At 38.3% G+C, this 72089-nt stretch overlaps 1 protein-coding gene and 1 pseudogene across 1 annotated transcript; both read left to right on the top strand.

The window, feature by feature from the left end:
* The first annotated feature begins 11599 nt into the window (after positions 1-11599).
* Positions 11600-12584, top strand: LOC119545133 (annotated as a pseudogene).
* Positions 12585-21057: 8473 nt separating this feature from the next.
* Positions 21058-63952, top strand: LOC119545132 (vomeronasal type-1 receptor 3-like). Its single transcript, XM_037850731.1, has 2 exons — positions 21058-21291; positions 63005-63952. The coding sequence occupies exon 2, from the start codon at positions 63026-63028 to the stop codon at positions 63950-63952; it is 927 nt and encodes a 308-aa protein (XP_037706659.1). The 5' UTR covers positions 21058-21291; positions 63005-63025.
* Positions 63953-72089: the final 8137 nt, after the last annotated feature.

Genomic DNA, 72089 nt, shown 5'->3' with positions numbered 1-72089 from the left:
AATTTATAATTTAGAGTTCCACACTTCCTAATAATGTTGTGTCTTCCTAAGTCATTGTCCCTCTATGTATTTCTTTTCAATTGTATCCAAATCTGTTCCCCTTGTATTTTTCTTTTCATTGCCCTTAACATACCTCTCAGGTCTTTACCTGCCTCTTCCCTCTAGGTGCATCTTGCCATCACTTTCCTTCACTGCTGCTTCTCCACTCTAATTTGCTTTTTCCTTTTCTCACTTGCTCTTTAAATATATTTTCCATTTACCTCTACCATACTATTTATTAATTTAACAGCATTTTCTGAGCACTTCTAATGAAATGATGTTAGATTAAAGGTAGAGCTTTCTTTAAAGTAGAAGAAGCAGGTGTATGAATTGACCATTTAAATTTGATGTTAAGTGCTTTTGTATTTCAGGCATGATGTATTTGGGAAACAATAAATGGTACAAGTTGAATATTGGGTTTTATTTGAGATATCAGTTTTTTCTGTTCACATTATTTTATTCTTGATACATTAGCCTATCTAAAGTTTTTCACTTTTTAAGCTTCTTTCTTGCTATTTAATATTCCTTTAACTTTACACAAAGAGTTCTAATTATAAGAAGACATTTTTAGTGTTGGACCTACAGATTAGTGTTCAACAGTTCCTCAATTTAAAAGATCTAGTCCACACTTCTTCATAGATTATTTGTCCCAAATAAATTAGTAACTTTCATTAATTACAGATGCATTATCAACATACTAATTACACAATACATTTTTCTGACATTCATCTGAAAGAACAACTAGGTAAGAATATTTGATAAAAATTTTAAAAGAAATAACAATTATGAGCATTTGGCTTTCAGATACTTAAGCATTTATTAAAATTCAATAAGAAATCAGTTGTTTAATGGAAAGGAATCAAGGCCTCAAGAAAAGACTAGGACAAATATGGTTGAGTTAATAATAACAATTAATTTTACATTCACAAAGATTACTAAAGAAAGGATTTCTTCTGAATAAGGGTAGAAAAACTGACTTTGGATTTTTATAGAATTTGTGTTTAACTGATAGACTGTCGGGGTTTTCTAGCTCACCCTCATTACTTCTACTGGATTATAAATTTTTATTTATGTATATATAATCCCTGTCATCTTCATTTTCCAGTCCCAAATTTCTTTTCCATAGGCACTCAAAATTTTTGTTTAATTTATATGAATTTTTGTGTAATATCTCCATTTTGCTCTGCCATTTCATTTGTTTTGTGTTTTTATAAGTTCTTAATTTAGAATAATTTTAGATTTTTTAAAAAGTTGCAATGACAGTACAGATGTTCCCATTCACCTTTTATTAATTTTCTCTAATGTTAACAACATACATTACTATGGTTTATTTATCAAAACTGAGAAGCTAACATTAGTACCATTTGTATTATTCAGAATACCCAATGTCAGTGTGACCTACTACTGCTGATGATAACCTTGATCACTTGGCTAAAGCAGTATTTGCCAATTTTTCACCATAAAGTTGCTATTTTTGCTTCTTTTTCATTGAAAGTGAGTCATTAAGTCCAGATCACACTCAAGAGGAAAGAAATCAAGCTCTGTGGACAGGGCCTGTATGTACAAATATTATTTGGAATTCATCTGAAAGGGAGAGTTGTCTTGTTCCCCTGTTTATTTATGTAATCATTTATTTATATGATATAGGCTCATGGATATTTATTTTATTCTTTAGGTTACAATCCAGTAAAACATTTTTATTTTCTTGATCATTTGTTCTAGATTTCACCTTTGGTAGCTCTTGCAGGTTGGCTCCTTGTGGCCTTTTGACATACCTCAACCTTTAGTTTTTGAGTCTGTCCTTACTTTATGTCACTACAGGTTACTCCATCCATCAGTTCTTTTTTCTAACTCAGTGCTAGATGTGGTCATTTACCAAGGAATCCTGGTTACTTTTATTTCAGAGTGGTATTATAAACTATGACCTGGGAACTAGGTTTCTTGTTATCACTGTGGTGTCACTGGTTTTTTGTCCTTTCCACAGACAAAGGTAGGAAATATATGTATGTTTAATAATACATGTTTTTATATTTATATATTACTTATATTTACATGTTACTTCACATATATGTATATTATATATCTATGTATGTAAACACACATACTCTTGATTTCATTCTGATGTTTCTGCCTCTAATCCAGAAATCACAATTCATTCTAGTCTTCCCTTGTTGCTTATTTGTAAACGTTTTTCTCTGATAGTAAGAAAGCTAGCTCCAACTACCTAAAGTTAACGAATAAGTTTATATACAATGCTTTTTTGTCTTTAGCCCTACAATTTATAGTTAAAATCACTGTATAATAAAGTTACTTAGCACATTTTCCAGCAGGCCCTTCAATGAGGTAATATAGCAATGTTCATTTGTCACAGCCTGTATCCCATGCTAGCATCCCTGGACACTGTGGTTAACTTTCTTTTATTTTTCTTCGTTTTATTTTGAAATAAATTCAAACTTACAGGAACAGTTGCAAAAACAATACAAACCCCATACACAGAACTCCAGCATTCTCCAACTCCCGTTCCCTGATACCCGAATCTGCCAAATTTAACATCCTGTCACAGCACCATTTCTTTCTTTCCCTCCCTCCCTCCCTCCCTATCATCCATCATCTATTGCTCTGTCTTCTGAACATATGAAGCAAGCTGCACACATCCTTGAACAAACAATATAATTCACATATACAATTCCCATGGACAAGAACATTCTTTTATGCAATCCCATTAAGCGCAGCTAAGAAGTTCAAGCAATTCAACACTGATACAAAGCTTACATTCTATATTTCCTTTTTTTTTTCTTATGTCCCAACTGTGTCCCTTTGAGTCTCTTCTCCTCCATCCTCAGATCCCATCCTGGATCATCCTTGGCATTTAATTGTCATTATCTATTTAGACTTTTTTTTTTTCTATGGTGGAAACATATATACAGCCTAAATCTTCCCATTCCAATCCCTCCCTAGCATTCCATTAGTGGGATTAATCACATTTAGAATGTTGCAATGCCATCACGTTCCCACCACCCGTTACTAAAAATTTCCCTTCACCCCAAACAGAAACCCTACACTCATTTCTTAACTCCCCATTGCCCCTTTCCCCACTTCTCATAACACATACTCTACTTTTCATCTCTATGGTCATATTCTCTGATACTTTCTTTGTGTTTACTGTGGAGCTTAAATTTAACCTCTTAAATCGATAACAATCTTGTTTTTCTTTGATACCAACTTAACTTCAATAGGACACATAAACTATGTTCCTATACTCCTCCATTCCCCCAACTTTATGTAGTACTTGTCAAAAATTACATATTTGACATTGAGTCCAAAACCACTTATTTATCATTACAGTTTATGTATTTTAGATCCTGTAGGAAGTAAATAGTGGAGTTACAAATCAAAAATACAGTAGTGTTGGTATTTATATTTACCATGTGAGCTTTACTGGAAATCTTTATTTCTTCAAGTGATTTCAGTCAATTGCTGAGTGTCTCTTCCTTTGAGCCTGCACAATTCCCTTTAGCATTTCTTACAGGACTGATCTGCTGGTGATGAAGTCCCTCAGCTTTTGATTATCCAGGAATCTTTTCATCTCTCCCTCATTTTTACCCTCCAGGTGTTTGTGAATTTTCTAAGTCTCTGATGGTTATTGACTTTTATTTGTATTCCACTGTGGTCAGAGAATGTGCTTTGAATAAATTCAATGTTTTTAAAAAATTTATTGAGGCTTGTTTTATGTCTCAGCATATGGTCTATTCTGGAGAAAGATCCATGATCACTAGAGAATAATGTGTGTCTTGGTAATTTCAGATGTAATATTCTATATATGTCTGTCAAATTTCTCTCTCTCTCTCTCCTTTCTTTGTTTCTCTATCGGTAGGGTTCCCTTTAGTATCTGAAGTAGGGCAGGTCTTTTAGTAGCAAAATCTCTCAGCATTTGTTTGTCTGTGAAAAATTTAAGCTCTCCCTCAAATTTGAAGGAGAGTTTTGCTGGATAAAGTATTCTTGGTTGGAAATTTATCTCTCTCAGAATTTTCAATGTCATGCCACTGCCTTCTCACCTCCTTGGTGGCTGCTGAGTAGTCACTACTTAGTCTTATGTTGTTTCCTTTGTATGTGGTGAATTGATTTCTCTTACTGCTTTCAGAACTTGCTCCTTCTCTTCAGTATTTGACAGTCTGATCAGAATATGTCTTGGAGTGGGTTTATTTGGATTTATTCTATTTGGAGTTTGCTGGGCATTTATGCTTTGTGTATTTATATTGTGTAGAAGGTTTGGGAAGTTTTCCCCAACAATTTCTTTGAATACTCTTTCTAGACCTTTACCCTTCTCTTCCCCTTCTGGGACACTAATGAGTCTTAAATTTGGATGTTTTATTTTATCTATCATATCCCTGAGATCCATTTCGATTTTTTTAAAATTTTTTCCCCATTCTTTCTTTTGTTCTTCCATTTTCCATTCTGTGGTCCTTGAGGTCACTGAGTTGCTGTTCAGCTTCCTCTCATCTTGTATTATGAGTATCCAGAGTCTTTTTACTTTGGCCAGCAGTTTCTTTTATTTCTATAAGATCTTCTATTTTTTTATTTACTCTTGCAATTTCTTCTTTATGCTTTTCCAGGGTCTTCTTTATGTCCTTTCTATCCTGTGCCATGCTGTTCTTCATGTCCTTTATATCCTGTGCCATGCTCTTGTTGTTTGTCTTTAGTTCTTTGATTAATTGTTCCAAGTACTGTGTCTCTTCTGATCTTTTGATTTGGGTGTTTGGGTTTGGGTTCTCCATATACTCTGGTTTTATCATATGCTTTAAGATTTCCTGTTGTTTTTGGCCTTGTGGAATTTGCTTTACTTGATAGGGTTCTTTCAGTATATAAAAAATACCAATCTCTAATTTGTCAGATCTACAGCTTGGTGGCGTACACTTTCTCTAACTAACCAGCAGATGGCGTCTGCGAATCACCTATTCCCCTCAAGTCAGTTCTCCCCAACTTTGTCTTTGTGGTGTGTGGGGATCTGATTCTTGTGGGGTTCAGTTGGTGCACTAAGTTTGGGTGTGTTGTTGGTGCTGTCTGCCCTGAATGTGGGACATGTGTCTGGGTGGTTAGGGAGGCAGGGCAGCTTTAATAATCAAACCTCCCAGGTGTTCCTGGAGATCTAAGGCTGTTGCAAGAGTCTAAGCCTTCATTTCAGTCTTGCCACAGATTGTCTCTGCCGCTGACCCACATGTCCTTGGTATTGGTGTAGGGTCCCTGGGATTTCTGAGCGGGCCCCCCTTCTCAGCTGCATTCTTCCAGGACATCTCCTGAGGGAAGGTTGTGCCATGTCACAAGTGCATGCTTGCCCTCTAGGGAAGCCCTGGGCCACTGGGCCATGCAGGGGTGTTCCCAGCCTGCTGTAATGATGGATGAATGGGGCATGTTAATTTCCCCCTTTTCACACAGCGCTGCCTTCCCAGCTCCAGGACAATTAGCTGCGGGTGCACTAAAGGCCACTGTCCGCAGTCGGTATTGTGGCGTGTGTGCAGTGCTGTAGGAAACACTCCCCATCACACTGGGACCCTTGGCGCAGCCCTGGGCTATAGCTCTGGCCCTGGGCAGGGGCGTCCCCAGCCTGCCAGGGAGATGGCTGCAAGGGGCGTGTTTTCTCTTTCCTTTTGGCTCCCCTCTGCCCCCCTGGCCCCGAGACAATCATCAGCAGGCTGTCCTCCACGCCAGACACCAAGACATTGGTACAGCTGCTCCTGCCGTGCTTCAACTGTGTGGTTCTCACCGTTGTAACCGCAGCCACTCCCGGGTTTTTTTTTTTTTTTTAAAGAACTAGTCCGTCTCCAAATGCCAACCCATAGTTTCTCCACACCGCAGTGAGGTAGCCGGACTTTCAGCCGGCTCACTAGTTTCAGTATGCAGATTCCTGGTTTCACCAAATGCACAGTCCCTGTGGATTTAGCAGACCTTGTCCGGCTGGTGCATTGCTGGAACTGGTGTTCTGGGTCACTTTCTGGCTTTTATCTAGTATTTTTCACAGAGGTGTTTTTTTTGCCCTATCTCACCTAGCCGCCATCTTAGGTTCTCCTTGTGGTTAACTTAAATTTTGCATCCATAGAGTAATGTGTCCACCAACCCCAGTACCATACAAAACAGTTCCATTATCCTAAAAATTCCTTTTGTAGTAAGAAATTCACTCCTCCCTCAAACCCTCACTACCACTGTTCTTTTTTTTCTTCCCACATTGTGACCTTTCTAGAATGTCATATAAATGAATATATTTTATTTGTTTGGGGCCTCCCAAAACAAATAAAACCTAACTCATGTTGTTAGGTGAATGGATAGCTTATTCCTTTTTATTACTGAGAACTGTTCCATTATATGTTTTGGATTTAAGTCACTATAGTAGTTGTGTAGTGATATTTCATAGTGGTTTTACTTTTCTTTACTCTAATGACAAATGATGTTGAACAACTTTCCATATGCTAATTTGCCATCTGTGTATCTTCTCTGGAGAACTGGCTAATCAGATTTCTCCCAGTATTTTACTCTGGTCTATTTATTATTTTATTCTTCTAACAGTGTCTTTCACAGAGAAATGTAATTTTAATGAAACCAAATTGACCATTTTTAAAATCAAGTTTGTATGTCATATTTATAAACTCATTTGAAACCCAATGTCATACCAATTTTCTCCTATATTTTCTACTATAAGCTTTATAATTTTATATTTAATTTTAGGCCTATATTCTATTTTGAGTTAACTTTTGTGTAAGGTATGAAGGCGGCATTCACCCATTATGCATTAGTTCCCCATTCCCTCTGTTGCCCATCCATGGAACCTGCAGTCTATCCTCTGTGTCTATTTTTTTTCTAGTTACCATGGTGCTTTTATTTAATATCCTAAATCTATAACAGTCTCATTTGCTTTGATACAAACTTAACTGCAATAGTATACAAAACTATCTTCCTAAACTCCTGTCCCTCCCCACCTTTATGGACTTCTTGTCACAAATTACATATTTATACATTCTGAGCCCCAAACTACTGATTTATGATTACATTTTATGCATTTGCCTTTCAGATCCTGTAAGAAATAAAAACTGGAGTTATAAACCCAAAATATAATAGAACTGTAATTTACAGTTACCCATGTTGTTTCCCTTATTGTACATCTCTTTTTTTTCATGTGGCTTCATCTATCATCTATTGTCCTTTCCTTTTAACCTGCAGCACTCTCTTCAGCATCCTTTGCAGGGCTAGTCTAGAGGTGATGAACTCCCTCAGAGTTTGTTTAACTGGGAATGTCTTAATCTCTCCCTTATTTTTGAAAGACAGTTTTGCCAGATAAAGAATTCTTGTTTGGCAATTTTCGTCTGTCAGCACTTTTCAAATAATTCATCCCACTACCTTCTGACTCCATGGTTTCTGATGAGAAATCAGCACTTAATGTTATTGAGGCCTTCTTGTACTTGACACATTGTTTCTCTCTTGTGGATTTCAGGATTCTCTCTTTATCTTTGGTATTTGACAGTTTGACTATAATATTTTGATGTAGGGATCTATTTGTATTTATCCTTTATAGGGTTCATTGAGCATTTTGGTTGAGTATATTCATGACTTTTGTTAATTATGGGAAGTTTTCAGCCACATTTTCTTTATATATTCTCTCTGCCCCTTTTTAAATTCTTCTAGGAGATGGTTTCCCACAAATTCCTCAGGCTGTGTTCACTTTCTTCATACTGTTTGATATTTGAATATTTAATTAGCTTTGCATTTCTGAAATGAACCCCCTTTGATAATTATGTATTACCCTTGTTATATTTTGCTGGCTGCATTCTGATTGCTTTGTTGAGGAGTTTTTACATCTATGTTCATGAAAGATGTTGGTTTAGATTTCTTTTTAAAAAAATATTGGCCTGTCTGATTTGGTGGATTAGAGAAGTCATGGTATCATAAAATAAGTTCGGAAGTGTTTGCTACTCTTCTACCTGGAAAATGTCATATAGACTCTGTTCTAGTTTGCTAATGCTGCCAGAATGCAAAACACCAGAGATGTATTGGCTTTTATAAAAGGGGGTTTATTTGGTTTATTTCAAATGGTGTCTGGAAAACCTCTGTTAGCTGGGAAGGCACGTGGCTGGTGTCTGCTCCAAAGTTCTGGTATCAAAATGGCTTTCTCCCAGGACTTTCCTCTCTAGGCTGCAGTTCCTCAAAAATGTCACTCTTAGTTGCACTTGGGGTATTTGTCCTTTCTTAGCTTCTCTGGAGCAAGAGTCTACTTTCAATGGTCATCTTCAAACTGTCTCTCATCTGCAGCTCCTGTGCTTTCTTCAAAGTGTCCCTCTTGGCTGTAGCTTCCCTTCAAAAGTTCACTCTCAACTGCACTGAGTTCCTTCTGTTTGTCAGCCCATTTATATGGCTCCGCTGATCAAGGCCCACCCTGAATGCGTGGGGCCACACCTCCATAGAAATATCTCATCAGAGTTATCACCTACAGTTGGGTGGGGCGCATTTCCATGCAAACAACCTAATCCAAACATTCCAACTTAATCTGCACTAATGTGTCTGCCCCATAAGATTGCATCAAAGAATATGGCTTTTTCTGAGGGACATAATACATTCAAACCAGCACAGACTCCATACTATTTCTTCCTTAAATATTTGGTAGTAAACAACCAGGAAGTTAGTGAAATAATATGGGCATCAAGTTTTCTTCTTTGGAAGGTTTTTAACTACAATTTAAATTCCTTTTATAGACATAGGTGTACTCAGGTTTTCTATTTTTCCGAGTATTGGTGGTATATGTCTCTCAAGGAATGGGTCTGTTTCATCTAAGTTATCAGACGTATGGGATTATGTTATTTGTAGTATTCCATTATTATTCTTTTAATATTTGTGTGATGAGTGGCAATGCCTTCTTTTGTAACTGATATTAGTAGTTTGTGTATTCATTCTTCTTTTCTTGGTTAGCTTAGCTAGAAGTTTCTAAATTTATTAATATTTTCAAATGGCCAGTTTTTATTTCACTGTTTTTCTCTATTTCATTATCAGTAATTATTGTGTTCTATCTTTTTTTCGTCATTAGTGTTAGTAGAGCTTTTTTAGTTTTACACATCTTCTCAAAGAAACAGCTTTTGGATTCAATGACTTTCTCTAATTTCCTCCTGTTTTTTATTTCATGATTTATATTCTAATCTTTATTATTTCTTCCTTTTTCTTGTTTCATGTCAAATTTACTAGTTTGTTCAGGTGGCTGCTTAGGTTATTGGCTTTCATATTTTGTTTCTCAGCTGCTGAAAAAATACCATATAAGGACTTGACTTAAATAATGGCAATTTATCAGCTAATGGCTTTGAAGCTAGAAGTCCAAAATCAAGGCATCAGCAAAATAATGCTTTTTCTTGGGACACAGTGGTGTTCTGGTCTGACTGTCAGCAATCACTGGTACTTAGCTTTTCTGTTACATGTCATACACTTGGCATTGTCTCTTTGTCCTCTGGGTACAGCCAACTGTTAATTTCATCCCCTGTGGCTTTCTCTCTCCTTTCCATTTCCTTTGCATATAAGGACTTCTGCCATCTTGGATTAATGCACGTCTTCATCCAGTTTGGGCACACCTTAACTAATAAAGGCTTCTAAATATCCTATTTACAAATGATGCATATTCACAGGGTCAGAGTTTGGGAACCAAATGTAACTTTTGTGGTAGCATAATTTAATCCTCAACAACTTAATTGCTTTATTCTTTTCTAAAATATGAATTTCATGCTAAAAATTCCTCCTCTAAGACTAGTTTAGCTGTTATAATCTTATTTTCATGTAATTAAACAGATTTTTACATTTATTGAGAATTCCTCTGCGATCCATGGATTTATTTAGCAGTGGACAGTGTAATTGTCAAGTATTAAGGCAAATTTAAAGATATCTTTGTATACTTTGGGAACATATACATTCAGTCTTACCTGTGTCTCTACCTCTCTTCCTGTAATTGAATTGATATTGGGAGTGAAAGTACAATATATGCAATCTATACTACACACAGCATAACAAAATGAATTTCAGATGTATATGGATAAATGTATCTGAATAAACCACACTAATACCTATTTCTCAATATTTTTTTATTATGGAGATCTTTTTATCTTAACATTACTGGAAGAAATGTGAAATGACAGAATAAATCATTTTGGCTACATCAAATTAGGTTCTTTAAAAATTTGAAAATATTTATGTTCATATTCATATGGCTTATATTAAGAAAAATCATACTAACATGAAAAAGCAGGCAAAAATGAAAAAATAAAGCACTTAAAAGAAAAATAGTAATAATAAAATTTTTATAAGCACCTTAGGAAAAGTCAGTAGATTCTCATTATCTGTTCTTGTTTATTGTTTGTTTGGATTCTTTTTGGGCATTTGAAGCTAGGAGAAGTCCAAAATCAAGGCGTCAGCAAAATAATGCTTTTTCTTGGGGCACAGTGGTGTTCTGGTCTGACTGTCAGCAATCACTGGTACTTAGCTTTTCTGTTACATGTCATACACTTGGCATTGTCTCTTTGTCCTCTGGGTTCAGCCAACTGTTAATTGTATGGATTAACTGTATGGATAGTTAATAAGATAGAAAAAGTAAAGTAAAAAGTATTTTAAAAGTTCTGCCTTACTCAGAATTAGATGCATGCAATGTACAACAGCAAAAGCTATACCTTCCCAAAAGGACAAAAGTTTAAGCAGTGATCATATTCAATGCTGATGAGATTCTTGGCAGTTTGGACTCTGAAATATTTAATATAGGAGACTTATTTTGGTACTTTTTTTGGAAAAAATTGGTGATTGTTATCAACAGATGATAAAGTTTTATACAAACTAATCAGAGCCGTATGGATTTTACAGAAAATTAGGAAATGACATCGAGAAAACAAAAGCTGTTGTAAATATCACAACACTGGCACAGGAGATATTTTTGGTATTAAAATTATGTTTACAACAAGCTTCTACTTTAAAAAGTACTTTAGTTATAATGCCAACTGGAAATGTTTGATATAACATTTCATATTCAGTATAATTCTTCTATATAAAGAGGCATACTTGAAAAACTATTTGCCATATTCTTAACATGGCATGTTCTTATTCTTAATCTATGTGATTGACATATGAGCAATAATTTTTCCACATTCCCTGCAATGAAAAGTTATTACATTTGTAAAATCTCTACTGTAGCATTTCAATAAAAGGCTCTTAAAAGCATTATATGCAAGCACTGAGTATAATTTTGTCTTTCACTACAGTCAGCTTTTTTTTTTTTTTTTGAGGAAATAGAAAACTGTGAAATCAATTATTTCTAAACATCAGTAAAAATGTCTAATAGTAACCACTTCACTACTGGAATAAAACCATACCTATGTATGCTGCACATTATTTCAAAATATTTGGAAATTTGTCTTTTCATCTGGTGAAACTGTCAACCTTAGAATGTGTTGCTGTCATTGCTCTTATAATTAAATAGATTGTGACAAATTCTCTAGATAATTTTATGTTTATGGGTTTATGGATTTTGTTTTAGTGCTAAGGCAGTCACCAGGAAATGCTTCCAAAAGATAAGATCTTTGGAATTTTCTTCCTGTGTCAAACTGGCATTGGGATTCTGGGGAACTCCCTGGTGCTCTTGGTGAGCTCCTACATCTCCTTCACTCAACCTTCTCAGAGGAAGATCACAGATAAGATTCTCACACAATTGACTTTTGCTAACCTGGTTGCTATAATTACTCGAGGAATCCCTGAAACTATGTTCTTATTTGGAATTAAACATTTTCTGAATGATGTTTGTGTAAGGCCGTGATGTACATTTACTTTGTCAACCGGGGGCTCCCTATTTGTGCAACCTGTCTCCTGAGTGTAATCCAAGCCATTATCATCAGTCGCAACAACTGCAGATGGCTGTGGCTCAAACTCAGAGTGACCAATTTCATTTATCCTTCCTTTTCCTTCTTCTGGGCCCTCAACATTTTAATCAGTATCCATGTCATTACTAAGAGTACAGCAACAAAAAATTACACTTCAGGTAAATATGTATTTTTTAAGAACTATTGTACCTCACCAGGCATAAATGTTACTTTTATAAGTTGCATACTTATTTGGGATATCTTTTTTTTTTGTTCTTCATGTTGTTGGCCAGTGTCTACATGGTTATTCTCTTGTGCAGGCACAAGAAAAAATTACAGGAAATGCTCAAGAGCAAGCATATCCAGAAATGGTCTCCAGAAACAAGAGCCATACAAGCTATCCTTTGCCAGGTGACATGTTTTGTTTTCTTTTATTTGGTCAATTCTTTCCTTACTGTCCACATAGCTTTTGCAGATCAGAAAGACATTAATCTACAGGGCGTCAGTGTGCTTTTTTCACTGTTTTACCCTGTTCTGTGCCCTTTCTTGTCAGTTAACAGTGACAGCAGAATTTCCAAAGCTTTCCATGGTCATCTTAGAAGAGTAATAAATCCTCGGCAGTTAATTGATGATGTTGCTCCCATTCGTTCTGTTGCAGACAGGATTCCAAGAGGAGATTCCCATTAGAAAATAAGATCATTCTCCAAGAATTTTAGTGAACACAGCCACTCTCCAGTGTCTCACTTATTCCAGTGCAGCTATGTTTATTTGAGAATAACTGAAAATAATTTGCACAGAAGCAATGTTAAATTTTTGAAAGCATATGGCTAATATTATCTAGGAAATATTCTTTAGAGATGCAAAATAAGTAAACAAATGTGCTTTTACTTCTCATAATTGACTGTATCCATAGACTATCTGATATTTTGTATCTTGGGTTTTCCATTTTAGAAGACCAAGACTCTGTTCCTTAATCTTAGAACAAGGAGATACATAAATTAGGAAATGAAAACATTTACCCCATTCTCATAATTATCCTAAGAAATGTAAATAAATGCTATTGGGACTCAACCACATCCACTTATTTCCATATTATCTGTGGCTTTTTTCATGCTTCACATGCAGTATTGAGTTGTTGAGACACAGACCAAATGAACTTCAGGAACCTGAGTACAGAATTGCTATATAATCCAGCAATCCCGTTACGAGGTATATACTCAGAGGAACTGAAGGCTGGGACACAAACGGACATTTGTACACCGATGTTTATAGTGGCATTATTCATGATTGGCAAGAAGGAGACAGCCCAAATGTCCATCAACGGATGAGTGGATAAACAAACTGTGGTATATACATTCCATGGAAAATTACACAGCTGTTAAGACAGAATAAAGTCATAATGTATGGAACAACGTGGATGAACCTTGAGGACATTATGTTGAGCTAAATTAGGCAGAAACAAAAGGACAAATACTGTCTCATTAATATGAACTAACCATAATGAGCAAACTCTGAGAGTTCAAGTTAAGAACATAGGTAATCAAAAGGTAGAAAGAAGGTAAAGATTGGGCATTTGATGCTGAAGGAGTACAGAATGTTCAACAGGATTAATTGTAAAGATCCAGAAATGGATAGCACAATACTATGTGATAGTAGCACAATATTGTAAGTATAATGAACAAAGCTGAGTGTGAGTATTGTTGAAAGATGAAGGCTAGAGGCATGTATGACACCAGAAGGAAAGATGAGAGGATAAAAACTGGGACTGTAAACTTTGCAAAAACTAGAGTGGACAAGGATGGTGATTAAATGTAGAAATATAAGAAAGTTTTTACATGAGGGAGAACAAGTGAATGTCAACATTGCAAGGTGTTGAAAATGGTATATGGGAAAAAATACAATCAATGCAAATCTATAATTAAAAGTAACATTGTAATATTCTTTCATTAATTGTAACAAAGGCAATACACCAAAGCTAAATGTCAACAGAGGGGGCTATAAGGGAGGGGTATTGTTGTTTCTCCTTTTTATTTAATTTTTTATTAATTTATTTTTTTCTCTTATTTTCTTGCAGAAGAAATGGAAATGTTCTCTTATCGATTGTGGTGGTGATTATACTGGGAGCTATTGATTGTTTACTTAGTATGGATAGTATGGTACGTGAATATTTAAAAAATAAACAGAAAGATACAAGTGCTGGAGAAGATGTGGAGAGAGAGATGTACCTATTCACTGCTGGTAAGGAAGAATAGTGCAGCCCTCTGGAGGGCAGTGTGGTGGTTCCACAGAAGGTTAAGTAAAGGGTTGTTACATGATCCTGCAACCCCGTTATTTGGTATATACTTGGAAGAACTGAAAGGACAGACACAAACAGGCATTTGCACACTGGTGTTTATGGCAGCAGTATTCACGATGTAAAATGGATAGAGGTGGCCTAATGGTACATCTACAGGTGAAGAGAAGGGCAAACTGTGGTGTATACATACAATGGAATATCGAGCAGCTGCAAGAAGGAATACAAGTTGTGAGGCATGCAACTAGGTGAATGAAGCTTGAGGACATTATGTTGAGTGAAATAAGCCAGAAATGAAAGGACAAATATTGTAAGCCCTCACTAATATAAACTAACTATACTGAGCAAATGCTGAGAATTGAATTCAAGAGCATAGGTTAGCAGGGGATAGAACGTGGGCAGAAATTGGGCAATTGACGATGTAGGAGTACAGAATGTTCAATAAGACTTACTGTAAATGTTCGTAGATTGTATGCTGTTAACAATAGTCACATCAATTCCTGATTTTTAACTGTAATTTATGAGATGTTTATTTTGTACAAAATTTATATTCTCTGTAGCGCACTATTTAATTTAATCTGTGTGGTCAGTTTATTTAAACAACATAATTACATGGAACCTAGAATAGGAAACAAGATCTTGTTATTCTGTACAGGTTAATGTTAATACCCCAATACAACCCAGAGTATTTTGGGCAGAAAATAAAACAATATTTGCAAAGTCCCCTTGAGGGACTGGGGAAAAATGTGGAAATATTAAACTTCCCTACCTAAGGAATTCCTGATATTCTCGTAAGCATTAGGGACTCCCAATTTAATAAGTCAACGCTTTGATCTTGGAGCTTGCCCTTATGAAACTTATTCCTGCAAAGGAGAAGCTAAGTCTATTTCACCCCCAGAGAACCTCTCTTGTTGCTTATATGTGGCCTCTCTCTTTCAGACAACCTGCAAATAAACTCACTACCCTCCTTCTATATGGGAAGTGACTCCCAGGGGAATAAGTCTCCCTGGCAACGTGGGACATGACTTGCGGGTTTGAGCCTGTCTCTGGCATCGTGGGATTGAGAATGCCTTCTTGAACAAAAGAGGGGGAAAGAAATGAAACAAAATAAAGTTTCAGTGGCTAATAGATTTCAAATAGTTGAGAGGCCATTCTGGAAGTTATACTTGTGCATTATATAGATATTCTTTTTAGTTTCTAGTGTATTCGAACAGGTAGAAGGAAATAGCTGAAACTGTTGAACTGTAATCCAGGAGACTTGATTGTTGACCATGATTGTATAACTATATAGCTTTTATCATGTGACCATGTGATTGTGGAAACCTTGTGACTGACACTCCCTTTACGCAGTGTATGAGCAGATGAGTAATAAAGATATATATATAATGGGGGATGAGGAGTATGGAATGTTTTGGGTGTTCTTTTTTATTTTTTTATTTATTTTGGAGTAGTAAAAATGTTCTAAAATTGTGGCGATGAATGCACAACTATGTGATACTGTGAGTCACTGATTGTATACTTTGAATGGATTATATGGTGTGTGAACATACCTCAATAAAACTGCATTAAAAAAAAACTGCATATACCCATAGTAAAAATACTTCCTGTTTTACTTTAATCTGTAAGTAATGTATTACAACAATTGATTTGCAAGAATGATAGAAAAAAATACCCACATATTTAACAATCCCTTGCTAATTTATCTATATAATTAATCTTTCAGAGAACCAAATTTTGAATTTGTTGATTATCTTTTCTGTCTCTTCTGTCTTCCAATAGTTGTTTCTTATCCTGGGAGGAATTTTATTTCCTAGCTTCCATGTTTTTGAGTTGAATTGCATTTCCATTACTTTCTTACTAAACTTGAACATTAGATTGTTGAGATTCTTCTTTGATTATTTTTAATATACACATTTCAAAACTAGAATTTTATCTTTCTGCACAATTTTTGGCACACTGCAAGTTTGGTTATGTCTTACTTTCTTAATCATACAGACTAATTTTTTTCTAATTTCCTTTGTGATTTCTTTTTAGAACCATGAGTAATTTAGAAATGCTTAGCTTAAATATCAAACATTCAGAAATATTCTAATTATAATTTTGTTATTAAATTCTACTTTACCTGCACAGGTTCTGCAAACATGTTACATATTATCAAAGAAAAACTGCACCATACAACATTAAACAGGCAGGGATGATTTTATTCATAGCTAGGATGCTAGGGAAGAGGGTGCAATTCAACTCTGAGGAAGGTATGGGAGTGGCTAAGTTTTATAGTCAGGGTAAGGACAGTGGGAAAGTACTAGTGAGACATTTGCGAAAGAGGGGAGGAGGAGGTCAGGACGAGGTTGATAAATCAGAATAGCTAGTATCTGTTGTCTCTCACCACCAGCCCTTTTTTTATCTGCAGTTGGAGTTCTTTTTCTCTTCAGTCCCACACTGCAAGATTAGTTTCAATGTAGATAGAGCAGGGAGGGAGCAGGTAGGGGCAGCAAAGAGCAAGGTGGGCAGCCAAGTCAAGGGAACAACCTAGAAAAAAACCTGGACCGAGAATTGGTAATTAAGAGACCATTTCAAGCATGAATGATTTCTCTTCTTACAATAGACTGACTATATGTCTTTATATTCCCTGAATCCTAAATACACGCAGGTGAAACATAATACCTCCTATGTAGGGATGATAACAAATGAGTACTGGGAAGGGTATCATCAAATGCCAGGAAATTTGAGGAAATTGTGGAAGATAAAGAGCAGATATTAACTGCATGAATCATATATATATGCATGTGGTTAAAAGGGTGGAAATTTTAGGTTGTATATATGTTACTCGAATAAAAAATTTAAAACAACAACATAGGATTGTACACCACTGAACCCTATTGAAAACGATGGACAAGAATTAATAGTACAATTCTAAAAATGTTCTTTCATGAATTGGAACAAAAGTCCTCCACTAATACAAGGTGTTTATAATACGACTGTTTACAGGAAGTCTGTAATTTACACATTATTTTTCTGTAAACCTACAACTTCTCTAATTAAAAAAAAAACATCTGAAGTTCCACTGCTCTGAGTTAACTATTATAGTGAACATCCCTCTAGACAACTCTGTACAAATATGCACATATAGATGTTTTCACTTATATGTAACTGGAATCATAGAATACATGTAGTCTGCTTTTTTCACTAACTGATGTATGGTAGACATTTTTCCTCATCAATACATGTGAGTCTTTATCATGAAGAAAAAAAAAAGACGTAGATACTATCCGATAAGAAAAGCAAGGGAAAGTTGCCCACACTCTAATAAAAACAGAGCGGATGGAAAAGAAACAGGCTTCTCATGAAAGCTCAGAAAAATGTCTAAGCTTAAAGTCAAAATGACTTAAAATCACAGCATGCTATGGGATGAATGGAGAGCAATTAATTGAAGAACAATCAGAGAACCTCGGGAGGAAATTTGTATTTAACCAGCAGAAATCTGAAGAAAATGTTGATGAAAAGAGTTCTCTAGATAAGGTGCAGGAAATGCTTCAGGAGCTCAGAGCGGTAAGGCAGTCAAAGGGAAAAGGAGAGTGCAATTCTGAGTATATGATGGTTGATGATACCACGTTTTAGAATTTCATTTTCTAATTGTTTTTTGCTGGCAAAGAGATTAATGGATTTTTTTTTAATAGACCTTGAATCTAGAGACTTTGCTAACTACATTAATTCTAACAGTTTATCTGTAGATGCATCTAAATTTTCTGCATCTACAATCATGTCATCTATAAACAACCGGAATTTTAAATCTTGCTTTCCAACACTTTCATGCTACTTATCCTGCTTTATTTTTCCACATCAATGATCAAATTCCAAGATACAACTTAAAGTCTCTTTAAGTTGGTTGTTTCTCTCCCCTAAAAAAACGCAGATTTTTGTCTACTGTGTACACTGCTGTCCCCAGAGGAAGTAGGAAAGTATTTGGTGTACAGGTGGTACTCATACATGAAATATGAATAAACAAAAATTATGAATATGCAGAAATTCAAAATGTTCTAATCACTTTGGAGGATAATTTTGCCATATTTAACAAAATAAAAACTGCATACAACTCTGACCATGCATTCCCACTTCTACCATTGTACACTACAGTTTCACTCATGTATTATTTCATGTATATGGGGTAATTTATTAGAGACACAACTCTAATGTTTCTCAATAGAAGGCTGATTAACTTTGGTGCTTTCAAAAATTGGAATACTATGCATCTGAACAAAAAATGAGGATGCTTATTAAGGGCTCATATGGAAAAATGCCCAGAATATATTATATGAAAAAAAAGAAAAACAGGTTTAGAGCAGATATTTATAGTATTCTGCTGGATAAAAATGGGGAAGAAACTAGAATGCATTCATATTTGATTGCCTCCTCATAAATAAACAATGGCAGGCTAAGACAAACTTATAAGGATATTGGATAGACAGGGACAGGGATGCTAACAGGACTCCTCAGGAATACCTTAGAACCATGTGTGTACATTATTTGTCCAAAACGAAATTTAAAAAAAATTGACAGATGTGCAGAAGGCACCAATATGTTGCCTCTATGTCCCTTCAACTCACAGTATTTAGGGAACATGGCAAGCACAAAAGCTAGACCACCCCTAGACTATGAAATTTTAATTTTTGACATATGTGACTAGAATAACATCTGATAATAGGAGAGTACTTAATCTGATGAAGAAGTCTACCAACAGTTGATGGTAAACAATTTGACTGATAACCAAATTGTTATTATCAGTCGATGTTTTCCCAAAAGCTTACCTTGATCTAATTTTATTTCTATTTTTCCATTTAATGTATGGAGCCTATAAACTTCATAAATCCATTATAGTACAAAGTGAAGAATGAACAAAGAGCTCACCTAAAATCTGTTCATTTTCTGTGATTCTTGGGAATATGCAATGAACTGTGAAGGCTTTCGAAAGGGGACAAAAGAGAACTGGTGTCATGAGAGATCAGACCTGCCTTTCTGCTCCTAGATTCATCTCCTAACAATCTCAGCATCCCATCTGAATCTGATAAGGAGCCTCCTTTGGGAATACAGCCCGTCAACCCTTGAAACGACAAAAGGAGGACCACGTATAGGTGGCAACCTCTGTCCACATGACACTCAAGTGATTACGGAAACAAAAATCTGCAGGTTTTCAATGGGTGAATATAAACTTTTCTCGATTTAAATGATTTAGCAGAAAAAAAAAAACAACACAAGCAAGTGATTTAAATATAGGAAACCAAATGGCACTGCTCTCATTAAAATTAACCTAGTAGAAAAAGACAGGCTGTGTTCTTCATCAGTTTCTGAGTAATATTGTTTTACCCCTTGAGTTAGAGAATCTAGAGAAATACCAGTTAAAGGAATTTCTTTAATGACTTGTTTTAGCGGGGTTGTAGTTTCTCAGTAAGACCTCTTGATAGGACTGTTTTGGTGACTTAGATGTGAGAGAATAATCAGCGCTGTGCTTTGTTTCTGGCTCTGTCCCAAAATGGGTGACTCTGGACAAATCACTGACCCTCAGGCTCAGTGTCACTTCAACAACCTGAGATCCTGATTTTGTGTGTTTTAAATGCAGATGCTTATAGCGACCCCAGAAGAAGAAAGTGTGTACTAACACTTCCACCTGGCACGTGGCTAAATGCCTCCCAGGTGACATCGCACTCAGCAGTCTCGAAGTAGTTATTGTTAATGCCTTCATTTATAGGTAAGTAGACTGATTCTTCACCAGGTTGCTTATTTCGTCCCCGGTTACAGATGAACAGAGTTGGGATTTCCCCAGGTCTTGCTGGCTCCAAAGCTTGGGCTGTCAACGTAAACTCAAGGCCCGCAATTTTGGGAACGTTCATCGTGAACTCTAAAAACGCACATTTTCCTCCCCCCGCGGCAGGGTATTTTCTCGGGTCGGTCCGCACCAGGGCCGGGCACACGGTCGCCGCCCACCCCGGCCCGCTCCGAGCACCTTCTCCTCAGGGGGCTTCAGCCCACGCGTCAGGGGAGCTCACAGGGCCCCAGGCGCTCGGCAAGGGAATCGCTTCAGGGGATGCGGGAACTCCAGCCCCCGCGTCTGGAGCACAAGCCCACCCTTTTCTGCAGATCCCGCGCGCTCTCACCCTGGTGTACTCTGAACGCACCGGCATAAACCCGAAGGTTTTATGTGTGGTTTGAGACGGTGGAAAACAAGAGGCGAGGCCGGATATTCACACGCACACACGGAGCCCAGAAGATCCTTTCCCAGAGTGCAGCACGGCAGGCGGCGCGGGTCAGGACCACATTTCCCATCACCCTCCGCGCCCACGCCTTGACGTGCCTGCGTGGCATTTCCGCTTTGTTAGATGGTGGGAAGATGTCCCAGAACTTCTCACCTGCCCACGTTCGCTTGAGCCCACAGGTATTACGGGTTAACCTTCACCTTTATGTCAAATGCACCGCGTGGTCCTCCATCACATTCCTACTGTGAGGAAAACAGGTGCCAACCGACGTTGGAGATAATTTCGAAAATTTGAATACATACTGTGAGTTAGAAATATTTAGGAACATTATGGTTTCTCTGGTGAAGTGTGAAAATCATGTAGAATTACGTAGGAAAGTATACTGATTTTTTTTAAACCAAAACTACAAATACTGAAATAATGAGGAATGAAATTATACATTTGTACTTTGACTACGTTTTTAAGATTAAAATCACAAAACATGACAAAAAATAAAATCAGAGAATAGATATTTATTTTGCTATATTTTAATTTTCTGCTTGGAAAAATAGTAGAAAGGTAAACAGGAAAAAAAAATGTGTTCTCCACGAGCACCTTTACAATAAAGAATAACGAGAGTTTTATCGAAGAAAAAACAGGAGATGTAAAGCCAGCAAGCTTTTAGAAAAAAGTATGTAATATATTAACAAACATGTAATGCAAAATAAGAAAATGATGATTTAGATCATGCATCTTCCACATATGACTCTGTTTCAAATTTAAAAAGCTAAAGTCACTGAAGAAAACTTGGTTTAAGTTTGCTTGATGAAAAGATGAAAAATTTCTCCCAAAATTCCAACTAGAATTTCAAAATGTAAGTATGTTTGTTTCTTTTAAATATTTTGTATCTTTTGTGATTACTAGAAAAAAATACAGTTCCAAATTTCATAAAGATTATGATGTTGATGATGGTTAGAAATATGTTGAAAAAAAACAGCAACGTATTTCATGGTCCTGTTGCAGTAAACATTCAAGTGCAGGATGAGAGAATTTGGGAACCTTGTATATAAGAGAAATGGCATTGCAAAGCAGTATAGAAGAATATAACATTCAGTACCTGACTTTAGAACTTTATTTAGGCATCTGGAATAAAATTAAAGCTACATCCATAGCACCGATATTGCAAAAAAGTAACTTCCAAAAGTATGTTTTCAATGATGTGAACATTTGAAAGAAAATTTATAAGTTCATTCAGAAAGCATGCATTTTACAATATCAGTAAGAAAATACCTAATGCTCCTTTTCCAGAGATCCAGTACCTCTCTCATCCATCTGGAACCCAGATGGAGATCTTCAACAATGACAAGACCCACCTACCCCTTGTTGCTTTTGGATCAACAAAGACATGGGAATCTTAAGTTTTTCATAGTCAGTTTTATTAGTCTTTTACTTTTTGGACTTTGGGATTTGTGTCTTTTTTTGAAATGCTATCCCAACTCTACTTTTTTCAACGAGTTTATCCTTTTGTATTCAAATCTTGGAATATCTTTGATTTATTTTGTAATAAAAATTGAAATGGAGAAGCAGATTTTCCCCCAAATTAATTATGATCCAGAGTGACATAATCTATTTAATAATCCACCATCTCTTTATGAATTTGAAAATCTACTTGTATTATATTTTAAGGCTCATCAGTCTAGTGATTCTTAGTTTTCAGATTTTTCCTTTCTATTCTTACATGCTGTTCTCCCAGATAAATGTTAGCATTAACCTTTAGTGTTCAACCTCTAAAATAATTATCATGAGATTCTGATTAACATCATGTTATACTTATGCATTAATCAGTGATAAATAATATTTTTACAATTGTAAAGTAATGACATGATCCCATCGAAGAAAAATATAATACTCTCCACTGTATAGTCTCTGTTTTCTTTAAATCCCTCATACACGTAGTAGCTTTCTTTAGAGATGTACATCTAGGCAAACATTTATAATTATGTGTATAATTTATATTAAGATAATATGGCTACCAAATGTCTTTCTCTCTCAGGATGCTTGCCCTTGGAACCCATCCATCATGTTGTAAGGACTCTCTATTAGTTTCCTAGCTGCTAAGCTGCAAAACAAAACAAAACAAAACAAAAACGTACAATGGGTTGTCTTAACGATAGGAATTTATTGGCTCACAGTTTCAGAGACTGGAAGGCTTACTTCCTCCTGGGGTCAGCATCTTCTGACAGTTGTGCAGTCTTTGGAGTTACTCGTTATTCTGTCACATGGCGATGCAAATGGCAACGGCTTCTCCTTTCTCTTCCAGGTTTCATTGACTTACAGCCCTACCCCTCCCTCCATAGTAGCTTCTCTTCTGTGGTCAATTCCTTTGATTATAAAGACTTCAGCCATATTAGATTAAGGCCTACCCTAATTCATTCGCTTCAGGCACACATTAATAACATCTACAAAGGTCCTATTTACAAATGGATTCACACCCACAGGACTGGGGCTTGGGGTCTGAACCTGCCTTTCTTTTATGGGGGACATGATTAAATCCCCAACAGAAATTGAGGCTGCATGCATAATCAATCATGTGTGTGAATTCTGGCTGAGAACTCCAGCCAGCCCCCAGTCTACAGCCAGTATCAAACCACCAGACATGTGACTATACAAGCCTTAAAATGATCTAGCCTCCATCTTTGGAGTCTTCCAGCCCGGCCCTACATATTGTGGATCAGAGACAAGGCATCCCCTTCTGCTTCATTTGAATTCTCAACCCACACAAACAAAGAAAAATGATACATGACTGTGATGCTTTTAAGCCACTAAATTGGGGGTAATTTGTATTGTTGACATTGATGACTGTTATATATTAATTTATTCTAACTCACCAAATTTTATTCTTTATTTTACTCAAATTATAACTATTCACTCACATTTCAGTATTTTTATTGCAAGAGATAACAGGAAGAACTATGGAATTTCTTGGGTTTCCAGATCATAAAGAAGAGGCCAGGACTGGAGAAGAGGGTAAATGGGGTGATACTCAGGTGGAATAGGGGACTTCACATAACCCCCATCCCAACCTCCACTACTGAAGTTCCAGGAAACAGACCAGGTCTCATCATTCCCATTCTCATGCTTCCATGAATACTGGGGGTCTTAGGCTACCAGGATTCTAATAATTCATTTCCTCTCTAAATGATCCCATGGTAACTTCCCTCTGGTTCTCTAATTCAAATAGCCTGACTTGTTTGTTTTTTTTTAATATTTGGGGACATCAGGTGGTCTGGTTTCTCTCCATAATCTGCAGGGGAAGGGCAGTGGACCACAGCAACATTTATCTCTCCCTCTTCTAGACTTTCCCTATCCCAGGGCTAGCTGATGTCTGAAACCATCATTGGTATCTCTGAGCAGAAGTGTTGAGGTCCATCAGGAATTCCAGATGTTTGCATCGTTTGATTTCTCGCACTTCTCCACCCAGGGCTGGAAACTACAAGCCTGGATAAGAATGCTTGTTGTAACCCAGAATGTGTTATGGTTACTTTCCTTTTGGTAGCAAGGAGAATACTGGTGGGTTGTCCCGGCTGCTGTTGCTAGGGCGGATGGCAGATGTAAGGCTAGCACAGGATTGGTGGCTACTGTTGCTGGGGTAGAAGGCAGGTAGTAAAGCTAGCACTGTAGATGTGAATCTTAGGCGCAAACGGCTATCACTTCCATAGAAGGCTGAGGGCAACTTAAACTGTTGTTACATCAGCCCCAGCTGTCATGTTGCATATCTCCGGCATCGCTGAGGGTGGATTTTATACATGCTACCTTAATCGTCCCCAACATCTCCTCCCTTTGTTTTTCAAAAGGATGGAGGAAGAATGCTGATCGAGCATTCTTTTGGCATTAACCTGCTGGGGGAAATAGAGGCCTCATTCCCCAAGTTGTTTGTGGCTCTGTTTTTCTGGGGAGGGGAGTTTTTGGCAGAGCAAAACCCCTATGCAAATGAGGCATATTTCTCAAGGAGCTCGAAAATGGCCTTTAGTTGCTTTGGCCCTCCTTTGCAGTGCTTTGCCTCGCACCCAGCGGTACCAATCATAGCATACGCTAGAAGCATACTTTCGAGTTATATGCTGCTCCCGTAGGAGGGGGTTTCTTACCCGTAAGGGTGGGTAGCAGTCAGATGATCTGGATCCAAACCCTGGTCAGCGAGGTGAAGCCGGTGATAATGCACTTGAATAGGCTTGCTTAGGGCAGAGTCAATTTGACTCTTAACTAGCTGTATTATTCTTTTTATGGCCCAAGGAGCAAAAGATATTATAAGGATTATGGTTATTAAGGGGCCTAGTATAGGGAGGAGGTAAGGGAGGATTCCATTAAGTCCCCAGGAGATACCCCCTTGGGTTTCTCGCTCACGTTTGCGATTTTCAATTCCTTCCCTAAGTTTGGTCATGGAATCCTTAACTATGCCAGAATGGTCAGCGTAAAAGCAACATTCCTCACCCAGCGCAGCACAAAGCCCTCCTTGCTTAAGGAAAAGCAGATCTAAGCCTCTCCTGTTTTGGAGAACAACCTCCGATAGGGACGTAAGGGATTTTTCAAGATGGGTAATGGAGGTTTCAATGCGGGCTAAATCTTTGTCTATAGCAGCTCTTAGGTGGGAGAAGCCTTGGTTTTGGAGAACGATAGAGGCAATTCCGGTGCCTAGGCCAGTAATACCTAAAAGAGAAGCAATAGTAACAACTGTAACAAGTTCTCTTTTCTTTCTCAGTGTGGCTGGAGATTGCACGACCAAGTGGTGATAAAGGTCTTCCTCTGTATGAAAGAGGACATGGGGTAACACAGCCACTAAGAGGCACATTCCCCCCGTTTCAGTTAGGGCTTTTGCTGATACGCAAGGAGTGAGCCCCGTAGAAGAGCACAGCCATTTTGTCCCTGTTGGGGGGATATAGAATTTGCCAGGCGATGGAGAGGACGATTGTGCACAGACTGTTTTTAAGGAGGCAGAAATATTACCAATACAATGCCCAGAGTGAAGAACGGATTGCATAGTGAGACCGATTTTTCTTGCATTCCAAGGGCATTGGGAAGGATTGTCTTCATTAGAAGTATTAAATGTAACATTAAGAGCTATAGCATCATAATAAGGAGGCTTGGCAGAGAAACACAGCCAACAACTACGAGTAAAATTAGGCTGGGAGGAGTTTAGAGAGAGAAAGGTAGCTTGGAGTAGTGGCCAAAGCGGGCTGTTAAATGATATGGACGGGCTTGAGGACGACAATATTGGGATGCTAATAAAAGGGGGGGTAGTGGGGTGAATTTTGGAAAGATTTGTACTGGGCGTGCTCGGGATAGGAGGGGTAGCTGGAGGCGCGAGCACTATATTTGGTCCAATGGCAGAAGGTTTTTGCTGTACTGCTTCCTTCTTTATTAGAATAAGGCTTCCTGGGTCGGTTGATGAAAATAAGTAGATTCTAAAGCCCCATGTCCGACCGTTTAACCAAGAGTTATCAGTGGGGAGTTGTACGGTGAGATTTAATTTTTCACAATTTGAGTCACCAAATGTAGATAAGGTGGTGCGTTTACCGAGTGTGCAGCCAAGGGGGGACCATTTTAAAGTTAGGTAGTGATCAGTGGCATAAGGCTTCCAATGAGTGGCTAATGTTTCACATCCCCAATATGCACAATAGTACTGGTTGGGAGTATTGCAATATTGTTTTCTGGGGTTGGAGGCCGGGCACATGTAATATTGGGCTTTGTTAAGGCATGGTGTGCCGTCTGAACATTTAATTAGATCACTGGCATAAACAAGGAAGGAAGGGTGTCCTGCTGTAATTTGGGTTTGCACAATTTTGGAATCTTCCCATCGTGCTAAGGTCCATTTCCAAGGCTGATGGGGGTTGGAATTGCCGAAGGTGGCATGCACACTTTGCAGGAGAAAATATAAGGCGGCAACTTTAAATGGCAGTAGGCATAACAAAGCCATACTAATAGAGGCTATAGGTTCTTCCCTGTTAAGGGAGACAAGCTAGCAAAGTAATACACCCTACAACGCACAAATATGCTATAGCAAGCAGGAATCTTTCTAACAGATTCCAGTCTTTTGGGGCAACGGTTGCTAATCCGGCTGCAAACAGCAAAGCCAGAAGACCAATTAAGAAAAGCCAATAGTAATTCAAGTGGTAATTCATGTGATTAGTGATGGAATAAACCTGTAAGCAGGACTTCTTTCCACTTCCGGTTGTCTGCGGACTGGTTGTCTCCGGATGGGTTATAGCAGGAGTTATTGATGCGCTGGAAGAGAAAAGAAAGACATTTTTCTCAGGGAGAGGCTTCTACCCTGGAAAGGTTATTATTAAGAGGAGGGGAAGGAAGTGTCTCAGGGGTTTGTTTCGGCAATGAAGAATTAATATGTTTTATCAGCCGTTCTGGAAGCCAGCGAGGACCTTCTCTCTTTTGATCGTATATGCAAGCAGAGCCTCGTCCCCAAATAATCACGGGGTCAGGCCCATTCCATTCTGACGTTAAGGGGTCACGCCACATAACAGTGGCTTGTTGCGTCTGCGTTTTGGGATGCCAATGTCTGTCAGCTGCAGATTGTCCTTCATCATCCAGAGTTAGGAAGTTAAGAACAAAAAGAGCATGATGTAAAAGGTCTCGAGGTCGTTTGGTGAGATTGAGAGTACTTTCGGCTAAACGGCACAGGGCATTTTTTAAGGTGCGATGTGCTCGTTCTACCATTCCTTGCCCCTGGGGGTTATACGGTATTCCCGTGATATGCTTAATTTGTAATTGTTGACAGAAGGTTTGAAAATTTTTTCCAGTATATCCAGGCCCATTGTCTGTTTTAATGATTTTAGGTTGGCCTAAAGTAGCGAAGCAATGTAGTAAATGAGAAATAACATGCTTCGAAGCTTCTCCTGTTTGCAAACTAGCTTGAGAAATGGCCAGCACTGGTGATCTATAGTACCTTCTTGAGGGAACCAAGGGCAGGTTTGTAACAGGAAATTAAAAAAGCGCGTGAGATCTTTTTTCTTAACTCGTGTTCCTCGTGCCTTGAGTGATTGCTTAACTTGACTAACATATAATTCGTGTTGGGAAATTCCTTGTCCCATGATAAGGGTGGGGGGGCTTACCTTTTGTTGCTTTCTTTTCTTCTTCTTCTTTCCTTTCGCCGGCACTGATCGACTGGTGAACGGATCTGTCTCGCGAGTGCGCTTCCCCGCGGTGATCCCTGGTGTGGTTTTCTTTCTTTGACTGCTGAACGGATCTGTCTCGCGACCGAGTTTATTCGCGGCGATCCCGGGTGTGGTGAGTGTGAGGTACCTCTCTCCTTGAGTGCGGCGTTCCGTCTCTCACAGAATTCAGGGCCCCACGTTGGGCGCCAGTTTGTCCCGGCCGGCGGGACGCTCAACGGAAGCTCCAAATCCTGTGAGGGAGGAATGGTATGGGACAAGAGACACGAGGAATGACAGCAAGACAGGTTTCTGATCAAGCTGCAAAACTTTATTGAAGAGGCAGGGTATATATACTCTAAGGTAGAGGGAGTGGCTAGTACGAACGGGTGGCGGCCTAGGATTGGCTGCTGCTGTTGCTAGGGCGGATGGCAGATGTAAGGCTAGCACAGGATTGGTGGCTACTGTTGCTGGGGTAGAAGGCAGGTAGTAAAGCTAGCACTGTAGATGTGAATCTTAGGCGCAAACGGCTATCACTTCCATAGAAGGCTGAGGGCAACTTAAGCTGTTGTTACATCAGCCCCAGCGGCCATGTTGCATATCTCCGGCATCGCTGAGGGTGGATTTTATACATGCTACCTTAATCGTCCCCAACAGTGGGTTGTTCAGGTATTGACAGAACTGGTAGCAACAGCAACTTCTATGACTTGTGGCCATGCAAATCTTGGTTGATGTCAAAGGCAAGACAAGAGATTTGAGCAATGGAAGAGAAAAAGCTCTTTTTTTTTTTTTTTTTTTTTTTTTAATTCTGGATCATCATTCCAACATCTGCTTGAATTAAGAGCTATTGAAAAGTTCCACTTTAGTAGAGATAATAGCATATTAGGTGGTTCATCCCAGTGCTTTCTAAGTGCATATATTATACTTATCCAAACAGAAATATAAAAACCTTTGTGTATATGTTTCAGAAAGAGAAAGCTTGGTTTTCTGTTAGGAGCCTGTGAACACTGGTGACTTACTATTCAGGCTTCCTCTCCTCTACCTAGTAAAAGGAATAGTATACTCTGGTAAGGATTCCCCATGGTTGGTGTAGGAAAGTGCATATTCTAGGCCCACAGAAGCAGGCAGAGGCCAGACCAAGGGAGATGGCTGCTTTCAAGGCTCTTACCATGCTGGGAGTCTGTACTCCTAAGGCCATTATATACAGGTGTCTAGGGTGCAGGTGCAAAAGTGTCTTTGGCAGTGGAGGGCACAAGGAATCCATAAGGCCTTGGTTAGAGCTATGAGGGACCCTGAAGATCCTTTTTTATAATATTTACAATATATTGTACCTTATAACACTTGACCATTTCCATTCCATTTCAAGTCTCTCTTCTTGTGTTGAACTCAACAGGACATGGGTAAATCAACAAGACTAACTCTGTGCTTCCTGGCTGAAAGACTCCCCCTGTCTTATGAAGTGTGTCCTCCCCTCTCTCTCCTGAATGGCACATAATGGACCTGGTTGAATGATCAGAACCTATAATTCAAATTGTGTGGGTTCATGCTCCTGGAAAGAAAGCATACCCTTCTGATTATTCCTTTTGGGTCCTTGTCTCTTGACTGATATTTCATTGCTGTGAACTGGAAGCATGCAGATAATTATTTCATTCATTTAAAATTGTGCATCTGAATATGTTTGTGCACATACATGTATACATACAGAGGAAACACAGTTCAAATACTGGAAGCAGTTAATGCCAGGTGGGGGTGAGGTGGGGAAGGAAATTGCTTTCTTATTGTATTTCCTTTATTGTTTGAATATTACTTTTTGAAAAGAAAAGTAAGTATTTAATGGTTCAGGATTAAACACAACAATTTATATTAGAACTGGTATTATAAAACAAAAAGGAGAGATAAGTCATGAGCTTATGTGGATTTCCACCATTCTGTAACCCATGACCTGATGTAAACCAGTCTTAGACCAGTGCCCTGATAATTTAAATATTTAACAAAGAAATTAATGGAAGAAGAACAAAGAAAATAAAAATAGAAGCAAAGTACAAGTGTGGTAAATAATAAAATCAACTCCATACGGCAGAAAAAACCCCAAATACATTTGTAAACCCTTTTGACATAATAGATTTACCTCTCCTGAAAAAAAGGTTTAAAATTCAGGGGCCTGTGCAGAAGAGAGAAGCCTGACTAAAGTTTGGTCAAACTAAGTCAGTGGATATTTACTGGGCAAATGGGAGTACATGGACAGAACTCCACAAAGTCTGTCTTAACTTTACATGTCTTTACTTTCAACTTTTATGCATTTTATTGTTTTTATGTTTTATGTTTTTGTTTAAGTTTATTTCTTTTAAAAGCAAATGCAGTTTTTGAAGTTCAATCTAGCGCATACCCAGATGCAGTCACTTCCCACTGGTCATCCATACCCCAGGCCCCAGCCAACTTCTAACCTATTTTTTGTCCCTGGAGACTGCATAAGCTCTACATTGCATATACGTGTAATCATACACTATGTAGTCTTTTGGAACTGACTTTAAATTAGCTAATATTTTCAATATTTATTCATGTGGTAGCATGTGTTGATGGTTTATTTCTCTTTTTTGATGAATAATATACCATCACATGGGTATACCACACTTTATGTATCTATGCATTAGTAATGAAAGTTGATGCTTCTTCAATTTTTTGTCTGTTATGAATAATGTTGCTATGAACATTTGTGTACAAGTATTCTGTGTGGACATATGTTTTCACTCCTCTTGGTTATATGCCTAGGAATGGAATTGCTAAGTCATATGTAACACTATGCTTTAAATTTTGAGAAACTACTAAATTGTTTTCAGAAGTCACCATACCAAGTGGGGGAAGATGGTGGCATAGAGAGGTGTGCAATTTAGTTGGTCCTCTAGAGCAACTAGTAAATAGCCAGGAACAACTAGTAACTAGTCTGGAACAACTGTTGGGGGACATCCATGACTGTTCACACATCATACACCAGTCAGGAATGTGTGGAATGGCTGGGATCGCAGCATTAAATAAGTAAAAACTGTGGACTGGCGCCCCTCCCCCTGATACAGCAGGCCGAGCTGCAACACTTGACTGTGGGAGAAAGAAGCAGTTCCTGCCGGGAGCGGGGGGGGGGGTGGCTCGGCCCAGCTCCAATTGCAGTTTTAATTTAACAAATTTGGACTATTGAATACAACATACAAGCATAGATAGGCCCTGAGCAAACAGGAATCTGTGGTTCCTCCCAGCAGAGAGGAGGCAGGGCTGAAGGAAAAAAAAAAAGATATATATATATGTGTATGTGTGTGTGTGTGTGTGTGTATAGATATATGTATATGTATGTAGATACATAACTAAATAAAAACAAAGGCTTTTGGCGACCCCTGAGCTCAGAGTGCTGGAGAACGGCTGTGTCCCCAAAAAGGGGGCACAGAGAACTGGGTACAAACTCTGTTTGACTGGTGAAACTGAGGTGCTGGAGACTGGCTCTCAAAAGGGGTTTTGCTCTTTTTCCATTTGTTTTTTCTTTCATTCTAAGCAGCTCAGTAGAGAAAGCCTCAGGCATTTTCAGTTGTCACTTGCTGACCCAAGCAAAGGTGGAGCTAAGAGAGTCAGAGAGAGACAAAGGAGGAATTCGAGTGTAGAAGAGAACTCCCTAGGGGGTGTATCTTCCCTAAGAAAAAGGGAGGCAAGATCCAGCTCAAGTGGCAGCCCTCCCCCAGGGAACTCAGACCCCAGGATCTGAGGGAAAACAAACAGAAGCAACTTAAACTTGGCTTCTGACACCCTCAGCCCCTGGCCAGGACTGCGTCCACTGTGAATTAAAGGGATCTTTATGTTGGTGGGGAGCTGTGGGCTGACAAGTGCCACCTGCTGGGCAGGATGTGAAAAGCACTGATTCTAGAGGCCTCAAGGGAAAGTCTGACAACCTGTTCCTCAGGGAAACTTGATACTGATTACACCTTCCTTCTGAGACCTGGGCACATCTGGTCTGGGGTAATCAAGGAAACCAGATGCTTAGACAGCAAAAGATTTCAAGTCATCTTAGGAAAAATGAAGATATGGCCCAGTCAGAGGAACAAACTTGCACTTCAAATGAGATACAGGAATTGAAACAACTGATTATTAATCAAACAAATCTCCTAAATCAATCCAAAAATCAAATCAATGAATTAAGGGAAGATATGACAAAAGAGATTAAGGACATGAAGAAGACATTGGGTGAACATAAGGAAGAAATTGCAAGTGTGAAAAAAACAATTGGCAGAACTTATGGAAATGGGAGGCACAGTATAAGAAATAAAAAACACAATGGAGACATAAAACCGCAGATTTAAAGAGAAAGAAGAAAAGATTCTTGAAATGGAGGCCAGGACATCTGAAATCCTACACACAAAAAAGGAGCAGATAGGGAAAAGACTGGAAAAATATGACCAGTAGCTTAGAGAATTGAATGACAACATGAAGCCCATGAATGTATGTGTCGTAGGGGTCCTTATGGGGAAGAGAAGGGAAAGGGGGCAGAAACAATAATGGAAGAAATAATTACTGAAAATTTCCCATCTCTTATGAAAAACATAAAATTACAGATCCAAGAAGCACAGCATGTTCCAAACAAAATAGATCCAAAAAGATCCATGGCAAGACACTTAATAATCAGATTGTCAAATGTCAAAGACAAAGAGAAAATTCTAAAAGCAGCAAGAGAAAAGCGATCCATCATACACAAGGGATGCTCAATAAGACTGTGCAGATTTCTCAATAGAAAACATGGAGGTGAGAAGGCAGTGGTATGACATATTTAAGATACTGAAAGAGAGGGACTACCAACCAAGAATTCTATATCTGGCAAAGCTGTCCTTCAAAAATGAGGGCGAGTTTAAAATATTCTCAGACAGAGAGACAGACGCTGAGAGAGTTTGTGAACAAGACACCTGCTCTATAGGAAATACGAAAGGGAGTACTACAGACAGGTAGAAAAAGAGGAGACAGAGGTATGGAGCACAATATGGAGTGACGGTAACACAATCTGAACAAAGATCACAGTAAGATTGAGGGAGGAAGGTTAGGGGCAGGTAAGATGACAGAGGGAAGGATGGAAGATAAAGACTGGGACTGTATAAATTAGTGAAACCTAGAGAGGTCAATGATTGTGATTAAATATACAAATATGTTTTTACATGAGGGAGAACAAATGAATGTCAGCTTTGCAAGGTGTTAAAAATAGTGTGGTATCAGAGAAAAAAGATACAATCAATGCAAATTAGAGTTTATAGTTAACAGTAGCATTATAATATGCTTCCACTAATTGTAACAAAGGCAATATATCAAATGTCTGTAAGAGGGGAATATAAGACAGGGGTATGGGACTCTTGGTGTTGGTATTGTTGTCTGAATTTTTTATTGTATTTTACTTTAATTTTATTTTTTGTTTTGTTGCTTTTTAGTTGTCACTTTTTTCTCTCTTTTGCTTTCTTCTTTTTACTTTTTTCACCTCTTCCTCTTTTTTTTGTGGAAGAAATGGAAATGTCCTTATATAGATAGTTTTGTTGAATGCATAGCTGTGTGATTATACAGGGAACCATTGATTGTTTACTTAGGATGAAATGTATGGTGTGTGAATAAAACTGTCTAAAAAACAAACAGAGGTATACAAGTGCTGGAGAAAATGTGGAGAAAGGGATGTATCTAATCACCGTTGGTGGAGAAGTAGAATGGTGCAGCCCATCTGGAGGGCAGAGTGATGGTTTCACAGGAAGCTAAGCAAGGGGTTGCCATATGGTCCTGCAACTTGGTTTTTGGGTATATACTTTGAAGAACTGAAAAGAGGGACATGAAGGGATATTTTCCCAGTGAGGATTATGGTATCAGTATTCATGATTTGCAGTGGAAGGAGGTGGCCAAAGGGTACATCATCTGATAAATGGAATGGGGAACTGTGGTGTATACATACAGTGGAATATTGAGCTGCCATAAGGAGTGAAGTTGTGAGTTGAATGGATATTGAAAACAGTTGAGTGAGATAAACCAGATATGGAAAGAAAAACATTATATGCCACACTAATATGGACTAACTATAATGTGCAAACTCTGAGAATTGAGTCTGAGAGCACAGGTCAGCAGGGGAAGTCTTATTGTAAAGGTTCCTAGATTGTAAGCTCTTATAGCAGTTACATCTATCCCTGAGCTATAATGGTTATTTCTAAACTCTGAGATGCTGAGCTCTTTGTGTATAACCTGGTCAGTCCCTGGAACTTTGGGTATTTGTGTGACACCTGAGACTCAGGGCCAGAGTCTGGCTGCTATGAATGTCAGCATTACTCCATACAGCATATTTTAAAGAGTTTGAAAAAAGAAATCAGACTTGTATTAGAGATATGAACAAAATGGGCTTTGTTAGGGCTAAGATAAATCAGACTGAAGGGTAAAGGATAATATTTGCGGCATTTTTGAAGCTTTAGCTTCTGTGTGGGATCAAAGGAAGAGACGTTTATTAGGTGCAAGATCTATATTTTTTGTAACACATTGTATAATTTGACTTGTATGGTCAGTTTATTCAAACAACATAATTACATTGAACATTGGTTGGGGAGTGGGGTAGTTGGTTTGTGCAGGTTAGTGTGAAGCTCCGATACATCCCAGAACAATTCTGGCAGAGAATGAAGATGTATTTGCAAAGCCGCCTTGAAGGGCTGTGGGAAAATGTGGAAATATTAAATTTCCCCACCTGGGGAATTAACGATACTCTCACAAGCATTGGGAGCTACCAAATTAGAAGGCTGAGCCCTCGACCTTGGTGCTTGCCCTTATGAAGTGTGTTACTACAAGGGAGAGGCTAAGTCTATTTAAAATGGTCCCTAAGAGTCACCCCCAGAGAACCTCTTTTGTTGTTCAGATGTGTTCTCTTTCTCTAAGCCAATTCTGTAATTAAACTCACTGCCTCCCCCCCACCAACGTGGGACATGACTCTCAGGGGTGTAGAACTTCCTGGCCACATGGGACGTGACTCGCAGGAATGAGCTTGGTCCTGGCATTGTGGAATTGAAAACCTTCTGGCACTAAAAGGGGGAAGCAAAATGAAACAAAGTTTCAGCAGCTGAAAGATCTTAAATAGAGTTGAGATCATTCTGGAAGTTGTTCTTATGCGTTGCATAGATATCCCCTTTTAGTTTTTAGTGTTTTGGAATAACTAGAAGAAAATACCTGAAACTGTTGAACAGCAACCCAGTAGCCTTGATTCTTGAAGACAATTATATAACTATATAGCTTATACTGTGTGACTGTGTGATTATGAAAACTTTGTGGCTCCCACTCCCTTTGTATAGTGTATGGACAAATGAATAGAAAAACGAGGACAAAAAGTAAATAATAGGGAGGGATGGAGGGTGGGATGTTTAGGGTATTCTTTTCCACTGTAACTTATTCTTTGTTGTGTATGGTAATGAAAATGTTGAAAATTCAATGTGCTGATGAATGCACAACTATATAGTGGTTCTGTGAACAGCTGATTGTACACCAGGGATGACTGTATGGTATGTGAATAGAACTCAATAAAATTGAATTTTAAAAAAAGGCACTGTATCCTTTTACATTCCTACCAACAATGTCTGAGGCTTACAATTTCTCACATCTCACTAACCCTTGTTATTTTCTGTCGTTTTGATTCCAGCCTTTTAGTGTGTGTGATTGATATCTTATTGAGGGTTTCACTTGCATTTCCCTGATGAATAACAATATGAGCATACTTTCATGTGCTTATTAGCAATTTATTTATCTTCTTTTGGAAAACTGTCTATTCATATCCATTGCATGTTATTTGACAAGGTTATTTGACTTATTGAGTTGTGAGTGTTATTTACATAGTCTGGATACTAGACTCTTAGCATATATATGATTTGCAAATATTTTCTCCCATTCTTTTCTTGGCCTCTTCATATACTTGATGGTGTCATTAAAAGCACAAAAGTTTTTAATTTTGATGAATTCCAGTTTATCTACTTTTTGTCATGTATGCTTTTGATGTCAAATGTAAATATAAGAAACTATTGGCTAATCCATGTTCATAAAGATTTACTCCTGTGTATTCTTCTGAATGTTATATAATTTTGACTTTTAACTTAGGTCTTTGATCCATTTTGAGTAATGTTTTGGGTATAGTATTAGACAGGGATACAACTTCATTTTACGAACTTGGATTTTCTGGTATCCCAGCATCATTTATTGAAAAGATTTTTTTTTCTCCATTGAATTGTCCTGCCATCCTTGTTTTATATCTATTGAATATTATTGTAGAGTTTATTTTTAAACTTTAAATTCTACTCCATTAATCTATATGGCAGCCCTTATGCCAGTATCATACTCTCTTTATTACTACATCTTTGTAGTAAGTTATGAAACCATGGAGTGTGAGTCCTCCATGTTTATTCTTTCTCTATATTGTTTTGTCTATTCTGGGCCTCTTACACTTTCCTAAGAACTTTCTAATGAGCCTGTCCATTTCTCTTAAAAGGGAGATTAAGATTTTGATACACATTGCATTGAATGTATCAATCAATTTGGGCAATATTGCTGTGTTAACAGTAGTAGGGCTCCTGAGAACCTAAGATGGTGGCTCGGAGAGACAGGGCAGAAAAACACCTCCGTGAAAAATTCACTAGATAAAAACCAGAAAGTGACCCAGAACACCAGTTCCAGCAATGCACCAGCTGGACAAGGTCTGCTGATTCCATAAGGACCATGCACTTGGTGAAATAAGTGAGTAAACCGCTGAATATCCAGCAGCTATCCTGCGGTGTGGGAAAACCAAGGGTTGGCATTTGGAGGTGGACTAGTTCTTTTTTAGAAAAACCCAAAAGCGGCTGCAGGTACAGCAGCTAGAACTGCACAGTGAAGCATGGCAGGAACAGGCTGTTCAAATGCCTCAATACCTGGCATGGAAGATAGCCTTCCGTGCACCTGCTGCTAATTATCTTGGAGTGAGTAATGCAGAGGTGAACCAAAGGGGAAAAAAACCACAACCCTTGCAGCCATATTCCTTGAGGGCTGGGAATGCTCCTGCCTGGTACCGGAGCCACAGCCCAGAGCCATGCCAGAAAAGCCAGTGAGACAGGAAGTGTTTCCAGCATCATGTGCACACACTACAATATCAGGCATGGACAATAGCCTTTCCTGCACCCACAGCTAATTGTCCTGGAGCCGGGAAGACAGAGCTGTGTGAAAAGGGGGAAATTAACACGCCCCATAGAGCCATCCTTACAGCAGGCTGGGAACGCCCCTACATGGCCTGGCGTCACAGAACTTCCCTTGAGGGATGGCATGCACTTGTGATGTAGGCACAACCTTCCCTCAGCAGAGGCCCTAGAAGGGCATGGCTTGGAAGAGGGACCCACTCGGAAATCCCAGGGACCATACACCATTACCAAAGACTTGTGGGTCAGCAGCAGAGACAATCTGTGGTGAAACTGAAATGAAGGTTTAGACTCTTGCAACAGCCTTAAATCTCCAAGAACACCTGGGAGGTTTGATTATTAAAGCTGCCCTCTTTCCCTAACCACGCAGACATACACCCCACATTCAGGGCAGACACTACCACCAACACATCCAAACTTGGTGCACCAATTGGACCCCACAAGAAACAGACCCCCACACACCACAAAGACAAAGTTAGGGAGAACTGACTTGAGGGGAATATTGCAGATGCCATCTGATGGTTAGTTAGAGAAAGTGTACGCCACCAAGCTGTAGATCTGACAAATTAGAGATTAGTCTTTGAATAATTCTACATATCCTAAGAGAACCCTATCAAGTAAAGCAAATGCCAAGAGGCCAAAAACAACAGAAAATTTTAAAGCATATGATAAAACCAGACGATATAGAGGACCCAAACCCAAATACCCGAATCAAAAAATCAGAGGAGACACAGTACTTGAAGCAATTAATCAAAGAACTAAAGACAAACAATGAAAGCATGGTACAGGATATAAAAGACATGAAGAAGAGCATGGCACGGGATATAAAGGACATGAAGAAGACCCTAGAAGAGCATAAAGAAGAAATTGCAAGAGTAAATTAAAAAAAAATGATTTTATGGAAATAAAAGAAACTGTTGACCAAATTAAAAAGATTCTGGATACTCATAGTACAAGACTAGTGGAAGCTGAACAACGAATCAGCGATCTCAAGGACCACAGAATGGAAAATAAAAGAACAAAAGAAAGAATGGGGAAAAAATAAAAAAAATCAAAATGGACCGCAAGGATTTGATAGATAAAATAAAACGTCCAAATATAAGACTCATTGGTGTCCCAGAAGGGGAAGAGAAGGGTAAAGTTCTAGAAAGTGTATTCAAAGAAATTGTTGGGGAAGACTTCCCAAACCTTCTACACAATATTAAATACACAAAGCATAAATGCCCAGCGAACTCCAAATAGAATAAATCCAAATAAACCCACTCCAAGACATATTCTGATCAGACTGTCAAATACTGAAGAGAAGGAGCAAGTTCTGAAAGCAGCAAGAGAAAAGCAATTCACCACATACAAAGGAAACAACATGAGACTAAGTAGTGACTACTCAACGGCCACCATGGAGGTGAGAAGGCAGTGGCATGACATTTAAAATTCTGAAAGAGAAAAATTTCCAACCAAGAATCCTTTATCCAGGGAGAGCTTAAATTTTTCACAGACAAATGCTGAGAGATTTTGCTAATAAAAGACCTGCCCTACTTCAGATGTTAATGGGAGCCCTACTGACAGAGAAACAAAGAAAGGAGAGAAAGATATGGAGAAAGGTTCAGTACTAAATAGATTCAATATTGGTTGATTAAAGTACATTAAGAGAGAGAGGGAAAAAATATATCTGACAAACAAACCAAAGGATAGGATGGCTGATTCAAGAAATGCCTTTACAGTAATAACATTGAATGTAAATGGATTAAACTTCCCAATTGAAAGACATAGATTGGCAGAATGGATCAAAAAATATGAACCATCAATATGTTACATACAAGAGACTCATCTTAGATACAGGGACACAAAGAAATTGGAAGTGAAAGGATGGAAAAAATATTTCATGCAAGCTAAAGCCAAAGGAAAGCAGGAGTAGCAATATTAATCTCAGATAAAATGGACTTTAAATGCAAGGATATTATGAGAGACAAAGAAGGCCACTCTATACTAATAAAAGGGGCAATTCAACTAGAAGAAATAACAAACATAAACGTTTATGCAGCCAATCATGGTGCCACAAAATACATGAGACAAACACTAGCAAAAGTAAAGGAAGCAATGGATGTTTCCACAATAATTGTGGGAGACTTCAACACATCACTCTCTCCTATAGATAGATCAACCAGACAGAAGACCAATAAGAAAATTGAAAACCTAAACAATCTGATAAATGAATTTGATTTAACAGACATATATAGACCGTCATATCCCAAATCACCAGGATACACATTCTTCTCTAGTGATCACTGAACTTTCTCCAGAATAGACCATATGCTGGGACATAAAACAAGCCTCAATAAATTTAAAAAAAAATGAAATTATTCAAAGCACATTCTCTGACCACAATGGAATACAATTAGAAGTTAATAACCATCAGAGACTTAGAAAATTCACAGACACCTGGAGGTTAAACAACATACTCCTAAAATAAATGGTTTATAATGTAGAATGTAGGGGAACTAGTGATAGAGAGCAATTAATGAAGGGGGAATGATAACGCAGTAACAACAGATAAGCTATTGTGGGTAAATTTGACATTCTGGGAATGCCCAGGAATGACTATGGTTTGTTAATTTCTGATGGGTATGGTTGGAACAAGTTCACAGAAATGTTGCTTTATTAGGTTATTTTCTTTGGGTACAGTAGGAACATGTTGGAAGTAAAGTAGTTACTTTAGGTTAGTTGTCTTTTTCTTACTCCCTTGTTAGGTTTTGTTTGAGATGTTTTTTTAATTGTGTATCTTCTTTTTTTAAAAAAATTTTTTATATAGTTAATTAAAAAAGAGTTAATTAAGAGTTATTGACAATCAATGCAATGTGTGATACTAGACTGGATCTAAGAATGGAGGTGAAAAGCTCAAAGGGGGCATAAGAAAAAATTGGAATATAGAATTTAAGCTTTATATCCATATGAATTTTCTTGAATTAACTGCAGTTAAGTTAATGACGTAGGTGAATATCCTTGTTCCGTGTAGGAAATGTACATGGAAGTGTTATGAGTTCAAGGAGTATGATATATATATGCAACCTGCTCTCAAATGTTCAGAAGGTGATAAATGGGTAGATAGATAATTGATAGAAAGACAGTAGATATAGTTGAAAGAAAGGGGGGGAGAGAGAGGAAGGAAGGAGGGGAGGGAGGGAGGGAGGACAGAAGGAAGGAAGGGAGGAAGGAAAAAGGTACTGCAAAGGTAGCAAAATGTAGAATTGGAGATACGGATATCTGGGGATGGGGGGGTGTTGGAGTTCTCTGTATAGGGGTTTGTATTGTATTTGCAAGTGTCACATGTTTGAAATTATTTCAATATAAAAATTAAAAAAACAATAGTAGAGCTTCTGATTCATGAGTGTAGGATTTTTTTCCATTTCTATAGATCTTCTTTACTTTCTGTCAGTAGTTTTATGTAGTTTTCAATGTGAATGTTCATTCCATTTGTTAATTTTATTCCTGAGACTTTATGCCTTTGATGTATTTTAAATTTCTTTTCAGTACATTTTCAAATTATCCTTTAATATACTACATGGAAATATCATTTTTTATACTAATTTTGTAACCTGGAACATGGTTGAACCTATTTATTTGTTCTAATAGAATTTTATGTGCATCAGCTAGGATTTCCTATAAAGGAAATAGCATATCATCTGCAAATAGAAAGTTTATCCTCTTACTTTCTCATTTGGATGATTTTATATCTTTCTCTTAACTAATTGCTATGGCTAGAAACTCTTACAAATTAAGACTATGTAGATTTCTTATGTTTCTGAATCAAAAATACCTTTGCCTTCACAGTATGAGTTAGAGAATGCAGCCTGAGCTGAAAACTAAGGAAGTAGAAAAGAAAGTGACATTACAGTGATTACTGTATTAAAAACCTGTTAGGCATTTTCTTTAAAAGTAGTTTTTGTTTTTTTTTTGTTTTCTTTCGTTTTGTTTCATTTATATCTTGTCATTCTTGGCACTGTTTCTAAAGAAAAACTCCTTTATCCCAAGCCAAAAAGCACAAGAGATGGAGGTTGGCTTCAGGTACAATATTGAATAGTTGGTTAGAGCAAATTTCTTTGTCTCATTCCTGAACTTAGTAGGAAAATAGTTAGTCTTTTGCATTAAGTATGATGTTAGCCATAGGGTTTACATATATGCTCTTTATCAGGTTGGGGAAATTCCCTTCTATTCCTAATTTAGTGAATGTTTGTATCATAAAAGAGTGTTGGACTATGTCAAATGCTTTTATTGCTTTTATTGGTATGATTATACAGTTTCTGTATTTATTCTATTAATTTGTTGTATTACACTGATTTGCAGTTATTACCCAACGTTGCATTTCTGGGTTAAATATCACTTGGTCATGATGTACAATCCTTTGTATAAGTTACTGGATTCTGTACCTTGTTGAGGATATTTTCCTTCTATATTCATAAGGAATTTTTGAAATACCTTAATGTGGTTGCTGGCCTTTTAGAATGAGTTGAGAACTCTTTGAGCCTCTTCTATTTGTGGAAGAGTTTGTTGAAAATTGGTTTAATTATTTTTTAAACATTTGGTATAATTCACCAGTGAAGCCATTGTCACCTGGGATTTACTTTGTGGGGAAATTTTTCATTGCAAATTCAGTCTCTTTACTTGTAAGTCTATTTCAGTTCAATTTAGAATTCCTATTTTGTCTTGAATTAGTTTCCATAGTTTCTGTCTTTCTAGATATTTGTCTATTTCATCTAACTTATATAACCTCCTTGCATATAGTTGGTCATACTGTTCTCTTTCAATCTTTTAGTTCAGTAGGGACAGTAATGGCAACCTCTCTTCTATTTCTGCTTTAAGTATTTTGTTCCTTCTCCCTTTTTTTCTTGGTTAGTGTAGACAGAGTTTGGCAACTTTGGTTATCTGTTCTTTGTTTCTTTTTTTATCCTTTTAGTTTTATTGATTTTCACTGTATTTTTTATTCTCTATTTTATTATTTCCTCTAACCTTTTATTTCTTTCCTTTGCTTGCATTGGTTCAGTGTACCCTTCCTAATATTAAGTTGCTAGGTTCTTATATTGATTTTTATCTTTTTTTCTTTTTAATATATTCATTTTAGCTTTCTTTTTCTGCATGCATGATTTTAGGAGCATACTTTACACATTCATGTGTTGTGTTTTTATTTTCATTATTCTCAAACAATTGTTATAATTCATCTGGTGTTTTCCTTTTGATTCACTTATTATTTAGTCTTATGATTTTTAACTTCTATATATTTGGGAATTTCCCAATTCATATGGAATTAAAAGGGGACCAGGATAACCAGAACAATTCTGCACATGAAGCACAAACTAGGAGGACTTCTGAATTTCAAAATTTATTGCAAAGTAGTGGTAATAAAGACAGTGTGATATTGGCATTGCTATAGACAGAAAGATCAATGGAATGGAATTAAGAGTCCAGATATAAAACAGTGTGTCTACAGTCAAATGATTTTGACATGAATGCCAAGACCAACCAGTTGGTAAAGACTAGTATTTTCAACAACTAGTGCAGGGACCACTTGATAGGCACATATAGAAAAATGAATTTGGACCTTTAACTCACACAATATACAAAAATTAAAGTGAAATGTATCAAGCATCTAAATGTAAGGGCTAAAACTGTAAAACTATTAGAAGACATAGGAGAAAATCTTCAATGACCATGGACTTTGCAAAGAATTCTCAGATAAGACACTGTGCCGGTTTGAGTGTGTTGTGTCCCCCAAATGCCATTATCTTTGTGGTCTTCTGTGGGGCAGGTGTTTTGGTGATGGTTGGATTTGCTTGGAATGTGCCCCACCCAGCTGTGGGCAATGATTCTGATGAGATGTTCCCATGGAGGCGTGGCCCCACCCATTCAGGGTGGGCCTTTATCGGTGGAGCTATATAAATGAGCTGACTCGGGGGGAGGAAAGAGAGTGCAGCTGGGAGTGATGTTTTGAAGAGAAGCAAGCTTGCTAGAAAGGAACGTCCTGGCAGAAAGCCATTTTGAGGCTGGAGCTTTGGAGCAGACACCAGCTGCCTTCATAGCTAGCAGAGGTTTTCCGGATGCCATTGGCCATCCTCCGGTGAAGGTACCCAATTGCTGAGGTGTTACCTTGGACGCTTTGTGGCCTTAAGACTGTAACTGTGTAGTGAAATAAACCCCCGTTATATAAAAGCCTGTCCATCTCTGGTGTTTTGCATTCTCCAGCATTAGCAAACTAGGACAGATTTTGGTACCGAGAGTGGGGTTCCATGTTTGGTTATATCCTCACACTGGGCTGTAGCTTCTGGGATTCCACCTCCTGGAAGCTTGTAATTTTCAAAGCAATCAGCTTCTGGTCTCTTTGAACCCAAGAGTTCAGTTCTAAGTTTATCTCTCTCTGCTCGCATTTTACCATAAGCTGCAAGGAGAAGCCAGGATATGTCCTCCACACGTAGTCTGGAGATCTCCTCAGCCCAGGAATCAGTATACAGATGCACCTCTGGCCAGTTCTCCTTCCAAGCAAAGTGAACAACCAGGTGCACTGCTCGAAGTTCTGCCCACTGGGAGGAATTCCCCTCACCACTGTCCTTCAGGGATATCCCAGAAAGGGGCTGCAGTGCTGCAGCTGTCCACTTTCGGGTGGTACCTGCATATCGTGCAGAACCATCTGTAAACCAGGCCCAAGTCTTCTCTTCCTCAGTCAACTGACTGTAAGGAACTCCCCAAGATGTCATAGCTGTGGGCTGGGCAAGAGAAGGTAAGGTGGAAGGAGTGGGGGCCATGGGCATTTGGGCCACTTCCTCATGTAACTTACTTGTACCTTCAGGACCTGCTCAAGCTCTATCTCGTATATACCATTTCCATTTTATGATGGAGTGCTGCTGTGCACGCCCAACTTTATGGCTTGGTGGATCAGATAACACCCAGCTCATGATAGGTAACTCAGGTCTCATGGTAGCTTGGTGGCCCATGGTTAAGCGTTCTGTCTCTACTAAGGCCCAGTAGCAGGCCAACAGTTGTTTCTCAAATGGAGAGTAGTTATCTGCAGAAGATGGTAAAGCTTTACTCCAAAATCCTAAGGGCCTGCATTGTGATTCTCCTATAGGATCCTGCCAAAGGCTCCAAACAGCATCTCTATTTGCCACTGACACTTCCAGCACCATTGGATCAGCTGGATCATATGGTCCAAGCGGCAGAGCAGCTTGCACAGCAGCCTGGACCTGTTGCAGAGCCTCATTTTGCTCTGGTCCCCACTCAAAACTAGAAGCTTTTCTAGTCACTCGGTAAATGGGCCGGAGTAGCACACCTAAATGAGGAATATGTTGTCTCCAAAACCCAAAGAGGCCAACTAAACGTTGTGCCTCTTTTTTGGTTGTAGGAGGGGCCAGATGCAGCAGCTTATCCTTCACCTTAGAAGGAATATCTCAACAGGCCCCACACCACTGAACACTTAGAAATTTTACTGAGGTGGAAGGGCCTTGTATTTTTGTTGGATTTATCTCCCATCCTCTGCCACGCAAATACCTTACCAACAAATCTAGAGTAGTTGCTACTTCTTGCTCACTAGGTCCAATCAACATGATATCATCAATATAATGGACCAGTGTGATGTCTTGTGGGAGGGAGAAATGATCAAGATCCCTGCGGACAATATTATGACATAGGGCTGGAGAGTTGATATAACCCTGAGGTAGCACGGTGAATGTAAACTGCTGGCCTTGCCAGCTAAATGCAAACTGTTTCTGGTGGTCCTTGCTGACAGCAATTGAGAAAAAAGCATTTGCCAGATCAATAGCTGCATACCAGGTACCAGGGGATGTGTTGATTTGCTCAAGCAATGATACCACATCTGGGACAGCAGCTGCAATTGGAGTCACCACCTGGTTAAGCTTACGATAATCCACAGTCATCCTCCAAGACCCATCTGTTTTCTGCACAGGCCAAATAGGAGAGTTGAATGGGGATGTGGTGGGAATCACCACCCCTGCATCCTTCAAGTCCTTAAGAGTGGCATTAATCTCTGGAATCCCACCAGGAATCCGGTATTGCTTCTGGTTCACTACTTTGCTAGGCAGAGGCAGCTCTAGTGGCTTCCACTTGCCCTTTCCCACCATAATAGCCCTCACTCCAGGAGTCAGGGAACAAATGTGAGGATTCTGCCAGTTGCTGAGTATGTCTATTCCAATTATGCATTCCGGCACTGGGGAAATAACCACAGAATGGGTCCGGGGACCCACTGGACCCACTGTGAGACAGACCTGGGCTAAAACTCCATCAATCATCTGACCTCCATAAGCCCCAACTCTGACTGGTGGACCAGAGTGACGTTTTGGGTCTCCGGGAATTAATGTCACTTCTGACCCAGTGTCTAATAATCCACGAAATATCTGATCATTTCCTTTTCCCCAATGCACAGTCAGCCTGGTAAAAGGCCATAGGTCCCCCTGGGGAAGGCTGGGAGGAAGATTAACAGTGTAAATTTTTGGCAGTGTGACAGGGTCCTTCTCCAAGGGTACCCGGCCTTCCCTTCATTCAAGAGGCTCTGGATCTGTAAACTGTCTCAAGTCTGGGAATTGATTAAGGGGCCGTGACTCTCTGTTTTTGTAATTCAAGGGAGATTTTTGTTCACATGGCCTAGAATTCTTCTGCTTATATAGTTCAAACAAGAATTTAGTCGATTGCCCATCTATTTTACTACTTGGTACTCCATGATCCACTAGCCAACGCCATAAGTCTCTGCGAGTCATATTATTTTGATTGCTGCTTTGAGCCTGTTTTCCATTATGGTAGCCCTGTCCACCTTGTCTGTGGCGATTAACTGCAGCCACTTGGCTTCTGCTGACTCGGGACCCGATTATCCCCATTGTGTTTAAGGATTCCAGTTCAGTGACAGCAGTTCCTACAGTAATATCTGACCTACAGAGAAGGGCGACTACAGAGCTCTTCAGGGATGATGGAGCTAGTTTCACAAATTTATTCCTTACAGTCCTGGTAAAAGGTGTGTCCTCTGGACATTCCAGGGCTGTGTGAGCAGGTTTTCCATGATAAATCCACTCTAACATTCCAATCTCTCTAAGCCTTTGAATCCCCTCCTCCACATTATACCAGGGCAGTTCTGGCATTTCAACTTCTGGTAATGCCGGCCACCTTTTGATCCATGTTTCAGCCAGCCACCCAAACAAACTGTTAACACCCTTTCTAACCCCTCGAGCTACAACATTGAATGCAGAATCTCTGCTTAGTGGGCCCATATCAGTAAATTCAGCCTGATCCAACCTTATATTCCTTCCACCATTATCCCACACTCTCAATATCCATTCCCACACATATTCCCCTGGTTTCTGTCTGTATAAGTTGGAAAACTCATACAGTTCTTTTGGAGTATAGCGTACTTCCTCATGGGTCACACTTTGTACCTCACCCTTTGGGGCTTGTTGGGACTTGAGCCTAGTTATAGGTCTTGAAGCAAAAACTGGTGGTGGGGGTGGGTCATGAAAAGAGTTAGAATAATCTCTCAAGCCATTCACCTCAGGGCACTCTGTTGCATTTTCATCTCTTAAAACAGGATTAGTCTCTCCAGACAAAAGAGTGAGGGCTGCTTCCTCAGGGGAGGTGATTACAAGATTAGCAGGCATTGAAGGGTCAATCTCCTTAGGTGGGAGTTGCATGGCAGGCTCCTTAGGGCAGACTGGAGGCAGAGAAGCTGTTTCCCCAGGGCAGCCCTCTATAGGTAAATCTAACAATGACCCAGCAGAATCCAGGGTTCCAATGTCCTCACTGTCATTATTATCAATCCATATGTCTCCATCCCAAGTTTCTGGGTCCCATTCTTTTCCAATCAATGCCTTTACTTTAACAGCAGACACCCTGAGAGGTTGAGATTTTAGTTTACGCTGTAAATGTGCTACTCGCACAATAAGAGACTGCGTCTGATTTTCAGAAACCTCCAGTCTGCGGGCACAGGAAATAAGATTTTCTTTCAGGGCACAGATGGAACCCTTTACATCTGTCATAACGGCATTCAAGTTTTGAATTTGAAGCCTTTAGCTCATCCCTTTCTCTTACAACTGTATCCAAAGTATCTAAGAGCAGCCAGCCAACATCATTATACTTCTTAATACTGCAAAACTCCGTGAAAGTGTCGAAAACGCTGTCACCCAGAGCCTCGCTTCGTACTAGAGCACAATTAGGAGAATCAAATGGTGCTATTTTACGTATTTCCTTTGCCAACTCCTGCCATGGACTCTTAGTACCCTCTTGATTATTGGAAATAGAGTCATTAGTGCCTCTGAATCTAATCAGAGTAGAAAACAAGTTGTAAAAGCCCATTTTAAGATTCCGTTTCTCAAGAACCACTCTGGTATTCCACAAAGCATTGCTTCGGACCAAGGAACCCACTTCACAGCAAATGAAGTGAGGGGATGGGCACATGCTCATGGAATTCTGTGGTCTTACCATGTTCCCCATCATCCAGAAGCAGCTGGGTTGATAGAACGGTGGAATGGCCTATTGAAGACTCAATTACGGTGCCAACTAGGTGGCAATACCTTGCAGGGCTGGGGCAGTGTTCTCCAGGAGGCTGTGTATGCTCTGAATCAGCGTCCACTCTATGGTGCTGTTTCTCCCATAGCCAGGATTCATGGGTCCAGGAATCAAGGGGTGGAAACAGGAGTAGCACCACTCACTATCACTCCTAGTGATCCACTAGGGAAATTTTTGCTTCCTGTCCCTGCAAGTTTAAGCTCTGCTGGTCTACAAGTCTTGGTTCCAAAAGGAGGAGTGCTTCCACCAGGAAACACAACAATAATCCCATTGAACTGGAAGTTAAGGCTGCCACCTGGCCACTTTGGGCTTCTTATGCCTCTGAATCAACAGGCAAGTAAGGGGATTACTGTACTGGCTGGGGTGATTGATCCTGACTATCAAGGGGAAATAGCACTGCAACTACACAATGGAAGTAAAGAAGAGTTTTCCTGGCATACAGGAGATCCCCTGGGGCGTCTCTTAGTACTACCATGCCCCGTGATTCAAGTCAATGGAAAACTGCAACAACCCAATCCAGGCAGGACTACCAATGGCCAAGAAACTTCAGGAATGAAGGTTTGGGTCACCCCACCAAGCAAAGAACCACGGCCAGCTGAAGTGCTTGCTGAGGGTAAAGGGAACATGGAATGGGTAGTGGAAGAAGGTCGTGATAAATATGAACTACGGCCACGTGACCAGTTACGGAAACGAGGACTATGATGATATGAATATTTCCTCCTCATTTTGTGATGATTATGTTTGTATTTGTCTGTGAAGAAAATATTTTTGCTTTCTTCTCTGTCTTATCCCCTTATCATATGGCATAAGCTGTAACGTTCATTTTGAAGATATGGTTTTAGGTGATGTGTACGACTGCCAAGTTGACAAGGGGTGGACTGTGATGGTTGGGTTCCTGTGTCAACTTGGCTAGGTGGCCTAGCTGTCTGGTCAAGCGGGCACTGGCCTGATGATTCCTGTGAGGCTATTTGAGGCTGGTTGGTTTGTCGGATCATCAGTCAATTGACTGCAGCTGACTGATGACTCATCAAGGGGTGTGCTTCCACAGTGAGAGAATGCAATTGGCTGGATTTGGTCCGGGTGATCAGTTGGAGGCTTATAAGCCGGATGGTTAGAGAACCTTCACTTCTTCTTCAGCTGCTCAGTGAAGCTTTTCCTGGGGAGCTCGTCGAAGTTGCCAGTTCGTTTCCTGAGGAGTTCGTCAAAGTTGTCAGTTCGTTTCCTGAGGAGTTCTTCAAAGTTGCTGGTTCGTTTCCTGAGGAGTTCGTCAAAGTTGTCGGTTCGTTTCCCGAGGAGTTCGTCGGACGTCTTCCTTGGAGTTGACAGCTTGTTGACGGCTCTGCAGAATTTGGACTCGTGCGCTCCCGCAGTTGCGTGAGTCACTTTTACAATTTGATAATAAGAGACATCTCTCATTGATTCTGTTTCCAAGGAGAACCCGAACTAATACAACTTGGTACCAGGAGTGGGGTGCTTTTGCTGCTGAGTTTGCGAATACCAAACATGTTGGAATGGCTTTTTAAATGGATAATGGGGAGTTTCTGGAAGAGTTGTGAGGAGCTTGATAGAAAAGGCCAAAACTGCTTTAAAGAGACTGTGGAAATATGGACTCTAAAGATACTTCGGATGAGGCCTTGAACAGAGGTGATCAGTGTGTTGTTGTGAACTGGAAGAAAGGCGATCCTTGTTTTAAAGTGGCAGAGAATTTGGCAAAATTGAGTCCTGGTGTCAGATGGAAGGAAGAATCTGGAAGCAACAACCTGGAATACTTAGCTGAGGAGATCTCCAGACTACGTGTGGAGGACATATCCTGGCTTCTCCTTGCAGCTTATGGTAAAATGCGAGCAGAGAGAGATAAACTTAGAACTGAACTCTTGGGTTCAAAGAGACCAGAAGCTGATCGCTTTGAAAATTACAAGCTTCCAGGGGGTGGAATCCCAGAAGCTACAGCCCAGTGTGAGGATATAACCAAACATGGAACCCCACTCTCGGTACCAAAATCTGTCCTAGTTTGCTAATGGTTTGGCTGGATGGTCAGGGACTTGGAAGGAACATGATTGGAAGATTGGTGACAAAGAAGTCTGGGGAAGGGGTATGTGGATAGACCTTTCTGAGTGGGCAAACAACATGAAGATATTTGTGTCCCATGTGAATGCTCACCAGAGGGTGACTTCAGCAGAAGAAGGTTTTAATAACCAAGTAGATAAAATGACCCGTTTGGTAGATACCAATCAGCCTCTTTCCCCAGCAACTCCTGTCATTGCCCAATGGGCTCATGAACAAAGTGGTCATGGTGGTAGGGATGGAGGTTATGCATGGGCTCAGCAACATGGACTTCCACTCACCAAGGCTGACCTGGCCACAGCCACTGCTGAGTGTCCAATTTGCCAGCAGCAGAGACCCACACTCAGTCCCCGATATGGCACCATTCCTTGGGGTGATCAGCCTGCTACGTGGTGGCAGGTTGATTACATCGGACCACTTCCATCATGGAAAGGGCAGCGATTTGTTCTTACTGGAATAGACACATACTCCGGATATGGGTTTGCCTTCCCTGCACGACATGCTTCTGCCAAAACTACAATACGTGGACTTACAGAATGCCTCATCCACCGCCATTTCAGTACAAGCCAAGATTGAAAAAGGAGTTAAGCAGAGAGGATTTGTGGAAAGTCCTATTGTCTAATGGCTTTGACCCCTGCATGCTTCATGCGAAGCCAACAGAATTTTTGCGAGATCTTTATAGACAGAGCCATTGCCAGTCTGGATTGGAGGAGACAGACAAGGAAAAAATTAAAGTAAAAATCTCTTCAAAGACAGAGCCATGGAGGATGAGGTCTGGAGTCAGGAGGTCTCGGGCTGGGAGAGCAGAGCAGCCCACATGCATGGAAAGGGTGAGTTTGCCCCGGAGGTCGAGGGCGGGCTTTCCGCCTCGATGCTCTGGAAGAGTTTTGCCACCTCAGGTCCCAAAGAGGTTGGAGCACATTTCCAGGGAATTGGGGAGAGCCTGGCTGCCACCACACTGTTCTGAAGGGGTTGAGCGTGTGCCCCGGAGATGGAAGGGAATCCGGGAGCTGCCCCGATGTTTGAGGAGGGTGGGGCCGAGAAGGTGGTCTCCCCAATGTGTGGATATGTTGGAGCACTCACCTAAGCATTTGGAAAGGAAAGGGCTGCCGAAAAGGCCCTTAAGAAGGGTTAGGCTCCTGCTCTCTCAAGCCCCACGGATGCAACATCGTTCTGTTAATGACTCTCAGACTTTGAAATCTAATGGAGTTTGTCCTGCGGGTTTTAGGAACTGTTTTGCTCCTGTTAACCCTGTTTTCCTTACTGTTTCTCCTTATGGCAATGGAAATGTTCATCCTATGAATGTCTCTCCTTTGTATATTGGAAGCACATAACTCGTTCTAGGTTCACAGATCCACAGCTAGAGGGGAATTATGCCTTAGGACTGACCAAGCCTAAACTGATTTTGATGGGATTTTGTACTTAACTTTTGTTACTGAAATGATTTAAGTTTTTGTGATATTGTGATGGAATGAATATATTTTGTATTTCGAAAGATAATGTCATTTTGGGGTCCAGGGGGTGGAATGTGCCGGTTTGAGTGTGTTGTGTTCCCCAAATGCCATTATCTTTGTGGTCTTCTGTGGGGCAGGCGTTTTGGTGATGGTTGGATTTGCTTGGAATGTGCCCCACCCAGCTGTGGGCAATGATTCTGATAAGATGTTCCCATGGAGGCGTGGCCCCACCCATTCAGGGTGGGCCTTTGTCGGTGGAGCTATATAAATGAGCTGACTCGGGGGGAGGAAAGAGAGTGCAGCTGGGAGTGATGTTTTGAAGAGAAGCAAGCTTGCTAGAAAGGAACGTCCTGGGAGAAAGCCATTTTGAGGCCGGAGCTTTGGAGCAGACGCCAGCTGCCTTCATAGCTAGCAGAGGTTTTCCGGACGCCATTGGCCATCCTCCGGTGAAGGTACCCGATTGCTGAGGTGTTACCTTGGACGCTTTGTGGCCTTAAGACTGTAACTGTGTAGTGAAATAAACCCCCATTTTATAAAAGCCTATCCATCTCTGGTGTTTTGCATTCTCCAGCATTAGCAAACTAGGACAGACACAAACAGCAACAAAAGAAAAAAAAGGAACTTTATACATTTATCTTCATAAAAATTAAAACTGTTTTTGCTTCCAAGGACATCAAGAAAGCGAAAAGACAATCCAAAGAATGGGAGAAGATATCTGAAAATCTTGCATCTATAAGGAACTTGTATCTAGAATCTATAGAGAATTATTACAACTCAATGGTGAAAAGACAGATAACCAAATTGAAAAATGGTCAGAGGATCTGAGTAGACATTTCTCCAATGAAGATAGAAAAGTAACTGATAAACACATAAAAAGATGGTCAACATCATTAATTACCAGGGAAATGCAAATCAAAACCACAGTGAGATGCCACTTCATCTCAATAGCAAGTTGGTGAGAATGTGGAGAAATGTGAATGCACATTCACTGCTAGACAGAATGTAAAATATTGGGGTCACTTTGGAAGACAGAATGGAAATGTCTCAAAAGATTAAGCATAAATTTACACATTACCCAACAATTGCGCTCCTAGGTATGTTACCAAGAGAAATGAAAACATATGTCCACACAAAAATTTCTGTATTAATATTCATAGCAGCATTATGGATAATAGCCAAAAGTTAAAAGCCCAAATATTAATCAGTGGATAAATGCATAAACAAAATGTGATATATACATACAATGGAATATTATTTGAGCATATAAATGAATGATACTAATAAATGCTGCAACATGGATGAATCTGGAAACTTGATGCTATGTGGAAGAAAAAAATAGCCAAAAAGATCACCTGTTATATGATTCGATTCATGAAAATGCACAGAATATAGAAATCTGTACAACACAAATAGATCAGTGGTTGCTTAGGGTGGGGTTGGGGAGCAGTAGGGGAAATGGGATGATAGCTTTTTAAGGTGATGAAGTATTCTAATATTGGCTGTAGTGATGATTGCACATATCTGTGATATAGTAAAAAAAAAAACTGAGTTGTATACTTTAAATAGGTAAACTGTATGATATAGGATTTTATAAATCAATAAAACTGTTTAAAAAAATCAGTGGCATGTATGCCAAAAGTCAACCAGTAGTTATCTTATCTCTTTCTCGTTCCCAACATGGGATTTTGGGTGTCCATTTTCTTCCAGTGCCCAGGGCCTGAGCAAAGCCTTGGGTGCTTCTGAAGTGCTAATAGCAGTGAGGGAAAAACAGTAAAAGGTGGAGACCCATATGTTTTTAAGGCCAGCAAATACAGCAGATATTTCTAATACTTACGATTAGCAAGCAGGTCCTGGCCTGCTTTCTGGGCAGTAGATCCTATGACAGTATAACTTTCATAGTCTTTCCTGTGTTACTTTTCTCTTACTGGATTATCTGGTAATCTCAAAGGACCACACTGATGCTGCCTGAGAGTGCAGAAGGGGTTTTCCTAAGATAAGTCACCTGTTATCTCTTGCTGGAGAGTAGAGTCTCGTGCTTAGGGACAGAGGTTTCTGGGGACAGGCTTCTTGTGTCAGAGTCCCTCTTGCCAGCCAGCAGGGTAGAGGAATGCTTTCTCTTGTCATGTATTATAGCAGCGCTCCTTATCAATCCTGCAAGTGGTAGTGGTGTCAGAGGGACAGGAATGAACTGGGGTGCTGGGAAACAATGAGCTGGAAAGCTTCTTTTGGGAGGGTGGGTGGGGGGAAACCAAGTGGGCCACTTTTTCTCTTGGGTCAGGGGATGAAAAACGCCTGCTTCTGGGTTTTTCTGTTCTGGGTCTCACAAATTTGCCTTCCTCTTACCAGCTTTCATAGTTGTCCTTCAGTTGCCACTCTTCTAGGGTTAATGGTTGTATTTTGTAGGTATGAGTATGGAGAAGTGAGTCGACACCTTCTTGTAAAGACCCGTAGGGCTCAGGAATATGGGATCTCACAAGTCATTACTTTTAGCCTGTATTTGCTGTAGCCTCAGTTAGTGATTTTTTCCTTCAAATTGCTCCCTCCCCTCCAAACCCACTTTGTTTCCATTTTCCAGACTAGAGGATGAGGCTCAGAGAGGGGACGTGACCTTTCCTGGGTCTTGCATCCAGAAAGTGGCACAGCTGGTTTTGAGTCTTCCTGTAGTTCCACAGTCCCTGAAATTTCCCACTGCAGGGCCACCTTGAAACATAACTGCCCCATTTGCCCACCTCTGCTGGGTTGAGGGATTCACAAGCAAACACACTTTACCAAACAAATACAACACACACCCCTAAACTTTATACACATACTGCAAACGACCACATTTGTATGGATGCCTCGCTGTTTTTCCCTGGAGGAAAGAAGGCTGAATTATCGGGTAGTCAGGGATGCACAGCACAGTAAAACTACAATGGTGGTGACTGTGGGAATGATTTTCAATATTCTTTGTGCTAGTTCTCCCATGAAAATTTCCTTTTCAAGTTGAGATCCAGGATAAGTGCACCTCTGAGGGAGTGGGCATGCTTCCTTCTCTCACAGTTGGGAAGTTATTACCCACGTTTCATTTTTGTGCTGAAGCCAGTATCATCCCTGTAAACATATTACTCTCCTGATGAACATATTTTCACTATTCAAAATAATGATTTCTCATTTCCATTTTAACTTGCATGAATCATAATGTAAGGAACTTATAATTCTCTCAATTAGTGATTCCTGGTAACAGTCAAAGGAATCCTGACTACTAACACTCTGGAAAGAGCATCGTGTATGTTTACTTCCACTGATTCTGACTTTTTATTGTTGTGTTCAATTGAAAACAAAAGTACAACTAAAGGATAGTTTTAGGTAAACAAATCATGAACCCATGATAACATGAACATATATAGTTGTACATATTGCCTGCAATCATCATCTACTGAATTGAGTTCACTTAAATAATTATATAAAAAAGTTGAATACCATTTAAAAATCTTCTTCCTATCATTTTATATAATGTTATATTCAAATATCTCACATGCTTTTGCTAATTATAATGTGAAAACTTGTCCTGTCTTCCAACAGGTCGATGTGCCATAAATTACTAATTAACCTATTGCTTCACCAGTGTATGTGACTCCCAGTATGTTTTCAGTACTTGACTCCCATCTCTATTTCATCTCCCAGGGGTTGCCATTATCAAAAAGTTCTCATCTAGGAAAGCTGGTGTCCCAAAAAAGTTCTTTGACTTCTATACATAATTGTTACAGTTCTCAGTGGAAGCTTAATTTGTCCCTGTTTGTGACACCCTCTTCAGAGACTCCCACCTCTCAATGTGTCAGGGCCAGTGCAGTGACATGATAACCACCTCCCAGTGTGAGCTGAGGTCACCTCACTGGCTTTTATAACTCGGGAATGAACCATTTCCCCAGACACGGCCATCAGTCCCGTCCCACCCACACTTCAGGGGCAGCGACACCAGCTCAGGTGAGTCACGTCTCTCTCACCCCTTGTCACAGGGAGCAATGGAACAGACTCTTCTGGAGAACTAAACTCCCTTCTCTTATTTTCTCTAAAAACTCTCTTTTCCACATTTCTTCCATTGGAAATGTTTCTATCAACCCATATTATTTATGCTCTGTTCTCTTTTTGTTTCTCATGGCTCTCCATGTTTTTCATTCCATCCTTGATACATTTCATCCTTTTCCTTAGCATCCATGCTTCTCTTTTCTCACCTTTCTGTACTCTGTATTCTCTCTTTAAAGGGCAATTATATTTTTATTGAATTGAATCCCTTTCCTGTATTGTAGGCAGCTTACATTCAAACTTCTAATGAGGTACCCACTTGAATCCTCCTTTTTAAAATTATTCTAAATTCCTTAGTTCTCACTTCCCTCTGTGGCCTTAGAGTATAGTAGCTATGAAGTCTCTCTCGAGTCAGACAGATGGTGTTCAAACCCTGCTCTACCACCTCCTTGCAGTATTGCTTGTGCCAGTTATCTGTCCTCCCTGTCCTTCCTATACTTCTGTTTCCATCTTTGAAGTAGGAAAATAGTACTTACTCTACTAGTACTGTTGTTATGAGGATTGAATCAACCAACACATCCCATCTGCTCAGACTGATGTCCTTTGCTCAATAGGCCCTGAAAGTGTTTGCTGTTACTGTTCTGTGTTGTACACCTTGCACTTCCTGCTGTCTGACTTGCTCAGCCATTGCCTTCTGTCAGCCTTCATTGCTCAGCGAGCTCAGGTTCTAGTGGTTTTAAGCTGCTTGGCTTCAATCAGAGAGCTAGATTCTAGATTTTTCTGCATTACTCTCATTTTCCTACTTCCCCATGTTTAGAAAACCATGGAGTTATTGTTAACATTTTTTTCTCACAGCTTTTTACACTCTTCATTTTATGTAATTTAGACCTCATTTTTTCTCTACTTTCCATTAGTTTTTCCCGAACTTATCTCTCAGGCTTCTTTACACCACTGCTGTCGAGGCATGCACACAAACGCCCCCACTTTCCCCTTCCTTTTATTTAACATTCATTCATTCATGCACTCCATTCCTTCACTCACTTTTCATTGACTAATTTGCTTAATTCTCCTTATAATGCCTCTCTCTCCACTGTTCTCTTTTGTGCTTTCAATTTTATCTTTACATTTCAGTATTGGCTCTATACACATTCTCTTTAGAAACACTATTTTTTATAGTCAATTCTCATTTAATGTTATATTTTACTACATTTTATAATTTCTTTGTTTATATAACTTCCTCATCTCTTGTCTTATTTTAAAATTGTATTCCTCACCTTCTATTTCTTTGAATTCTGTTTGTAATTTATAATTTAGTATTCCACACTTCTAATAATGTTGTGTCTTTCTAAGTCATCGTCCCTCTTTCCATTGGTTTTCAACTGTACCCAAATCTGTTCCCCATGAATTTTTCTGTTCATCTCTCTTAATATACCTCTCAAGTCTTTACCTGCATCTTCCTCTAGATTCCTCCTGTCCCTCACTTTTCATCACTTTCTTCCTCTCCATGGTAAACTGCTTTTTCTTTCTCACTGTGTTGGTCTTTAAACATATTCTCCATTCACCTGTATAATTTTATTTATTTATTAATTTAAGAGTCATTATTTGAGTAACTCTAATGAAATGATGATGTTAGGTTATACAGAAGCTTTCTTGTTTTTAGGTGGAAGAATCAGGAGTATAAATTGACCTATTTTAAATTTAGTGGTAAATGTTTTATATGAGAAACATTTTTAGATCTATAGATTTATGTTAATCAAGTCAATTTGAATAAAGTGCTAGTCCATAGTTCTTTATAGATTATTTATCCCAAATAAATCAGTAACTTTCATAAATTACAGAACCATTACCAACATGCTAATTACATAACGCACCTTTCTGAAATTCATCTCAAAGGATTAATATATAAGAATATTTGACTAAAATCTTAAAAGAAATAACAGTTATGGGCATTTAGTTCTGGGATACTTAAGCCTTTTTTAAAGCTCAATAAGAAATCAGTTGTTTAATGGAAAGGAATCAATGCCTCAGAAAAGACCAGGACAGATATGGTTGACTTAATAATCACATAATTTTTACATCAACAAAGATTTACTAAAGGAAGGATTTCCTTTAAATCTGGGGTCGAAATTTGACTTTTTGAAATTGATAGAATTTGCTTGCTTGATTTTTTTTTCATTTTCTAGCTCACCCTCACTATTTATATTGTAGTATAAGTTTTTAATTATACATTTATGATCCCTGTCATTTTCAGTCCCCAATTCTCTTTTTCTTTTCCACAGGCATTCAAAAATTTTTGTTTCATAATGTGAAATATTGAGCAATTCCCTGAGTTTGCTGTGATATTTCATATTATGAGTTTTGTTTTTTAAATAAGTTTTTATTTGAAAGAATTTTTCATTTATGAGAGTTGCAAAGACACTATAGATGTTCCTGTTCACTTTTTATTCATTTCCCTCTAATGTTAACAACATGCATTACCATGGTTTATTAATGAAAACTAAGAAGCTAACAAACATTGGAGTGATTTCTATTAAGTTAAGTCCAGACTTTATTCAGATATCCCAGGTTTTTCCAGTAATGTCTTTTTTTCTGTTCCAGGATCCATTTGGGACACCGCATTACATTTTGTCATCATGTATTTTTAGTCTCTTCTGGTCTGGGTGAAAGCCTCTCAGCCTTTCTTGCTTATTTATTATCTTGAGAGTCTTGAAGAATACTGGTCAGGTTTCTGTAGAATGTTCATAAGTTGTGTTTCCCATAGAAAACCCATGACTCGGTTATGGGTTTTGGGTGGAGAGGTTAAATGTTATCATTTCATCATATTTAGGGGCTACAGCATATCAATATGACCGGTTATTGCTGATGGTACCCTTGAGCATTTGGCTAAAGTAGTGTTTTCAGTTTCTCCATAAAGTTCCTATTTTAGCCTCTTTTCATTCAAAGTGAATGAATTCACACAAGAGGAAAGAAAACAAGCTCCTTTGGAGAGGGCCTGTGTCCATTGATATTACTTGGAATTCATCTGAAAAGGAGAATTGTATTGTTCCACTATTCAATTTTTATGCAATCATTTATTTATATGGGATAAACTCACGGATGTTTATTTAATTCTTTGAATTACTATCCAGTACTATATTTTTAAGTTGATAATTTGTTCTAGATTTGGGCTTCAGGAGCTCTTGCACATTGGCTACTGTGGCCTTTTGATATGCTCAACCTTTTGTTTTGAGCATTTCCTTACTTTCTGCCACTACAAGGTACTCAGTGTTCATCAAATATTTTCCCTAACCCAGTGCTAGACTAGGGCATTTCCCAAGTTACTGTTATTCAAGAAGGTATTTTTAGAAATCATGACTTGCAAAATAGGGTTGTTTGTTTCCACTGTGGTATCATTTTTCTAGCTCTTCTCCACATAGAGAAGTAGGAAATGTATCATTAATAATCTACTTGTTTTCATATTTATATATTACTTCCAGATACATGTTCTTCAAATTTCTTTATTTCATATGTATGTATATATATGCACACACACTTGAATTCATTCTGATGTCTCTGTCTCTAATGCAGAAATCATGATTCATTTTATCCTTCCTATGTTACTTATTTGTAACTTCTTTCTCTGATTGTAATAAAACTGGCTGCAACTACCTAAAGTGACCAAATAGACTACAGTGTGCCTTTTGTCTTTAGCCCTAGAATTTATAGTAAACTCAATGTATATTAAAGTTACTTAGCATATTTTCCCCAGTACCCTTCAGTGAGGTGAGCGCATACATTTGTAATACAGCCATGTTAATTTTAACAGCCTGTATCCCATCCTACCATCCCTGGACTCCATGGTTAACTTTTAAAATTTGCATATGTATAAGTTTGCTGTTTCTGATGTACAATTCAATGGGCTTTGACACATCCATGATGTAATATGTCCACCAACTCAGGTACCAAACCAAACAGTTCCATCACCCTAAAAATTCCTCTATTTGCTGTCCTTGTAGTCATAAATTCCCTCCTCCCTCAAACCCTGTCAACCATTGATTTGTTTTCTGTTCCCATAATTTTATCTTTTCTAGAATGTCATATAAATGGAATCATCTTATTTGCTTTTAGGGTCTGTCTGGCTTCTTTTAATACAGCAAAATGCATTTAAAATTCACTCATGTGTAAGGTGAATGTATAGCTCATTCCTTTTTATTACTGAGGACTATTCCACTGTATGTTTTGGATTTTAGCCATTGTAGTAAGTATGTAGTGATATCTCATTGTGGTTTTAATTTTCATTACTCTAATGACAAATGATGTTGAGCAAATTAACTTTCCATATCCTAATTTTTCTTCTGTATTTCTTCTTTGGAGAGCTATCTGATGAGATTTTTCCCCACATTTCACTCTGGTCTGTTGACTATTTTAATTCTCCTAATGGTGTCTTTCATGGAAGTGTGTTATAATTTTGATAAAATTCAAGCTGACCAATTTTCTAATCAAGTTTTGTATGTCATACTTATAAACTCTTTTGTAAACCCCATGTCATACGATTTTCTCCTATATTTTCTACTGTAAATTTTATATTTTAAATTTATGTCTATGTTGTATTTTGAGTTAATTTTTGTGTAAGGTGTGAAGAATATGTTGAGTTGCATTATTTTGCACAAGGACATCCAAGTGTTCTGACACCGTTCATCGAAAATGCTGTCATTTCCTCATTGAATTGCCTTTGTGTCTGTGTCAAAAATCACTTGGCTGTATTCATTTGGGTCTATTTCACAGCTCTCTATTCTGTTCCATAGATCTATACCTCTATAGTCATCACACATTAACTCCCAATTCTCTCTGCTTCCTGCCCTAGAAACCTACTTTGTCTCCCTACAAGACTGGATAATCTCTAATAATTTCTTTGGAGTTACCATGGTGCAAAAATTTAATATTATATATCTATAACATTATCATTTGCTTTGAATCCAACTTAGCTCACTAGTATGCATACTAGGTTTCCAAACTCTTATCTTCACCCTTCTTTACATAGTTGTTGTTACAAATTACATGGCTATTCATTACATGTCCAAAGCCAGTGATTTAACATTACATTTTCTGCATTTACCTTTAGACCCTGTAGGAAGTAAAAAGTGGAGTTACAATCCAAATATATAATAGAACTTGCATTTATATTTTCTTTTGTCTGTTCCTTTGCTGCAGATCTTTATTTCTTCACGTGGCTTCCAACTGTTGTCTATTGTCCTTTCCTTTCAACCTGCAGCACTCTCTTTGTGTTCTCTTTTAGGGCCAGCCTAGTGGTGATGGACTCCCTCACTTTGGTTTATTTAGGAATGTCTTATTATTCTTTCTCTCATTTTTGGAAGACAAAATTTCTTGCTTGGAAATTTTGTGCTTTCCACTTTTAAATATGTCATGCTACTTCCTTCTAGCCTCTGTGGTTTCTAATGAGAATTCGCCCTTAATGTTATTGAGGCTCCCATGTATTTGACACAACACTTCCCTCTTGCGGCTTTCAGAATTCTGTCGTTATGTTTAGCATTTGACAGTTTGATTACACTATGCTATGGTTTAGATCCATAGTTTATATTCTGTTTAAGTTCATTATGCATCTTGGATGTGTATATTCATGTCTTTGGTTAAATTTGGGAATTTTTCAGCCATTATTTATTGGAGTATCTCTACCCCTGTTTTTATGGGTTTATTTGATGGTGTCACACAATTTCTTCAGATTCAGTTCACTTCCTTTGGTGCTTTCTGATGCTTAAAAAGTTAAACAGCCTTTCCTTCCTGGAATGAATCACAGTTGATAATTATGTATTATCCTTTTTATATTTTGCTGGATTCTAATTGCTTTGTAAAGAATGTTCTCTTCCATATTTATGAAAGATGTTGGTATAGTTTTCAGTTGAAAAATAATGGTCTGTTTATTTGAGGATTAGGGCAATGACGGCATCATAAAGTGAGCTTGCAAGTATTCTGTCCTCTACTATCTGGAAAACACCATGTAGAATTCATATAATTTCTTCCTTACATGTTTGGTAGTGTACACCCAGAACATATAAGGTACTGGCTTAAACTATGGCAGTTTTTGCCTCATGATTTTGAGGGTAGGGAAAGCCCTAAATTGAGGAGTTTGCAAGATGATGCTTTCTCCCTGAAGACTGAAGTTCTAGGGTTGAGTGCCAGCGATCATTGTCCGTGGAGTTTCTGTCACATGTGAATGCACGTGGCTTTGTCTTCTTCTTTCTCCTCTGGTTTCAGTTGATTCTTGGTTTCATTCCATGTCTTTCTCTCTCCCTTTCCATTCCCTTTGCCAAAAAGGACTTCTGCCATCTTGGATTAATGCACATCCTCATTCAGTTTGGGCACAGGTTAACTAATAAAGGCTTCAAAACATCTCAGTTACAAATAGGTATAATTCCAGGGCCAGAGGCTGTGACATGAACTTAACTTTTGTGGTATGCATAATTCATTTCCAAGCAACTTTATACCTTTATTATTTTCTAATATATACATCTCATGCCCAAAATTCCTCTATAAATACTGCTTTAGCTGCATCTAAAATTTTTGAAATATTATGCTTTTGTTTTCATTTAGTTTAACAGATTTTTACATTTTCATTTAGAATTTCTCTCTGATCCATGGGTTTAATTGGCAGTGTTTTTTTTTTTATTAATTATATTAAATATTTTATTTCAACTATTATTAAATCAAATCTTAGGGGGATTTTCAAGAGACCTTTATACTTTCTGCATGTTTAACTCCAGTCTTATCCTTGGCTATATCTTTTTTTCTGTAAGTGAATTGATACTTTGATTGACAATATAATATAGTTTATGTTCATGGCACACAGTATATCAAAATAAATTTGAGAAATATCTGGATTAAATGTACCAAATAAATGATACTAGTAACTATTCCTCAAATTTCTTTATTTTTCAGATGTTTTTATTTAACCTAAGCAGAAAAATGTGAAATGACAAAATATTTACTTTATGTTACATCAAATTAGGTTCTTTAAAAATATTTGTTTCTATTCACATTTCTTATAAGAAAAACCTATTAACCTGAAAAAGTAGCCAAAAATTAGAAAATACATATAAGATAGAAAAATAATAATAGATAAAATGTTTATCCACACTTTTAAAGGTCAGTACATCCTCATTAGATGTTCTTGTTTGTATATTGTTTGTTTTTTTTAAGACATTGTATGAATTGTTAATTATAGAGAAAAATGAATGGAACAAAAAGTATTTAAAGTTCTTCCTAATTCAGAATTACATGCCTGCAAGTTACAACACAGAAAGTTAAATGATCACCATATTGTCAAAAGCTTAAATATTGATCACAGTCAGTGCTTGTACTATTGAAGGAAGTTTGGACACAGAAATATTTAGTAAAAGAGACTTCTTTTGGTAGAACTTCTTTGTAAAAAAAACAATGGCAATGGCTATGAATGGATGATACAAGCTAATCAGATCAGCATTTATTGTAAGGAAAGTTAGAAAATGGCTTTGAGCAAAGGAAATGCAGATGTAAATGTTGCAACATTAGCATAGCAGATATTTTTAGGTATTGAAATTATGGTAAGAATGGCTTCTTCTTTAAAAAGTACTTTACCTATAATGTTAATTGAAAATGGGGGATACATAATTGTATATGCAATAGAATTCTGTATAAAGAAGCATGAATGAAAACTGTCACAGTATGGCATATTCTTACCATGGCATGTTCTTGCTTATTCTGTATGAATGACTGATGAACATTTTTAACTTTTTCCTCTATACTACTTTTTCAACATTTCCTCCACTAAACAGTTATTACCTTTACAAAGCATACACAGTAGCAATTCGATGAAAGGCTGTAAACAGTATCTTAAGCACCATCTGAGCATAATTTGGCCTTTCACTGCAGCCTGCTTTTTAAATAAATACAGAGAAACATGCAACCCATTCTTTCTAAACTTTAGGAAATATATCTAATAGTAATCACATCACCACTACTGGAATAAAACCTTACCTATGTTTGTGGCTCACTATTTCATAATATTGAAAATTCATCTCTATGGTAAAACTGACTTTAGAATGCGCTGTTGTGCAGTGTTCCTCAGCTTCAAAAGATTGTGACAAATTCTCTATATAATTTTATGTATATGGGTTTCTTGGATTTTGTTTTAGTGCTAAGACAGTCACCAGGAAATGCTCTCAAAAGATATGATCTTCGGAATTTTCTTCCTGTGTCAAACTGGCATTGGGATTCTGGGGAACTCCCTGGTGCTCTCGGTGAGCTCCTACATCTCCTTCACCCAACCTTCTCAGAGGAAGATCACAGATAAGATTCTCACACAATTGACTTTTGCTAACCTGGTTGCTGTAATTACTCGAGGAATCCCTGAAACTATGTTCTCATTTGGAATTAAACATTTTCTGAGTGATGTTGCGTGTAAGGTTGTGATGTACATTTACACTGTCAACCGGGGTGTCTCCATTTGTTCAACCTGTCTCTTGAGCATAATCCAAGCCATCATCATCAGTCCCAACAACTGCAGATGGTCACGACTCAAATTCAAAGCCAACAATTTCATTTATCCTTCCTTTTTCTTCTTCTGGGCCCTCAACATGATAATCAATTTTCATGTCATTACTGAGAGTTCAGCAACAAAAAATTACACTTTGGGTACAAATGGATTTTCTATGAACTATTGTATCACACCAGGCATAAGTTTTATTTTTATAATTTGCATACTTCTTCGGGATATTGTCTTTTTGTTCTTCATGATGTTGGCCAGTGTGTACATTGTTAATCTCTTGTGCAAGCACCAGAAGAAATTACAGGAAATGAAAAAGAGCAACCATATGCAGAAACTGTCTCCAGAAACAAGAGCCACGCAAACTGTCCTTTGCCTGGTGACATGTTTTGTTTTCTTTTATTCATTCAATTCTTTCCTTATTGTCCACTTAGCTTTTTCAAATCAGAACAATATTACTCTCCAGAGCATCAGTGTCCTTTTCTCATTCTGTTACCCAATTCTGTGCCCTTTCTTGTTGATCAACACGGATAGTAGGATTTCCAAAGCACTGCATGTTCTCAGAAAGCAAAGCAGTACTCGGCTCCAAAGCAGTTAATTGATGAATGTAACAACTACTCATTCTGTGGCACCCAAGGATTCCAAGAGACAATTCCTATTTTAATACAAGACCCTTCTCTAAGTATTTAACTAAACACAGCCAGCTCTCAAATATCTCACTTATTCAATTCTGGTTGGGTTATCTGAAAATAATTGAAAATAAGGCTTTTATTCAGCACAGACCAATGTCAAATTTTTGAAAGGACACTGTGAATGTTATCAAGGAGATATTCTTTATGGATATAAAATAAATAAACAAATGTCATTTTATTCCTCTTATTTGAATATATCCATAGATGAATTGCTATATGAAAATTTGGCTTTTCCATGTTAGGGCACTACACCTCTGCTCTTTAATCTTAGAACAGGTCAATGCATAGATTAGGAGATGATAAAATGAACTCCTTTCTCAGAAATATTCCAATAAATATTAGTGAGATGATACATCATGTTAACTTTATAGGCATAGTTAGGTCCAACTCTTTTGGTATGCTTGCTTTGAAAGTACTAAAAAATGAAAATAATTCTAATGTTAATAAGAAGAAAATGACCTCCAGTACAGTTATTGGAAAGCACTTGGCGATTTCATTTTGCTTAACTACTGCTTCATTTTGTTCCAGGGAGCTGCAACTTTGTGAGATGCTGTGATATTTGAGTGCTGACTTGTAGTATATGTTCTGAACAATATATTCTCTCAACCCTGACAGAAAAAGATAAGGGAGTCTGACATCATGAAAATAAAAACAAAACAAAACAGTATACTGAAAACTTTCCTTGGAGGTTTTTTTTTTTCCTTATGGTTGCATATGGTATATAATCAAATGAGATTAAATTAAGTAAAATATTTTCCGTATCTTATATCCTCATTTGTGAAAGTGAAGTCACTATATCAAGCTGAGTCTGCTGATCTGAGTTTTTTATGTCCTTTTTTTCTGTATATCTGTGCCACTCAACCCTGTGTATATCAGGACTCTTATGTTTATAATCCTTAAAAATAGCAATTAGGATAATTTTCATAATACAACTGTTTGCTATATATGAACTATTTGTTCACTTACTTATATGAATTTTAAAAAATATGATTGGTAACTACATTTATTTTTCTGCTCCTTAAGGAGAGGAACCAGGTCTTTTTCATTGCACCTGCATTTGGTGTCCAACCTGGGATATCTGGTTCAAATTTAAGGTGCCTAACTTGTTGAGGTAACTAATCTCATCTGCTAATGGAACATGTTATCATCTTTGAAACATGTTAGTATTGCCATTCCCAGAAACTTGACACCATTTTAGCCTTTGGTGGTCACCCTCACCTATATTGGAACTAAGGGTTTGGGGGGGATGATAAAAGGTGGTATTTTGGACAGTTTGCAATTATTGTGAAAATCTTGCCCCCTTCCACCAATGAGGCAACAGATGCTGATGTACAGTCAAAAAAAAGAGCCCATGGAAAAGATTCCCTCTATTAGGAGCTTAGTTGCAAATCAGTATTTGATTCAGATATCTGTTCAATCTGGGTATACCTGGTGATTCACTCCCAGTCCCAAACAGGAGCCCTTTACCCCTAAGCAGAAATCTGGATTCAACTACCTCCTGGAGCCTGATCATGAAGTGCCATTACTCAGTTAACCCACATGGAATATATTACCTAAATACATAACTAAATATGAGACAATGTAAATATATTTCTTTATAACTCATTTCTTCTTTTACATAAAATAAAATTACATAAGGCATTAAAGTTTCTTGGATGCATTTATGAGAAATGAATATGTAATATATGTAAATATGAGAATAAAGGAAAGGGAGAGAGGAGAGCTATATTGGAACAATGTTTTCTATAGTACTAACATTGAGGTGGTTTTAATCCAAACAAGATTGTTTTAATTTAAGATGCTAATTGTAATCCCTGGGACAATCATTAAAAATTTACCCAAAAGAAAAATAACCAACAGAAAAAGCAAGGAAATAACTATGGTACACTAGAAAATAGGTATTTAACATGAAAGAATTCCATAATGAAGAACTAGATGAAAACAAGCTTAGAGAATTACCGGGGAAAATTTACACTGAAACCAAAATAGTTGGAGACTTCAGCATCCCACTTTCAAAGGTGGACAGAGCAACTAGGCAGAAGAACTACTAGTATCTACAAGACTTGAAAACACTCTAAACCATCTAGACCTACCAGAGTGATATAGAATATTTCACAAAACAGTAATAAAATTCAGATTCTTCTCAAGCACACATGGAATGTTCTCAAAGGTAGACAATATGTTAAAGAATAAAACAAGCCCCAGGATTCAAAACATACAAGCATGCTGCCTGATCACAATGCAAATAAATTAAATTAGAAATCAAATATAAATAACGGAAAACTGAGAAATTCTCAAATATGTGGCTGTCAAACAAGACGCTCTTAAATAAATGAGTCCCCACAGGAAATACATGTTATGTAAGAAAATCATTTGAAGTATACGAAAATATAATACAATATAGGAACACATAGGGATGCAGCTAAAGCTGTGCATAGGGGGCATATAGCTATAAAACTCTATGTTAAGAAAGGACAACCACATACATCAGTCATTGAACTTTCCCAGTTAGCATTAGGGAAAGAAAAAATGAAACTAATAGCAAGTATAAAGAAGGAAATAATAATATTTAGATAATATAAAAGAAATAGAGACTGGAAAAATACATAGAAAATCAATAAAACATAAAGATAAGATAAATAATGCCAAAACAACATTTTAAAAATGGAAAATCCCCCCAGCTTGATTAACTAAGAACAGAGAAACGCAATACATTACTCTCAGAATAGAAAGTGCATGTATCAGTAAAAACTTTACACAATTAAAAAAAAATTTGAGGAAAACATAGAACAAATGTATGCCAACAAATTACATAACTTTCATGAAATGGAACATGTGGTTGACATGCTCTTTTTAACAGTAAATCCTGAATGACCTACACAAGTCTATTGGAATTTATAAACAAGTTTAGCAATATTCTAGGATGCAAGCGGTTTACAAAACTCAATAACATTTCTATTCAAAAAATGAAATTAATGAAACAGTTCCATTCAAAATAGCAATAAAAGAATCAAAAACTTAGGAATAATTTTAACAAATAAATTGAAGATGTGTATGGTGAAAACAAGAAAGAAGTGTTGGAAGAAATTGAAGATCTACATAAATGGAAAACCTCCCATGTACACAAATCTGAAGACTTACTGGGGAAAGTTCATGGGGAAATGCAAGAGACACAGAATGGTGAACAAGAGACTATCAGTGTAAGGGTTTTTTTTCTGAGCTCTAAATTCAATTCCATGAATCTATGTGTCTATCCTTATGTCAGAAGCACCCTGACTTAAGCAGCAAATCAGACCTCAGTAATTTTATCCTGTAATAAGCACCTTGATTGTGTATATTATTATTTTTACAGTCTTTTCATTGTCTTTAACATCAGTGGAATGAGTCAGATTCAGAAAATAATTGTAAATGTTCATTTTCATATCTTACAGTGATACGATTTTGTATATACATAAAAATATACCACCAGATCAAAAAAATGTTTTAATTACTGTAGCTTTGTAGTAAGTTTTGATGTGTGAAGTGTGAGTTGTCCTTTCTCAAAATTGTTTTGCCTATTTGAAACCCCTTTCAATTCCATCTGAATTTGCTGACTGGCTTTTCCCAGTCTGCAAAATGTGCTGGAATTGTGATGGGAACCTCCTTGAATGTAGCTCATTTTGGGGATTACTGACAGCTTAGGAATGTTAAGACTTCAAATCCATGAAGTCCTGGAAAAAAAAGAAACCACCAAATTCTCCAGATATATGGGCTATCAGATATATTGTAGTAAATATTATTAATATATTAAAAAAATGATAAAACTTTACAGGGTGGTAGAAATATTGTATATCCTGATTGAGGTGTTTGTTACATCATGTTAAAAAATAGACACCATATAAACTAAATTATAATGTAACATTAAAATATATTTAAATTCATATTACATATATACAATTTTTAAGCATTAAATTATATATATATATTTTTAACTCTTCATAGATCATCAACCTAGCAAACTGAGAGGAGTGATTCTAAGAAAATGTCTACCGTCCTCCTTCTCATCTGATCCCTAGAGGCATATCTAGGTTGAAATAGAGAAACAAGGAATGTCCAGTATTTGAGTCCCCGGAATTGCTGCTCAGTCCCTGGGGCATGACTTTCTGGGTCTTTGATGGTTCTACAGGCTGATGAGGACACTACTCCCTACTATGTCCCAGGTCTCCCTCTACCCACTCTGACATGTATTTCATTCCAGCACAAAGAGTAATGAACAAACATGTCCAGATCTAAATTAGTCATTTTTTCTTTCAAATTGCTCCTCCCAACAATCCACTTTCTTTCATTTTGGAGACCAGAGGTTGAGGTTAAGACAGGTGTCATGACCTTCTTGGGGTCTCGCATCCAGAAAGTGTCACAGCTGGTTCTGAACTCACATCTCCCTGTGTTTCCACATTCCCTGACATTTCCCACTGCAAGGTCTCCTTGGAACATAATTCCCCCTTTGCCTGTTTCTCCTGGGTTCAGGGATTAACATGTAAACCCCTATACCAAACAGTGACAATACCCAAGCCTAAACCATATACTCGGATGACAAATGAGCACATTTGAATGGACACTTCACTGTCTGCTGGAGGAAGTGAGGCTGAATTATCTGGCAGTCAGGGGTGCTCACAGCACAGTACAACTACAGAGGAGGTGATTCCTGATGAACATATTTTCACACTTCTTCAGAATGATGATTTCTTATTTCAATTTTAACTTGCATGAATCATAATTTAGGAAACCCTCTCATTTAGTGATTTCTGGCAACAGTCAAAGGAAAGAAACATTCTACTGATACAGCATTCTGGAAAGAACACTGTATATGTTTATTTCTTTTTATTGTGGATTTAAAATATTTACATAGAAGTGATAATTTTCGAAGTGAAATTCAACAAGTAGTTGGGGAATAAATTCCCAAGAATGTTATGGGTCACAGTTCCACAGTCTCAGCTATTTCACCATTGTGAAACACAAAATATATGCAAAAAGGTGACAGCCCTCAAAGTACAATTCAGCAAGTGGTTATATAGGAAATTTTCAAGAACATCATTGGTTACAGTACTATAGTCTGAGTCACCTCCTCATTGTGAAACATAACATATGTACAAATGGGTGACAACTTTCAAATTACAATCCAATAAGCAGCCATATAGCAAATCTCAAAGAATGTTATGGGTCAATGTTCCACCATTTCTGCTCTTTCCATCAAGCCATTCCAACAGCCCAGCAACTAAGAAAAATAACATTATACAGAGAGTCCATATTAATATACCTCCATTAAATTCTAACTTGTCTGTTTCTACCCCTTCCTCCAGTCCACTCACTTTCCCAATCTTCAGGGATCTCCAGGCAGTGACTTCACTAACTTGTTCATGTTGAAAAGGGGTATTGATGTCATGAGAAAAGGGGATGTAACTGGTTGATGTTCCTGAAGAGGCTCTTGCCTCTGGGTTTGGGACATACCTGTTATAGGAGCCCTCTGGAAGATTTAAGTTTCAAAGGAATAAAATTAGTGAAACTTTTATAGACTCTCAGAAGAGACTGAGGTATTCTTTACAGTTTGTGAGACTACTGTTGACTTGGGCCTATCATACTGTGGCCATTTGAAATATCTAACTGAAGCTTGCATAGGAGTAGCCTAGAGAACACCTCCTCAAATCTACTTCAAATCTCTTAGCCACTGAAAACTTATTTTGTTGCCTTTCTTTGCCCCTTTTGGTCAAAAAAGCATTATCAACCCCTTGATGTCAGGGTCAGGCTCATTTCTGGAATCCACGACCCACGTTGCCAGGGAGATTCACTCCCCTGAGAGGGTCCTGTCCCACAATGGGGGAAGGGTGATGAATTTATTTGCAGAGTTTTGCTTAGAGAAAGAAAGGCCACATGTAAGCAACAAAAGAGGTTCCCTGGAGGTGACTCCTAGGCATAACTTTAGGTGGGCTCAGCCTCCTCTTTACTGCCATAAGTTTCACAGGAGCAAGCCTCAGGATTCAGGGCTTGACTTATAAAGTTGTGGGTTCCTAATTTCACATAACATATATTCTGTCCATGATATTCAATCAATATCTCACATAATCATCACTTAGTTGTACAGTCCTAATCACCCTCCATTGTAAACAATTCTGATGACCTAAACCACGCCATAGCTCTTTCCAGCCCTTAGTTATTTGTCCCTAGGATTTGTGTGGTAATAGTAATATATTCTTATCAATTATAGTCCCTATGCAATAGGTAGAGTTTTCCCATATACCACTCTCTTGTAAACTCTTTGTACCAGTGTCATAACTTCAAAGTATATCATGCAAGAACCTATCCATATTTGTAGTGCTGAGCTGTACCATATGCCTTTAAATAACCCCTTTCAATCATGTTTGCCTTCCATGAAGCTCTGATAGTTATAATCCCATTAACAATCATCACCCCTATCCATTCCCTTACCTTTAAATTCACCCTCCTAACATATCTGATCATATTAGGTTATCATTACTCCTTCACTAGCTTCTGTCTATCTCTATGTCCCCAATATTCTAAATTATAAGACGTTGATTTTACATTGTTCAGGGAGTTCATAGTAGTGGTAACATACAATATCTTTCCTTTTGTGCCTGACTTATTTCACTCAGCATTATATCTTCAAGGTTCATCCATGCTGCCATATGTTTCAGGACGTTGTTCCTTCTTACTGCTGAATAGTAATCCATCATTTGTGTGCCAGTTTGAATGTATTGTGTCCCCCAAATGCCATTATCTTTGTGGTCTTGTGGGACAGATGTTTTGGTGCTGGTTAGATTTGCTTGGAATGTGCCCCACCCAGCTGTGGGTGGTGACTTTGGTGGGATACTCCCATGGAGGTGTGACCCCACCCATTCAGGGTGGGCCTTGATCAGTGGAAGAAGATAATTTTTAAAAGATGTGGTCTTTCCTACCTCTGTGGTGTATGTCTCACACACTGCTTAGAAGTGCTGTAAAAGAGTAGAGAACTACGAACCTAATGACCTTTATAATTTACCTATTGATATCCAAGGGGCTGTGGAAGCAGCTCCATTGAGAAGAAAACTTTTTGCATGCTTACAGTTGATCAGTTGAAAAAAGAGAGAGAATGTTATAGTAACAAATAAAGTACAGTTTCAAACCCAACTTTTAATCTTAATTTGTTTCTGCCAAATAAACCCCATTTTATAAAAGCCTATCCATCTCTGGTGTTTTGCATTCTGCAGCATTAGCAAACTAGAACAGATTTTGGTACCAGAAAGTGGGGTGCTTTTGCTGCTGAGTTTGCAAATACCGAACATGTTGGAACGGCTTTTTAAATGGATGATGGGGAGTTTCTGGAAGAGTTGGGAGGAGCTTGATAGAAAAGGCCAAAACTGATTTAAAGAGACTGTTTATGGAAATATGGACTCTAAAGATACTTCTGACGAGGTCTTGAACAGAGATGATCAATGTGTTGTTGTAAACTGGAAGAAAGGCGATCCTTGTTTTAAAGTAGCAGAGAATTTGGCAAAATTGAGTCTTGGTGTCATATGGAAGGAAGAATCTGGAAGCAACAACCTGGAATACTTAGCTGAGGAGATCTCCAGACTACATGTGGAGGATGTATCCTGGCTTCTCCTTGCAGCTTATAGTAAAATGCGAGCAGAGAGACATAAACTTAGAACTGAACTCTTGGGTTCAAAGAGACCAGAAGCTGATGGCTTGGAAAATTATGAGCTTCCAGGGGGTGGAATCCCAGAAGCTACAGCCCAATGTGAGGATATAACCAAACATGGAACCCAGCCGCCATTTCAGTACAAGCCAAGATTGGAGATGGAATTATCCAGAAAGGATTTGTGGAAACTCCTATTGTCTGATGGCTTTGACCCCTGTGTGCTTCATGCAAAGCCAACAGAATTTTTGCAAGAACTTTATAGACAGAGCCGCTGCCAGTCTGGACTGGAGGAGACAGACAAGGAACAAACTGCAGGAAAAATTTCTTCAAAGACAGAGCCATGGAGGTTGAGGTCTGGAGTCAAGAGGCCT

The sequence above is a fragment of the Choloepus didactylus genome, chromosome 10, assembly GCF_015220235.1.
Source record: "Choloepus didactylus isolate mChoDid1 chromosome 10, mChoDid1.pri, whole genome shotgun sequence".
Taxonomy (NCBI): Eukaryota; Metazoa; Chordata; class Mammalia; order Pilosa; family Megalonychidae; genus Choloepus; species Choloepus didactylus.
Note: the sequence above shows the minus strand (reverse complement) of the source record. Positions and strands in the feature narration are given on the sequence as shown.

What these genes read in the sequence shown, in the direction of transcription:
- LOC119545132 (XM_037850731.1), top strand. Translation starts at nt 63,026, where the DNA reads ATGCTCTCAAAAGATATGATCTTCGGAATTTTCTTCCTGTGTCAAACT.